Here is a 72,089-nt window from a genome sequence, read left to right on the forward strand (position 1 = left end):
TTTTATTACAAGTCACCCCTGGGGCGGGGCCTCTTTTCACCCAAGGGGCATAATTTGAACAAACTTGTTAGAGATCCACCAGGCAATGTTACATACCAAATATCAAAGGCCTAGACCTTGAACTTTCAGACAAGAAGATCTTTAATTTTTTTCCCTGTATAAGTCTATGTTAAAATTGGTACCCCAAGGACAGGGCCTCTTTTCACCCTAGGGACATAATTTGAACAATTTTGGTAGAGAAACACTAGGAAAGGCAACATACTTAATATCAAAAGCCTAGGCCTTGCAGTTTTAGGCAAGAAGATTTTTAAAGTTTTTTTTCCTATATAAATCTATGTAAAACTTGAGACCCCCCTTGGCAGGGCCTCTTTTCACCCCACCGGCATAATTTGAACAATTTTGGAAGAGGACCACAAGGCAATGCTAAATACAAAATATCAAGGGCCTACGTCTTGTGGTTTTAGACAAGATTTTTAAAGTTTTTTACTATATAATTCTATGTAAAAATAGTGACCCCCCAGGGCAGGACCTCTTTTCACCCCAGGGACACAATTTGAATAATCTTGATAGAGGACCATTAGATGATGTCACAGGCCAAATATCAATTAAGACTCTACGCCTTGAGGTTTTGGACAAGAAGACTTTTTAAGTTTTTCCTTTTGGTTGCCATGGCAACCAGAGTTCTGCATGGAATTAAATTCTTTGAACAATTTTGAAAGGGGACCACCCAAGGATCATTCCTGTGAAGTTTGATATAATTCTGCCCAGTGGTTTTCAAGAAGATTTTTTTAGAAAATGTTGACGGACTGTGTGCAAGTGATATCATATTTGATCTGAAATTATCATAATATATAATCTAGCCTTATACATGTATTTAAATAATCCATTAAAACTGTGAATGTGAAACTCTCACTGGTTTCAGCAGATATTTTAAAAGGTTAATTAAATAACAGGTAGGTTGCCTAAAATCCACCAAGGGAGACAATGTATGTCTGAAGGGTTTTATCAGAGGACGGATGTAAAATTTAAAGAATAAGCAAAATCTAAAAATCTTATTTTTGGCGGGGCAGGTTTTTTTTTTTTTTGGCAGGGTGTGTGGTGGTGGTGACATAATACTGAAGGTTAGGAAACTAAATAATTTTTTTGATGGGGGAGAAGGGGTTGGGGAAGGGGTTTAAAGGTGGTAGGCTGCAGTGGATTGTTGCAGTTACAGGATACAAAAGGGCAAGAAACCTGCAAAACAATCATCTCATCACCACCTGCCTATATTTTAAGTTTTCAAGTCAATTTAATAGTTTTTAAGTTATGCTCTGGACACAAAATATGATAGGCAGATTTGACCTTGCTGTGGCCTTGACCCTTAACCTACCACCCTGGTTCATGCACTCTGCACATTGTCTCATCATCACCTATCTATATCCCAAGTTTGAAGTCAATACCTTGCATGGTTATTAAGTTACGCCTCAGACTACCGGTAAATATAATTGACAGATTTGATCTCAATTTGTGACCTTAACCTGAAATTTACATGCCAGATTCATGTGCTCTGGTTCATGTTGTACTCCGGACAGGAAATGTGATCGCCAATTTAGACCCTATAGCTCAATTTGTTATCTTGATCTACAGAGCTGTGTCAAGCACTCTACACATCGTCTCGTGGCTATCTTCCTATGTCCCAAGTTTAAAGTCAATATCTTTAATGGTTATGAAGTTATGCTCCGGACAAGATTATAATGGACAGACAGATGGACGCATGCAAAACGGTCCTATAAAAATGTTTCCCCTAATCCTATCAGAACAGTATTACCAGTAATACCATGCGTAACAATTCTTCATGTATATCATATTTTGTTAACTGCTGAATCAAAACATACAGTACAAATAATATCAACTTTTAATATTTTATCCTCATTTTAATCTTATACAATATATATACTCTTTTGCATAGATTGACAAATAAAAACTGTAACTCAATCATAAATATAAAACCAAAGACCTATGAAAAAATAATTGCACCGATAATACTATTAAACAAGCACATGTAAATTAACAAGAGCTGTCGGAGGACAGCAACGCTCGACTATTTAACAGCCTTGTCGCTTGAATGAATAAGAAAGTCGAAAAAGGGGCATAATTTAGTAAAAAAGTAAAATAGGGTTATGGAACCTGCATAGTGCTTATCAGCTCATGACAGTGAACTAGTGTGTGAAGTTTCAATCCTTTCCCATTAGTGGATACTGAGATACCAGCTTACATACAAAAACTTAACCAAAAATTTTTATGTTGAAAAAGGGGCATAATTTTGTAAAAAAGCAAAATAAATTTTTGGGACCTGCTTTGGGCATGTCAGATCATGACAGTGAACAAGTGTGTGAAGTTTCAATCCATTCCCATTAGTGACTACTGAGATACCAGCTTACATACAAAACCTTAACCAAAAAATTCTAAGTCGAAAAAGGGGCATAATTTTGTAAAAAAGCAAAATAGAGTTATGGAACCTGTGCAATGTAAGTCAGTTTATCACAGTAAATAAGTGTGTGAAGTTTCAATCCATTCCCACAAGTGGTTACTGAGATACCAGCTTACATACAAAACCTTAACCAAAAATTTCTAAGTCAAAAAAGGGGCATAATTTTGTAAAAAAGCAAAACAGAGTTATGGAACCTGTGCAATGTAAGTCAGTTTATCACAGTGAATAAGTGTGTGAAGTTTCAATCCATTCCCACAAGTGGTTGCTGAGATACCAGCTTACATACAAAAACTTAACCAAATTGGGACGCGGATGCGGACGCCGACGCATGGGCGAGTCCAATAGCTCTACTATTCTATGAATAGTCGAGCTAAAAATCTGCCACTAAACATCACTATCTTTAAACTTTGCACGTTTCGCATACAGAGTTTCCCATTTCTGAACTTTTCGTATACACATAAAGTAGTATATATTCTTACAGCAACCTTGGTCAAACGGATTATACTCATCATCAAGATATTTTAGATATGTGATTCTCTCCCTTGATGCAACCTCCCACGTCGTGAGTCCATAAGCCATGAGATATGTATGGAATACAAGGAGGCCCACCACAACTGGGCCACTTATTACTAGAACTACTGTGTCTAAAAATAGCACAAGATTTGTATGGAACCAGTCTGCCCATGTGTTCTCCGTTATAAAACTTTCCCTGAAAACAAAAGTATAAATGTAACTGAAGTGTCTTGTACAATATATGCAAATTCTAACAGTCTAGTACAAAGGTATTGATATTAAACATGAAAGATTACCTGCAGACATATACAAAAAAAAGGTCTAAGTCACTCAACTGAGGATGACTTTGACCTTTTGTCATTCCTATTGATCATGTTTGGTGAACATCCATTAAGTAGTTAGGCTATGGAACAAGTCTGATGATGGTCCATTAAGCAGTTAGGCTATAGAACAAGGTTGGTGAAGGTCCATTGAGCAGTTAGGCCATGAAACAAGTTTGGTGAAGGTCCATTAAGCAGTTAGGCTAAGGAACAAATTTGGTGAACATTCACTATGAAGTTAGGCCATGGAACAAGTTTGGTGAAGGTCCATTAAGCAGTTAGGCCATGGAACAAGTTTGGTGAAGGTCCATTCAGCAGTAAGGCTATGGAACAAGTTTGGTGAAGGTCCATTAAGCAGTTAGGCTATGGAACAAGTTTAGTGTGGATCCACTAAGCAGTTAGGCCATGGAACAAGTTTGGTGAAGGTCCATTAAGCAGTTAGGCTATGGAACCAAAGCCAAGTTTGGTGAAGGTCCATTAAGCATTTAGGCTATGGAATAAGTTTGGTGAACATTCATTAAGCAGTTAGGCCATGGAACAAACTTGGTGAAAGTTTGGTGATGGTCCTTTAAGCAGTTAGGCCATGGAACAAATTTGGTGTGGATCCACTAAGCAGTTAGGCCATGGAACAAGTTTGGTGAAGGTCCATTAAGCAGTTAGGCTATTGAACCAAAGCCAAGTTTGGTGAAGGTCCATTAAGCATTTAGGCTATGGAACAAGTTTGGTGAACATTCATCAAGCAGTTAGGCCATGGAACAAACTTGGTGAAATAGAGAAAAGTGGAAACTTCACAGGTTGCTCAACACGACAAAAACGAAAATGTTGCAGGCTCGGTTTGACTGAGCCTGTTCATGGACGGTAGTGGAAAGTTTGGTGAAGGTCCATTAAGCAGTTAGGCTAAGGAACAAATTTGGTGAAGGTCCACTAAGCAGTCAGGCCATGGAACAAGTTTGGTGAACATTCATTAAGCAGTTAGGCCATGGAACAAGTTTGGTGAACATTCATTAAGCAGTTAGGCCATGGAACAAGTTTGGTGAACATTCATTAAGCAGTTAGGCCATGGAACAAGTTTGGTGAACATTCATTAAGCAGTTAGGCCAAGGAACAAGTTTGGTGAACATTCATTAAGCAGTTAGGCCAAGGAACAAGTTTGGTGAAAGTCCATCCTGCAGTTCATTAGAAGATGTTTAAATATTTTTTTCTATCTTTTAGGTGGCTTTAAAAGGGGTAAAGCAGAACCATTTGTACAGACTTGATAGAGGTTCATGCAAGGATACAATAGGTTGAGTTTGATCACCAAGTAGTTCATGGAAGGTTTTTCTGTTCTGGTTTAGCTATGGTGGCTTTTAAAAGGGGTCAAGCAGAACCACTTGAAAAAAGTTGAGACAGAGCCTTACAAGGCATCAACAGACCAAATCTAGTCTTCAAGTGGTTCATGACATTGAATTGTTTAAAAAAAATTATGTTTTTATCTCTGGTGCAAGGGCCAAGTGAAACCATTCAAATGAAAACCATTAGAGAATGCTAACACCAAGTTTGGCAAAGATTGATCAAGGTTCATGAAAAGAGATCATTTAATTTTTTTTCTGCTTTTTGCTCCGGTGTCCACCAAATTCTGTCAAGTGGCACCATTTGAAAAAAACTGAGAGAGGACCATATACGGGTGTTACAAACTGTTTGGTAAATGTTCATCAGGTTGTTTGTGAGAAGTCATTTCCTTTTTCTATTTTTAGCTCTGGCCAGACAGCAGAAACATTTGGACAAAGCTGAGTGAGAACCATACAAGGATTCTACAAACTAGGTTCATGAAGAACCATCAACTTAACTTGTCCATTAGTTGTTTAATGTTTTTTATTTCTATTTTCAGCTCTGATGGCCCATGAAAGGGGCAAAATGGAACCATCTGAACATCCTTGAGACAGGACCACACTAGGATGCTACAGACCAAGTTTGGTATCATGACAAAAATTAGTTTTCCCTTTCTAGCTCTGGTGGTTCTTGAAAATAGCCAAGCATAATGGTTTGAACAAAACTGAGAGAGGTCTATTCAAGGATGCCACAGACCAAGTTTTGTTGAAGATCCAGCAAGTGGTTCGCAAGAAACTGTTTAAAAGTTTTTGTATTTCAGCTCATGGTGCAAAGCTGAACCATATGGATAAACTTGAGAGTGGTCTAACCCAAGATGCTGCATAACAAGTTTATTGTAATTCTAACAATTAGTTTCAGAAGACAAAATGTTTACATAAAAATGTTGGTACAGGATGACAGACACAGGCTGATGAATGCCAGATCATCCACATATACTTCAACAGCTCACCCTGAACAAAGTTCTGCTACTATTGACTGTATTTCTCCTTATGTTGACAATATTTATTGTCCTACTCAAAGCTATGTCCTGTTAATATAATATCACAAGAGACAAACTGAAATTTACAGATTATGAGAATAAAATTAAAATAATTAATACTGTAGCTTGTTAAATGGGAAAAACCCTTTATTTTGAACAAGGAGTTAAACAGAAAGTCACATATTCAATGTACTTTCAAATAATATGTGGTCAAATTTCATCTTTCATAACTACAAATACCAATACAAAAGTTGCTAACTAATGTGAACACATTTTTCTCTTAACAGCCTTCTTTTTGCAAACTGAAGATTTCATAAAATGACTTTGTTGTTTCAATGCAAGACTGAAGCCTTATGAATTGATCAAGTCCTATCTGACTGGATATGAAAAGCTTTTAACATTTCAAATAGTTTTAATCTCAAAATGGGCAGATGGTTGATTCTCGACCACAGTTTCATGTGAGAAAATTGTCAATTAATTGCCTTGAACAAGCTAGTGTTCTTCTCCTCCTCAGTTTCATGTAAGGAAATTTCCAATTACCTGCCTAGAACAAACTATCAATGTTTAGAGAATATCTTCTCCAATATTAAACTAGAGCTATCACTAAAGGTGATGAATGTACCCCCCGCATGCACTGACACAGTACATTGCAATTAGACGCACACAAGATTGCATAATTATGTGGACTGTATGTATATAGACTGTATGTATACAGTATAGTAACAAAAAACAAAGTCCCATAACTATGCAGAATATTTATCTAAAAGAATGTAACATGCACCATGCACAACTAGGATTGGTATTGATCACTTGTGTGAAGTTTCATTAAATTGTGTGTAAGGGTTTGGTAGATTAGGCACGCACAAGATTGCATATGCAGACTGTATGTACATAGTATGTTAACAAGAAACAAAGTCTCATTACTGTGCAATTTTTGTCATTGAAAGAACCTAACATGCCCCATGCACAACTACTGTTGTTACTGATCACTTGTGTGAAGTTTCATTAAATTGTGTCAAGGGGATGAGGAGAGATGGTGCGCACAAGATTGTGTCTATGTATATAGTATAGTAACAAAAAAACAATGTCCCATAACTCTGCAAATTTTTTTTTGAAAGAACCAAACATGCCCCATGCACAACTACTGTTGTTACTGATCACTTGTGTGAAGTTTCATTAAATTGTGTCAAGGGGATGAGGAGAGATGGTGCGCACAAGATTGTGTCTATGTATACAGTATAGTAACAAAAAAACAAAGTCCCATAACTCTGCAAATTTTTTTTCTAAAAGAACCTAACATGCCCCATGCACAACTACTGTTGGTACTGATCACTTGTGTGAAGTTTCATTAAATTGTGTCAAGGGGATGAGGAGAGATGGTGCGCACAAGACTGTGTCTATGTATATAGTATAGTAACAAAAAAAACAAAGTCCCATAACTCTGCAAATTTTTCTTCTAAAAGAACCTAACATGCCCCATGCACAACTACTGTTGGTACTGATCACTTGTGTGAAGTTTCATTAAATTCTGTCAAGGGGATAAGGAGAGATGGTGCGCACAAGATTGCGTCTACGGACAGACGGACAGACAGACAACCTGAAACCAGTATACCCCCCCCCCCTTACAACTTTGTTGTCGGGGGGTACAATAACTTTAATTAATTATATAAACTGATTTAAAACTAGGGGTGTAATGATACATCGAAATATTGATGCATTGCGATCCTGGGTGTCCTGATAATATGCATCGATAGAAAAGTCAGGATCCAATAACAATCGCCGATAGTTCCTTCTACAATTGATAGTTTTGAAGTTTTAGTAAATACATAAATAATTAATTTATAAACTAAGAAACAGAGCCAGCTTTCATTTGCGCCTCGGAAAATGTTACGTCTTGATTACAATAATAAACCTCACAGAATTAAACTACCATAAAGGACTGAGAAGTCTTAGAGATAATTTGTAAAGTTAGTTTCTTAGAAACTTTGATTAAATATATTTGAATAACCTGTTTATTTTAATTGAGAACAAGAGTGCAAGAATTTCACAATATACGCCCGTCACAGCAAATTTCTTTAATCTAGCACCTGTATTTGCAAATGGAATTTTAATTTTGTGGTTGTTTAGTAATCACTGTAAGTGTTTTGTTTTTCTAAGTCCACAAAAAAAATTCCTTACCAGGTAGAGATACCGTAAAATACACCTAAAATTGGAAAGTAACATCTATGTTGTACCACAGAAAAGTGGTCTTGGTTTTTCCCTACGGTCAATTATAAAAAAGTTACAATATAAGTTATTTATAGTAACAACTAAGGGAAGTTAATCTTAAAAAAATTTATAAGTCCACACAAAAATCTTTACCAGGTACAGACTGGTCAAAATACACCTCAAAATTGGATGTAGCATGCATGTTGTACTGCAGAAAAGTGGTCTCGATTTTTCCCTACAACTAGTAATGAAAAAGTTACAATATAAGCTATTTATAGTTATATAATAGAAAGGGAAGTAATTTTAAAGAAGGGAGCTGCGCATGACACTTCATCTCATGATGGCGTATAATTGTGTCAAGTTACATCAAAATCCCTCCATGCATGAAGAAGAAATGCTTCGGACAGTCATTCTTGTATCTGACCTTTGGCCTCTAAGTGTGATTTGACCTTAGACTTAGGGACCTGGTTCTTGCGCACGACACTTCGTCTTGTGGTGGTGAACATTTGTGCCAAGTTATATCAAAATCCCTCTATGCATGAAGAAGAAATGCTCCGGACAAGGTTTTCATTCTTGTATCCCTTGACCTCTAAGTGCGACCTTGACCTTAGACCTAGAGACCTGATTCTTGCGCATGACACTCCGCCTCGTGGTGGTGAACAATTGTGCCAACTTCCATCACAATCCCCCATGCATGAAGAAGATTTGCTCTGGACAAAGTCATTCTTGAATTTGACCTTTGACCTCTAAGTGTGACCTTGAACTTAAACCTAGGGACCTGGTTCTTGTGCAAGACACTCCGTCTCATGATGATGAACAATTGTGCCAACTTTCATCAAAATCCCCCATGCATGAAGAAGATATGCTCCGCACAAAGTTAATATTGAATTTGACCTTTGACCTCTAAGTGTGACCTTGACCTTAGACATAGGGACGTGGTTCTTGTGCATGACACTCCGTCTCATGATGGTGAACAACTGTGCCAAGTTTCATCAAATCCCTCCATGCATGTAGAAGATATGCTCCGGACAAAGTCTGTGGACGCTGCCCACCCGCCCATCTGCCCGCCAGGGGCGTTCCCATAATACGTCCCGTTTTTCAAACGGGCGTATAAAAAAATGTTAAAAATATTTAATGTTAGATTTATTTCTGTGCATTTCAGTTATACAAACATCTCAATGTGTATTAACAGCATTTATAAACAGTGCCGTGTCTTACACTGTGTAACAATGCCAGTTGGTAGTTTCACCGTATAAAACATGGTGGCCGATAACTATTGCAATAGTATCGCAATAGTAACCTGCAATAGAATAGTATCGCAATAGTTTTCAGCAATATCAATAGTATTGCAAAAGTCAAAATTGGCCTCCATAGTGACCTCTATTTAAAACTAATTTGACTAATTCAGGGCATTTCATGTCTTCATCCTGTTGTATTTATCTAACTGCCACATTTCATTTCATTTCATTTTACAACCCATAAGAAAACTGACACCTACCAGATGATAACAAAAGTCCAGAGAATGAGCACTGCTGTGGTAAACAGGAACCACCAGAAATATCTGTGATTTCTCTCGCCGACACAGGTCTCTAACCAAGGACAGTGATGATCATATTTCCTTATACAATTCTTGCAGTCTTCACAATGCTTGCTTCTTAATGGTGGCTGCCAAAGAAAAGAAACATTAGTACTATCTTTGTGACATTTATTCAGATGACTTTCTGATACAAATTATGCAAAAATGACACAAGATGATTATTTTACTGATGTCTCAAACATCAATAGTGTTAACATATATTTTTGCTGAAAGATGAGTTATTACTTAATCATTTGTAAAACACTACTCATTAAGAAATGATTTGTAACAGAACATGGTTAAATATTCACAATGGAATCATGTTAACATGTGCAAATAAAGAAAACCCTTCTTATTATGTAACAGGATTTTTCTGTCTGCTACTTGCTATAATTTTCATACAATATTTTATCTCATGTTTTACCTGTATCTTGCAGTAATCATAGAACCTGTATTTGTCACTAATATTTTACAAGTACAGCTGAACTTCAATGGCTCGAACTCGGATCTTTCGAACACCCGGGATCGGTCGAACTCTTCGCCCGGTCCCGGATTTATTCCTTCTTTATTCTTTATAGTTCTACCGAAAATTCGAACTCTCGAACTCATTTGGTGGTCCCCTTGGCTTAATTACAGTGATAATTACACCTGCTCAGTCGAACAGACAATTTGTCGCCGGAATGGCTTGTGTTTTCAAAGTTTTTCACACCTCTGTCTGACATTCCCCAAGCTCCCCCTTTAACTGGCGCGTGCGTAATTTTCACACGCTTATGTAAATAGCGTCGGTATACGACAAACAAATTTAACAAAGTGACTTTCGTTCACTACAATGCTTTAATGGGCTTTGATTTATACGAATAAAATTATTTAAAATAATTAAGCAGTGTCTGTCCTTATTTTTCTGCATAACATCGGGAGATCCGATGTCAACTTTCATACGGCTTTAGCATGGCTGAACAACTAAGTAAAGGACTCGGAAACGGATGTACTGGAAAGCAATATATTTGATAATATTTGTATGAACTAGGATTCATAAAGGTTTGCTATTCATGTCTTTCCATTTGATACTGCCTTCACCAAAATTCTTATAATTATATTAGTGTTTATCTGTGTTTTATTTTCGTATCTATGTCATGTTTGAAAATAAATAATAAAGCATATTGCAGCGTTTATTTATCATCATATCTTACACATATTTATGTACAATATGACAATATATTACGATGTAAGGTTTGTAACACATCATGTCCTCGAATTCCCAAATTCAAAATGGCCGCCATTTGGATGGCTCGAACAACGGAAAACTCGAACTAATTTCCACAGGACCCTTGAGTTCGAGCCATCGAAGTTCGACTGTATCTAGCAGTAATCACAGAACCTGTATTTGTATCTAATATTTTACCTGTATCTAGCAGTAATCACAGAACCTGTATTTGTATCTAATATTTTACATGTATCTAGCAGTAATCACAGAACCTGTATTCGTCACTAATATTTTACATGTATCTAGCAGTAATCACAGAACCTGTATTGTATCTAATATTTTACCTGTATCTAGCAGTAATCACAGAACCTATATTTGTCAGTAATATTTTACATGTATCTAGCAGCAATCACAGAACCTGTATTCGTATCTAATATTTTACATGTATCTAGCAGCAATCACAGAACCTGTATTCGTATCTAATATTTTACATGTATCTAGCAGTAATCACAGAACCTGTATTTGTATCTTATGTTTAGAACCTGTATTTGTCACTAATATTTTACCTGTATCTCGCAGTAATCACAGAACCTGTATTTGTATCTATTTTTCTTATCTAATGGTTGATTGAGGTCAGTGAGTGGTATGCTACATTCTGTTCCCGTTGATTCTGGTTCGTCCTCAGGCATTTCAGCGTCAGCATCAAAATCTAGATTAACTTGTCCAGAGTTCTGAAAATAAAATACAGAACAAATATATTATAGAACAAACATTATCACTTCCTGACTACATGAATACACCATCACCCCCTGAACTTGTTTCTACATAACTACCATACATGATCACTTCATGACCTTGCTTTCAAATAAACAACATACATCATCACTTTCTGACCTTGTTTCCTACCTACAGAACATACATGATCATTTCCTCAGCTTGATGTCTATACAGTGAAACACCGCTCGCTCGAGCATCGATGACTCGAGTACCTGGGCTCGTTTGAGCAATTCATGTGGTCCCGGCCAATTTCCTTCTATTTTCTATGTGAAATTACCATGGTTGGGTCGAGCATCGGTAACTCGATCACTCGAGCATAACACTTGATCCCTGTGTATTAATTTACTCTTTGTTGCTTCTGGCAAACTTGAGCAGAGGTGTCTAAATTTTTTCACACCTTTGGTGGTCAGAATGTATCGGTTAATTCACATGCCGTGAGTATTACGTGGTCTATTCCACGACTATCTTAAATGTTTGTTTGTTGGTATATTTGATCTGAAAATGAGATTAATTATTAATAAAACGTTGAAGAAAAGTTTTATTGATCAAAATATTGATCGATTACTGATTACTTTAAACTTCTTTTTTGCGGGATCAAGAAGGTTGTTATTAGATCTAAGTATTTTGATCAGCCGTTGTTTGCAAGCAAATGAAGGAAATAATGTAGCCTTTTTAGAAAATTGAGACAATAATTTTGATATGCACTCGTTGATAAATAAAAATACAAAGTCCCAGTTGTTTCTTCACATGTGCCATTTACAAATTATGTATTGAAAGGTCTATCATAGATAAAGTTTGTTATACCTCTTCTTTTTTTTTAAAATGCCACAAGTATGTTATTATTACGCATCACCGTTTACTCTGCAAATGGTCCCTATCACAACTGGTAAAACAAACTTCAATTTTCTTCTATGTTGGTCAATGTTTGGGTCACTCGAAACCATGGATAACCTGAGCATTTTGCTCATCCCCTTGCGACCTCGAGTGAGCGGTGATTTACTGTATATAAATCACACATGATTATTACTGAAGCTTGCTGTCGACCTACAGGCCATACATGATCATTTGCTGAATGTACTGTCTATCTATAGAACATACATGATCATTTCCTCATCTTGCTGTCTACCTATAGAACTTCCTGAGTTTGTTGTCTACCTATAAAACATACATAATCATTTCCTGAGCTTGTTTGTTATCTATCTACAGAATAAACATGATCATTTCCTGAGCCTGCTATCTACATATAGAACATAAATGATCAACATACATGATCATTTCCTAAGTAATGAGCCTACTTAGTCTATTTACAAATCATACATGATCACTTTCTAATATTTCTTACTTCTTACAGAATATACTGTAAGATCATTTAATTTCTTTATCATAATTATTTGTGGTTTCAACTAATATCAGCTATTTTGGGACATGAATTTGTTAATTTCAAACTCAACAGATGAAATAAATGTGAATTTCATGTCTTTCAGTTGCTTGATGAAAACACAAAATAACAACAAGAGCTCACTGAACATGAAATGCCCCTCCTGATGCATTCAGTAATTGCACAAAGAAAAGAAATTATTTGCTTACTGTAAACAAAAGTTCTACTGTTCTGGTTCAATGTGACATTGACCTTTGACCTATTGATCTCAAAATCAAAAGGGGTCATCTGCTGGTCATGATCAACCTCCCTATTAAGTTTAGTCATCCTAGGCCCAAGTGTTCTCAAGGTATCGTCCGGAAAGGGTTTAACTGTTCCAGGTCAATGTGACCTTGACCTTTAGCCTACAGACCTCAAAATCTATAGGGATTATCTACAGGTCATGACCAACTTCCCTATCAAGTTTCATGATCCTAGGCCCAAGCGTTCTCAAGTTATTGTCTGGAAATGGTTTAAATGTTGCTGGTCACTGTTACTTTGACCTTTGACCTACTGACCTCAAATCAATAGGGGTCATCTGCTGGGCATGATGAACCTCTCTATCATCTTTCATGACCCTTGGCTTAAGGGTTCTCGAGTTATCGTCCAGAAACCGTTTAACTGTTTCTGGCCAATCTGACTTTAAACTTTGAACTTTGACCAAATGACCTCAAAATCAATTGGGGTCTTCTGCTGGTCATGATCAATCTCCCTATCTGTTTCCTGATCCTTGGCCTAACCATTCTTAAGTTATCACCTGGAAACCATTTTGCTGTTCCTGGTCACTGTGACCTTGACCTTTGACCTACTGATCTCAAAATCAATAGGGATCATCTGCTGGTCATGATTAACCTCCCTATCAACTTTCACGATCCTAGGCCCAAGCAATCTTGAGTTATCATCCGGAAACCGTTTAACTGTTCTGGGTCACTGTGACCTTGAACTTCGACATACTGACCTCAAAATCAATAGGGGTCATCTGCTGCTCATGACCAACCTCCCTATCAACTTTTATTATCCTAGGTCCAAGCGTTCTTGAGTTCTCATCCGGAAACTGTTAAAACTGTTCAAGGTCACTGTGACCTTGACCTTTGACATACAGATCTCAAAATCAAAAGGGGTCATCTGCAGGTGATGACCAACCTTCCTATAAACTTTCATGATCCTAGGCCCAAGCATTCTTAAGTTATCATCTGGAAACGGATTAGTCTACATACAGACTGACCAACATCTGCAAAACAATATACCCCTCCTTCTTTGAAGGGGGCATAAAAATGAATGTCTCCAAGCACTTACAAATCAGAAATCATAAAATGCCACAAATTTAGGGCTATAACTCCTGAACCTGAATATTCCAATGATATGCACAACTAGGTTTGGCAGTGGTAACTCCTGTAAAGTTTGGTTGAATTCCAACTGGTGGTACAGGAGTCGTAGCACAGATATAAAAGAATATGACAAATCAAGGGCCATAACTGTGCTAAAAATCATTGAACCAGAACATGCAGATCATATGTATAACTAGGCTTGGCACTGATAAACCCTGTAAGGTTTGATGGAAATCTGCCCAATAATGTAAGAGAAGATGCCAAAATATCTTCAAATATGACAAATAATGGGTCATAACTCCCCTAGAAATCACTCGAAATATATATAATCAGACTTGGCACTGACCACTCCTGTGGGGTTTATTCGAAATCTGCCTTATTATATAATGAAGTGGCCAAAACATCACTAAATTTGAACAAGAGGGTCATGATGACTCTGGATCGCTCACCTGAGTAATATGAGCTACATGTTTCAAATGTCAAACTGATGATTTTTAAAATTTTTTTGGAAGATTTTCCGATGTACAATCAAGTAATCCCTGGGGCGGGGCCAATTTTAACCCGGGGGTCATGATTTGAACAAAGTTTGTAGAAGTCTACTAGTCAATGTTACATATCAAATATCTAAGATCTACACCTTCTGGTTTATTTTTAGCAAATTTATGAAGATTTCCCTATGTACAATCAAGTCACCCCTGGAACAGACAGACAGCACTTAATCAAGATGTCTCTCCACTACCTACAGGACTTAATGAAAATTATTCCTTCCATATACTTTGATGAATGCAGTTTATCTAATATTCTGATATCTATAGGCTTATAGGATAAAGCAGTCCTCAGTAACCTGGTGGAAACCTTGAGAATGTTTCACAAACATAATGTCCTGGAATTAACAACACTGTTCATTGCAGGTGTATTGAAAACAGAGATGGCGACAATAAAGACAACATGGCTACAAATCCAAGCCAAAAGAACATTTAAAATATTTAAACTGAATAATTCAAATTGCTGTTGTTGTTTTTTCACATTTCCTGGCAAATCTGAGTAATAGTTGTCATGATCTGATTAATTAAATACGAAAACACGTATCTAGTAATACATACGTGTTTGTACTGTCTGATAGATACATATCCCGGATCTGTGAGACATGCTATATAGTACAGGGTCAGAGATGTCACAAACAAACACAGGAACACAGCTCCATACACCAGATCATTCATCTCTATCAATGCCCATCTTAGACCTATAATCAAACAACATTATCTATCATGAATGAAACAATGACTTGTCTTCCAAGCACAAGTCGAGGGCTCAGCGCAAGACTATTCTAACTTGATTTTCAGAAATTAGTCAGGAAGTGAAAAAAATTGCGTTGTAGTTTTGGATATGGCCTTATAAATTGTTTCTCATCATCAGTACATCTTAAAAGGCTAAACTGATACTAAACACTTTCAGTTTTTCAATAAAATCATTTATTTTGATTTTATACACATCTTTAAACTTAGCATAGTTTTGCACCAGAAACACACACTACTTAAAACTATTTTTTATGCAAGACTATTCTATCTCAAGTTGGAATAGTTTTGCATAAAAAAGATGTTGAATCCAAATTATTTTTTAGTGCAGAATAATTCTAACTCCAGTTTGAATACTTCTGCAATATATCTTAAGTCATGCAGACTCATGTTGTATGAAGAAAAATGGTATATATGAGTAGTCCCATAGGAAAAATGGAACCTGAAGCCCACACCCCAATATTTTTCAATAAAATAAAAAATCTTTATAAATAAATGACTTTAGTAACAAATTCTGCTTATTTCTTACTTCTAATCAAGTTTTTTCTCTTAGTGCATTCTAGCAATAAATACAACAGAATGTTATTCACAAGTGTTAAGATTTCATAAATAACTGAAATCATTAAAATGAAATTCTTGCAAATATATCCCCACGTACAATAGAAATTGAAGTACCAAGCTATTACAGTAAAAGTTGTACTATAATTACTAGCAAAATGTGGATTTTCTTACATTTTTTAGCATAATTTAGACTTACATTGCATTTCATTCAACAACTGGTAAAATCAAGCATGATAAAGAGATTCCACAAAAATATCTAAGACACAGAAAACTGGGTGTCCTTTAATACACATACATCATGTACTGACCTTTTCAAATGAAACTTTAAAACTGTAACAATAACTGTTAAGCGTGTTAAGAGGAAAAAGACCCTCTGAAATATGTTAAGTGCACTGAAAAGTAACATTCATTGCAGAGATCTATCAAAAACACTTTCTAGAAACAGTTTGAACAGTTTTGTCATGCGGAAGAAGCAGATAAAACAAATGATGGACTTTTGATATAATACCGCTCCAGCAAAGGAGTAGCGGATCTTGAAATTTCTGCTAAGAAATATTTGGCTGATCTGCATTCAACCTGTCTGAAGCTATGTTTATGTTGTTTTTAGCAGGGATTAAGCTAGGCTAAGATTTTAGGGAGAAGTCACTTCTCCCTCGGCTAGGATTAGGGAGAGTGAGATTTTAGGGAAATGTGGAAACATTTTAGCGCCATGACCAGACTTCAGGAAAGTTGGAAAAAATGGCCGGACATTTGGTCCAGCAATGCCTAAAAATCTGCCGGACCAAAAAAAATATGCCGGACCGAAGAAAATGTCAGTGTACCATGTATATGTTGCTTTTCTTTATTATAATTCATATTCAAGCCAGGTGTGATCATTTTTAGTCGTTAAATGTTGGTCAACCCTTTCATTTTCATACATTTGTTTCCTTTCACTTATGTTGGTCGTTAATTTATGTTTCTTTCCCGATCCTGCCCTGGCATAATATGTAAGTGATGCCATTTTGATATGTTGTCCGAGATATTGCAGTTCTCGGGGTACGATAAATGCCAGTCAGTCAGACCGAATCCGGATTGAGAAACCACAGACCTGTTCAAAATTGTCCGGTCATGTCTGTCGGACCGACGAATTTCCAGAAGTCTGCATGACATGCAAGTTGAAAAAGGAATAAATATACTTATATCTGTTTTTATATGATTTCCTGTCTTTGTAAAGTAAATAACAACTTCACTGAAAATATCAGTGATTCTGTTTTCTTATCCATGTAAATCCAACCTCTTATCTTTGTGAATCTAATATGATTAAATTGCAAATTAAGGTATTTTTTGTTTCACTCTTGTCTAATAATTGCCCAAACCAAGAAAACCCTTTAAATATGAAAACAATTTAAAAAAGTCAATTCCATATTGATCAGCAAAACAGAAATCAAGCACCAAGTGCTAATTGCACTCAAAGTCAAAACATGAAAACCCATAAAAGCATTTCACATGCTCTGGTCTTAAGAGTTACCCTTGTCCCTCCATCTGTCCGTCCCAATGTGTATCATTCATAAATTATCTAAAAAAGTATTTCAGCCAAAATCATCAAACCTCATTGTTATTCAGCAAGGGAAGCAGAGCACCAGGGGTTTTAATTTGGATCTCACACAGACAAGATTTATGGCCCCTGACTTCTAGTCTAAAATAGGCATAAAAAGGGCCCAAGTCGCATGTATGTCAGAAAGTATCTGACCCAGTATTATGAAATATAACAGGAATATTATTTAGCATATAAAGTTGCTCATTTGGGGTTTTGTTACTGACATCACTCAGTCAGACTAAAGTTATGGCCCTTGACTTAGTAAAAAGATAATTTATCATGCAAAGTTGTGTTGCATATATCTAAAAAAAGTATATATATCATAGGGTCATGAAACATCATCGGAATATTGTTTGGCATGTGAAGTTATGCACATGGGATTTTGTTCTGGATTTTTGTCAGTCAGACTAGTGTTATGGCCCTTGATTGTCAAAAATATGCATAAGTGGGATACAAGTTTGTGTCACTTGAATCTCAAAAAGTATTTGACTTAAGAGTAGTAAAACATTTGGGGATTGTTAAATAGCATCTGAAGTTGCACACCTGGAGTTCTGTTTGGGATTTTACTCAGCCAGACTGGATTTATGGTCTTTGACTTAGTGACACAAATAAAGTGCTAAATGTGTTGCATATATTTTTATCTTAAAAAATTCTCCTAGATTCATGAAATCATTCAGGAATATTATCTGGTATGTGAATTTGTGCACCTAAATTTTTTTATTTTTTTTTCCCGCTTTGTTTGGCCAGAGTTATGGTCCTTGACTAAGTAAAAAAAATAAAAGTTTTTTTCTACATGTTTGTCAAAATGTACTTTACCTAGAGTCATAAAACATTAGAGGATTGTTTTATAGCCTATGAAACTTTGCATCAGGTGTTCATTTTGGGATTTTACTCGGCTAGGCCAGAGTTTTGGCCCTTCACTAAGTGAAAAATTCACATAAAGGTCTTAAATTTGTGTTGCAAACATCTTAAAAAATATTACGCATATATATTATATAATGTATTGACTACTTTGATAGAGTATACAACTTTCTATCAATACATTTGATGAGTCAGATGTTAGAAGATATTTGTCTAGGTCTATTTACTGTATATATCGCCAGCTTCAAGAATGTGGTCTATGTCATCTGATTTCCATAACATAGGAGACTGTGCATTTGCAAGAAGTATAATTGCTGTTACACTATTGGCTTTGTATGCCCTTGCATCCAGCCCCATGGTACCTTGTATGCCCTTGATGGTATGAACCTTGTACAGACAACATAATAACCTGAAAATGTTATTTATTTAAGCTCTTTGAAGTAAAGTAAGTGAAACAGTGTCATACCATTTTTCAATTCTAACAGTAGTGACACAGTTTTATGTTTATTAACTTTTAAAGTGACGAAACGAGATAAAAGTAATGGTAAAGTTTCTTGTTTAACGTGGGTAGTCGACGAAAGTCCCCACCTGGAATGGATGGAACACCTTGTTTCCAGCCGAGCCCACGGCAGGTGTCATATTTACCTCCCCAGCATCCAGTCTAGGCCGATACTGCTGGAAACAGTACCAATTTAAGTAAATCACCCAGCCCTGAACACTAGTTGGGATATCAGCCGTGACCAGGAATCGAACCCGGTCTGCTGGTGTTGTAGTCCAACCTGCTAATATATTAAAGATACACTGTATATATATGTAATTAGCTTTGTATCTGGACATATGCACAAGTTCTGCAATGGAAATACTGCGCGACGATAGAAGCGTAATATTCTCTGCTGAAGAACAAGTGCATATTTTCCCAATGCAAAGATAATGACCCTTGTATTACATACCTATCTACACGTATAAAGGTAGTATGTTAATATTATGAATTTGTTCAGTAGCCTGAATAAGATTGAAAATACTGATATAAATAAAAGTATTAATGCAATGACACATTAAATTATGTTATGCACCCGATATGAATTACAGGCGCCAGTTTATTGAAAAAAATATGGACGTTTCCAATACCATTGTAACTTAATGGTAACCACTATATAGTATCAAGTCTAAGTGCAAACCCAGATCAGACTCACTATCAATGCTGTATCATGGTTTGCTGTTCAAACCATTAGGTTTGATTAAAATGTCCATGTAGCAAACACTACAGACTCTGATCAGCTGCACAGTTGATGAATGATTTTGAGCTACAATCAGGTCAAGTCCAATAAAGTTATTTAGCACTCATCTGGATTTCAAATATATGCACAATTAAGTGACAAGGGGAATGCAAAATCAAACACTGATGCCTATCTTGGAACTTATTATAAATCTGTACCAAGAGCAAAGTCCTATGGGCCTGTAACAATTGTACTCACTCCGACTTTCATGATTGGTCCCACTGCATAATGTTTGTTTGCCAATGATTTCATTTACGTTATATTGAATTTGTCACATTGTCAAGGTACTTCATCAAACAACATCAAACTAAGCATAAAACACAATTGTCATTGAAACAGGTCACAAAAAAAAGAATGTGATGAGTGAGTTCAGATTCAAATTATGGTCAGTTCCTACGAGAACTGTGCGAAAATGTTGAGACAACACAATACAAAGTAAGCTATAAAAAGCTGTCCATCACTAGTGTCGCTCTAGGAGTGACATTGTTTCTAAAATAATTATGCCTCTTATAAAGTGCCAATGAATAATATAAAATTTCATGATTCATATACACTAGGACCTTTTTAAAAAGAAAACTGTGATACTTACAAAACTTAAAGTCTTAGAAAATAGTCTTCCATTCTGCTTTTTATAAAAGATTGGTAACCCAAAAAAATCATAATCTGGCAGACATTTTCAGACAATACAATGGAATCACAAGTGCCAAAAGAGCTATGACATCATAAACTCATGTAATGACATCATCAAGTTTAGTTAGAATAGTCTTACATGAAACATATCACAGTTAAGTTACATTATCTTTGTTTGCAAAACTATTCTAACTCGAGTTAGAATAGTTTTGCATTAATGTGTAGTCAGTAATAATATTAAACTGTATTGCAAAACTAATCTAACTTGAGTTAGAATAGTTTTGCACAAAGTAATTTATAACTGGAGATGGAATATATTTTTGAAATTTGAAAAAAAATGAAAAAATCTTGGAATATAACTGCAATAATTCACAGAATTATGTAATTCCAGATTTTACAAGAGAAAATGTGAAATAACCATTTTCTGTAAAATATCAAGTTAGAATAGTCTTGCGCCGAGCCCTCGAAGTATGAAATGCCTAAACCGCCTCTATGTGATAATTATTAGTTTGTCATAACAAATTATGATATTTTGCACCGAATATATTGTTAAGGTGGAGTGCGACCTTTAAATTTTTTTTAGATAGATCTATGAAAAATTAACAGAAGAAAATTGAGGATATTTCTGATTTATTCCAGTTTTCCGTTTGGCTCTTATTTAAGCCACATTTGTTTGGTGCGCTGTCAAACTTGGCCACTAACGGCACTTTTTGGGCGTCATTTCTTGGCGTCATTTTCATTGTTTCTGTACGGGTTTCAGCATATCCCTGTTTTAGCTGGAAGCGGACGCGAATGAAATTTATATATTTTTAAAAGATTTAAAATTTCCTTTCCTGTGATATAAATTTCGCGAATGATTTATGATGTACCTTAAGATTATGACGCATTAAAGCGTCAGACTTATATAAAACGTAACGTAGAGTTTAGCTGGAAAATTGTCCGTTTTTCGAGAATAACATTTTTTCGTGTCGAGGAATTTTGTTTAAATTTCAATCATAAATGCGTAAATATATTTACTTGCGTTTGATTAACAAAAAATTGTATGTCACCGAATTCGTTTTTTCAGTACCACCGATTTTGTTTCCCCACCCCCGAGCTGAAATGCGACGTTATTTGGTGGTATTTTTAAAATTGCGCTAAAATTTCGGCCGATTTCGGAAAACTTGTACTATGGAAGATGTTGTCGACATTCTGTCGTAAAAATATACGTTCAATGAAAGCATATTCTGAAACATAAGAAATAACACATATACAGTAAATAGAATAATAGTAGAAAAAATAGCCCCGGCTGGTTTTGAGTTGCGAACTTTTGGTTTTTGCTTCAATTATAATAATTTTTATTAGCATTCGATATTGATACGTAATTTTAATGGAATTACTTCTATTAAAAACATCATTAAAAGTTTGTATTATCTTCATTATTGGTATTTAATGTGAATATGTATTATAATTGACTCATGCATGTTACCGTTTCAAAATTTTCTAAAGGACAGCGAGACCGTACATCCATGGACAATATTAATGTAAAATATCATAACCGTGCGCCTTAGATGTCGGATTGTTGTTGTATGTAGGAAAGGTAAAGAATTACCCACAAATTAAAGTTTTACTGTTAACGGAGTTTGTCTACTTATTCTTTTTTAGTTTAAAGAAATACTCTATATTTTTCATCACTGATTTTCTGATTGTAACTCGAGCTCGATTGCTGACTTGATATAATGTTTCTTCCTTTGCATATTAGAAAGAAAACTTAAAAGAGAAAATTATTAAACAGTACCAACTTTGTTGTATTCAAGTTTTTGCAGGAGACATATCATGCTCACTGTGATGTCGAAATGGATATGCACTCTTTAAAGTGTAACAAGCGGCAAGGTTTGATCGAAAAGCAACACTCAACTATTCCGAGTTAGAGTAGAAGATGTGTTCACAAATAATGTCGCAGAGAATCGCGATTGACACTCAGTTAGAAATTTGCAGCTCAGCTGAGATGTAATGGAAAAAACATCATATCAAACAATCAACCAAACAAAAAATGATGGCGAATTGTGAGAGTGCGATGGTGAAGTGCTGCAGTACTGCTTCGCCATTGTACTGTCGTGCTTCACCATCTTACAGTCGCGCTTCGCGATCGAAGTGTCACCACCGCACTGTCACGCTTAACCATTTTAGTGTCATCATTGCACTGTCGTGCTTCACTGTCGTACTGTCATACTTCGCTATCGTTCTGTCATGCTTCTCCATCGTAGTGTTACCATAGCTCTGCCACGCTTCTCCATCGTAGTGTCACCATCCTACTGGCACGCGTCGCCATCGCTCTGTCACGCTTCTCCATCGCAGTTTCGTCATCGGACTGTCGAGCTTTGCAATCGCACTGTCGCACTTCACCCTCTTTTCTGTTTACATACCTTATTTGCGTTGTACTGTTCAAGAATAGTCTCCGTTGGTCTATTGTTTTAATGAGGTTTGAAAAATAAATATCAACCTGTAGGGTGTAATTCAAACAAATACCACCCGACCGAATGTTATTTTTAAACAAAATTATATTCAAAATTAACCTCTCAGCTAGAAAATGAATAATAATACATGTAATTGTTATTAATTGTTTTGTAAGAAAATATTTTTAATCAGCTCTTATTGCAAGCCATGGGACGTTAAAAATATTTGTTGTCAGGTTAACATCATAAAAATACACTTGCGACAGTGCGTTGGCGAAACGCGACACTTTGATATGGTAAACCTCAACACTAGGATGGTGATATTACGATAGTGAATCGCGGACCGCGACACTACGATGGTGAAGCACAACAGTTGATTCCGAAGAGTAGTTCAACAGACTGTCACCATCGTACTGTCGTTGTTTTCGCCATTGTACTGTCGCGCTTAGCCATCATACCATCGTACCTTCGGGCTTCCCATTTACAGGGAGTAGGCGCTGGCCCTAACGGAACACCGTAAATCCCACGATTAAATCGAATTCTTATAAGGTTGAAAATCATTTTTTCTTCATATGATGCGCTTTCTGACAGGAGTAATTTAATCATAATTACACATTAAACTCGAATACTAACTAAGTTAATTATAATCAATTATAAAAAAAAACCGAAAGTTCACAGCTCATAACTAGCCGGGACTTCATTTTTCTATTATAATTCGAATTTTTATTTTCTTATATTTCAGTATATGCTAACATTAAACGTTTAACTTAACGAAATTATGTCGACAATAAGCTCCTTAGTACAAATTTTCCGAAATCGTCCGAAACTATCGGCGTAACTTAAAAATACCACCAAATAACTTCGTGTTTACTTCATTTTTCATATATAATTCGATTTTCTGTATATGTGATGTTTTTTTATATATATATTTCAGTATATGCCTTCATTGGACGTATATTTTTACGATAAAGTTTTGAAAACTGGTTCCAAGTTTTCCGAAATCGTCCGAAACTTTAGCGTAACTTTAAAAATACCACCAAATAACGTCGCATTTCAGCTCGAAGGTGGGGAAACAAAATCGATGGTACTGAAAAAACGAATTCGGTGACATACAACTTTTTGTTAATCAAACGCAAGTAAATATATTTGCGCATTTATGATTGAAATTTAAACAAAATTCCTCGAAACGAAAAAATGTTATTCTCGAAAAACGGACAATTTTCCAGCTAAACTCTACGTTACGTTTTGTATAAGTCTGACGCTTTAATGCGTCATAATCTTAAGGTACATTATAAATCATTTACGAAATTTATATCACAGGAAAGCAAATTTTAATTTTTAAAAAAAAATATATATAAATTTCATTCGCGTCCGCTTCCAGCTAAAACAGGGATATGCTGAAAACCGTACAGAAACAATGAAAATGACGCCAAGAAATAACGCCCAAAAAGTGCCGTTAGTGGCCAAGTTTGACAGTACACCAAACAAATGTGGCTTAAATAAGAGCCAAACGGAAAACTGGAATAAATCAGAAATATCCTCAATTTTCTTCCGTTAATTTTTCATAGATCTATCTAAAAAATTTTTAAAGGTCGCACTCCACCTGAATTGAACATATACTTTTACGATAAAGTTTCGAAAACTGGTTCCAAGTTTTCCGAAATCGTCCGAAACTTTAGTGTAACTTTAAAAATACTACCAAATAACGTCGTATTTCAACTCGGGGTTGGGGAAACAAAATCGATGGTACTGAAAAAACGAATTCGGTGACATACAACTTTTTGTTAATCAAACGCAAGTAAATATATTTGCGCATTTATGATTGAAATTTAAACAAAATTCCTCGACACGAAAAAATGTTATTCTCGAAAAACGGACAATTTTCCAGCTAAACTCTACGTTACGTTTTGTATAAGTCTGACGCTTTAATGCGTCATAATCTTAAGGTACGTCATAGATCATTCACTAAATTTATATCACAGGAAAGGAAATTTTAAATCTTTTAAAAATATATAAATTTCATTTGCGTCCGCTTCCAGTTAAAACAGGGATATGCTGAAAACCGTACAGAAACAATGAAAATGACGCCAAGAAATGACGCCCAAAAAGTGCCGTTAGTGGCCAAGTTTGACAGCACACCAAACAAATGTGGCTTAAATAAGAGCCAAACGGAAAACTGGAATAAATCAGAAATATCCTCAATTTTCTTCCGTTAATTTTTCATAGATCTATCTAAAAAAATTTTAAAGGTCGCACTCCACCTTAAATGCACATGACGATCTATTAATTGTACAGAACAAACTATTAAATGCACAGCACAAACTAAAATATGTACAGAACAAACTGGTAAATGTACATAACAAACTGCTTTATCTACATAACAAATTATGATTTGTACTGAATATATTGGAAAATGCACATGACGAACTATTAATTGTACTGCACAAACTAGTGAATGCAAAGCAAAAACTAAAATATGTACAAGACAAAACTGCTTTATCTACATAACAAATCATGATTTATACCAAATATGATTTTTTACATAATTATTGCTCTAGGACTCAAATATAAGCCATTAAACCTAATCCACTCATGTGCCAGACCCCTTTGCCAAATATATTGGAAATGGCACATGACGAACTATCAATTGTAAAGAATAATCTAGCGAATGCACAGCACAAACTAAGAAATGTACATAACAAACTGCTTTATCTACAAAACAAATTATGATTTGTACTGAATATATTGGAAAATGCACCTGATGAACTATTAACTGGACCAGGACAGCACAAAATAGTGAGTGTACATAAGAAACTGCTTCATCTGCATAACAAATAATGATTTGTATCGAATATATTCGAAATTTTAAGCACATAACGAACTATTAATTGTACAGCACCAACTAGCGAATGTACTGCACAAACTAGTAAATGTACATAACGAACTGAATTATCTACATAACAAATTATGATTAATTTTGTACAAAATATATTGAAAGATGCACATGACGAAATAATAATTATCAAGCCAAGGCAGTCTAGGCGTTCCATACACATGTTTAACAATCTAGAGAATGAAAGGTTGATCCCCAGAGAAGGAAATGCTCTCCATGACAAAATTAATGGTTCCTAGAAAACACATCTGACTCATATTCAGTATCATTTACATTAGAGAGCAAGTTGCAAAGAATACTGAACATATGATTGACCGATCTGTTAAACAGAATGTCACAATATATGCCCGTCACAGCAAATTTCTTTACACTAGCACCTGTATTTGCAAATGGAATTTCAATTTTGTGGTTGTTGAGTAATTATTGTAATTCTTGTTTTTCTAAATCCACATAAAAACTCTTTTCCAGGTAGAGATACCTTAAAATACACCTAAAATTTGAAAGTAACATCTATGTTGTACCACAGAAAAGTGGTCTTAGTTTTTCCATACGGTCAATTATAAAAAAGTTACAATAAAAGTTATTTATTGTAACAACTAAGGAAAGTTAATCTTTAATAAAAAAAAAAAATTGTAAGTCCACATAAAAATCCTTACCAGGTAGAGATAGGTCAAAATACACCTCAAAATTGGATGCAACATGCATGTTGTACTACAGAAAAGTGGTCTCAATTTTTCCCTACAAATAGTAATGAAAAGTTACAATATAAGCTATATAGCAACATCAAAGGGAAGTAATTATAAAGAAGGGACCTGCGCATGACACTTCGTCCCATGATGGTGTACAACTGTGCCAAGTTACATAAAAATTCCTCTATGCATGAAGAAGAAATGATTCGGACAAAGTCATTCTTGTATCTGACCTTTAGCCTCTAAGTCTGACTTTGACCTTCGACCTAGGGAACTGGTTCTTGCGCATGACACTCCATCTCATGGTGGTGAGCATTTGTGCCAAGTTATATCAAAATCCCTCGATGCATGAAGAAGAAATGCTCCGGACAAAGTTTTCATTCTTGTATCCTTTGACCTCTAAGTATGACCTTGACCTTAGAACTGATGGTGAACAATTGTGCCAAATTACATCAAAATCTCTCCATGCATGAAGAAGATATGCTCCGGACAAAGTCATTTTGAAATTGACCTTTGATCTCCAAGTATGAGCTTGACCTTAGACCTAGGGACCTGGGTCTTGCGCATGACAAGCCGTCTCATGATGGTGAACAATTGTGCCAAGTTACATCAAAATCCGTCCATGTTACATCAAAATCCCTCCATGCATGAAGAAGATATGCTCCGGACAGTCATTCTTGAATTTGACCTTTTACCTCTCAGTGTGACCTTGTCTTTAGACCTAGGGACCTGGTTCTTGCGCACGACACTAAGTCTCATGATGGTGAACAACTGTGCTAAGTTTCATCAAAATCCCTCCATGCATGAAGAAGATATGCTTCGGACAAGGTCTGTGGATGCCGCCCGCCCGCCAGGGGTGTTCTTGTAATATGTCCCGTTTTTCAAACGAGCATATAAAAATAAATACTGCAAGCAATAACTATACAAAGCATTCCTCTGTCTTCAATCAAATCAGATCTGGTAAAAAGTCTAAATATCATGTAAAACTTGCTTGAAAATTTTGTTTTAATGTTCATTAAAATGTCTGTGAAAAAAAAAGTTAAAAAAGATGCTTTTGCAAAAAAGCGCATGTCTCCCCAAATGCAAAGTGGTATAGGCAAGAAGTCAGTAGGGGTCAGGAGCGAAAGTCAAAGAGACACTGATGGTTGGCTGCAATAGGGATCATCTACTTGGCATGTCCAGTCATCCCACTAAGTTTCAACACTCTTGGCCTAGTGGTTCTCAAGTCACTGTTCAGGCTCCTCTGACCTTGACCTTTGATCAAGTGACCCCAAAATATATAGGGGTCATCTACTCTGCATGTCCAATCATCCTATTAAGTTTCAACATTCTAGGTCAAGTGGTTCTCAAGTTATTTTCCGGAAATGATTTCACATGACCAAGCCCCTGTGACCTTGACCTTTAATAGACTGACCCAAAAATCAATAGGAGTCATCTACTCTGCATGTTCAATTATCCTATGAAGTTTCAACATCCTGGATCAAGAGGTTCTCAAGTTACTGATCGGAAATGGTTATCAATGTTCAGGCCCCTGTGACCTTGACCTTTAACGGAGTGACCCCAAAATCGATAGGGGTCATCTACTGTGCATGAGCAATCATCCTTTGAAGTTTCAACATTCTGGGTTGAGTGGTTCTCAAGTTGCTGACCAGAAATTGTTTTCCATGTTCAGGCCCCTGTGACCTTGACCTTCAATAGAGTGACCCCAAAATTAATTGGGGTCATTTACTCTGCATGTCCAATTATCCTATAAAGTTTTAACATTCTGGGTCAACAGGTTCTTAAGTTATTGATTGGAAACAGTTTTCCATGTTCAGGCCCCTGTGACCTTGACCTTTGACAGAGTGACCCCAAAATCGATAGGGGTCATCTACTCAGCATGACCAATCATCCTATTAAGTTTCAACATTCTGAGTCAAGTGGTTCTCAAGTCACAGACTGGAAATGTTTTTCAATGTTCAGGCCCCTGTGACCTTGACCTTTAACAGAATGACCCCAAAATTGATAGGGGTCATCTACTTTGCATGTACAATCATCTTATGAAGTTTCAACATTCTGGGTCAAGTGGTACTCAAGTTATTGATTGGAAATGGTTTTTAATGTTCAGGCACCTGTGATCTTGACCTTTCACAGAGTGACCCCAAAGACATTAGGGGTCATCTACTCTACATGACCAATCATCCTATGAAGCTTCAACATTCTGGGTCAAATGGTTCCATAGTTATTGATCAGAAATGGTTTTCAATGTTCAGGCCCCTGTGACCTTGACCTTTGACGGAGTGACCCCAAAAACAATAGGGGTCATCTACTCTTCATGACCAATCATCCTATGAAGTTTCAACATTCTGGGTCAAGTGGTTCTCTAGTTATTGATCAGAAACTGTTTTCAATTTTCAGGCCCCTGTGACCTTGATCTTTGATGGAGTGACCCCAAAATCAATAGGGGTCATCTAGTCTTCATGACCAATCATCCTATTAAGTTTCAACATTCTGGGTCAAGTGGTTCTCTAGTTATTGATCGGAAATGGTTTTCAATGTTCAGGCCCCTGTGACCTTGACCTTTGACAGAGTGACCCCAAAAACAATAGGGGTCGTCTACTCCAGCAGCCCTACAACCCTATCATGTTTGAAGGTTCTAGGTCAAATGGTTCTCCAGTTATTGCTCGGAAATGAAGTTTGACGTACGGACGGACTGGAAATGTTTTTCAATGTTCAGGCCCCTGTGACCTTGACCTTTAACAGAATGACCCCAAAAATGATAGGGGTCATCTACTTTGCATGTACAATCATCTTATGAAGTCTCAACATTCTGGGTCAAGTGGTACTCAAGTTATTGACTGGAAATGGTTTTTAATATTCAGGCCCCTGTGACCTTGACCTATAACGGAGTGACCCCAAAGACATTAGGGGTCATCTACTCTACATGACCAATCATCCTATGAAGTTTCAACATTCTGGGTCAAATGGTTCCATAGTTATTGATCAGAAATGGTTTTCAATGTTCAGGCCCCTGTGACCTTGACCTTTGACGGAGTGACCCCAAAAACAATAGGGGTCATCTACTCTTCATGATCAAACATCCTATGAAGTTTCAACATTCTGGGTCAAATGGTTCTCTAGTTATTGATCGGAAGTTGTTTTCAATGTTCAGGCCCCTGTGACCTTGATCTTTGATGGAGTGACCCCAAAATCAATAGGGGTCATCTAGTCTTCATGACCAATCATCCTATTAAGTTTCAACATTCTGGGTCAAGTGGTTCTCTAGTTATTGATCGGAAATGGTTTTCAATGTTCAGGCCCCTGGGACCTTGACCTTTGACAGAGTGACCCCAAAAACGTTAGGGGTCGTCTACTCCAGCAGCACGACAACCCTATCAAGTTTGAAGGTTCTAGGTCAAATGGTTCTCCAGTTATTGCTCGGAAATGAAGTGTGACGTACGGATGGACGGACGGACTGGAAATGTTTTTCAATGTTCAGGCCCCTGTGACCTTGACCTTTAACAGAATGACCCCAAAATTGATAGGGGTCATCTACTTTGCATGTACAATCATCTTATGAAGTTTCAACATTCTGGGTCAAGTGGTACTCAAGTTATTGATTGGAAATGGTTTTTAATGTTCAGGCCCCTGTGACCTTGACCTTTAACAGAGTGACCCCAAAGACATTAAGGGTCATCTACTCTACATGACCAATCATCCTATGAAGCTTCAACATTCTGGGTCAAATGGTTCTATAGTTATTGACTGGAAATGGTTTTCAATGTTCAGGCCCCTGTGACCTTGACCTTTGACGGAGTGACCCCAAAAACAATAGGGGTCATCTACTCTTCATGACCAATCATCCTATGAAGTTTCAACATTCTGGGTCAAGTGGTTCTCTAGTTATTGATTGGAAATGGTTTTCAATGATCAGGCCCCTGTGACCTTGATCTTTGATGGAGTGACCCCAAAATCAATAGGGGTCATCTAGTCTTCATAACCAATCATCCTATTAAGTTTTAACATTCTGGGTCAAGTGGTTCTCTAGTTATTGATCAGAAATGGTTTTCAATGTTCAGGCCCCTGTGACCTTGACCTTTGACAGAGTGACCCCAAAAACAATAGGGGTCGTCTATTCCAGCAGCCCTACAACCCTATCAAGTTTGAAGGTTCTAGGTCAAATGGTTCTCCAGTTATTGCTCGGAAATGAAGTGTGACGTACGGATGGACTGGAAATGTTTTTCAATGTTCAGGCCCCTGTGACCTTGACCTTTAACAGTTTGACCAAAATTGATAGGGGTCATCTACTTTGCATGTACAATCATCCTATGAAGTTTCAACATTCTGGGTCAAATGGTTCTATAGTTATTGACTGGAAATGGTTTTCAATGTTCAGGCCCCTGTGACCTTGACCTTTGACGGAGTGACCCCAAAAACATTAGGGGTCATCTACTCTACATGACCAATCATCCTATGAAGTTTCAACATTCTGGGTCAAATGGTTCTATAGTTATTGATCAGGAATGGTTTTCAATGTTCAAGCCCCGATGACCTTGACCTTTGACAGAGAGACCCCAAAAACAATAGAGGTCATCTACTCTTCATGACCAATCATCCTATGAAGTTTCACATTTCTGGGTCAAGTGGTTCTCTAGTTATTGATCGGAAGTTGTTTTCAATGTTCAGGCCCCTGTGATCTTGATCTTTGATGGAGTGACCCCAAAATCAATAGGGGTCATCTAGTCTTCATGACAATCATCCTATAAGTTTCAACATTCTGGGTCAAGTGGTTCTCTAGTTATTGATCGGAAATGGTTTTCAATGTTCAGGCCCCTGTGGACCTGACCTTGACAGAGTGACCCCAAAATCAATAGGGGTCGTCTACTCAGCAGCCTACACCTATCAAGTTTGAAGGATTCTAGGTCAAATGGTTCTCCAGTTATTGATCGGAAATGAAGTGTGACGTAGGTTGACGGAGGATTGAATGTTTTCATGTTCAGGCCCTGTGACCATGACCTTTAAAGATGACCCCAAAATTGATAGGGGTCGTCTACTTTGCATGCTACAATATCTTATGAAGTTTCAACATTCTGGGTCAAGTGGTACTCAAGTTATTGATTGGAAATGGTTTTTTAATGTTCAGGCCCTGTGACCTTGACCTTTAACGGAGTGACCTGAAAGATATTAGGGGTCATCTACTCTACATGACCAATCATCCTATGAAGTTTCAACATTCTGGGTCAAATGGTTCTATAGTTATTGATCAGAAATGGTTTTCAATGTTCAGGCCCCTGTGACCTTGACCTTTGACGGAGTGACCCCAAAAATAAAAGGGGTCATTTACTCTTCATGACCAATCATCCTATGAAGTTTCAACATTCTGGGTCAAGTGGTTTCTAGTTATTGATTGGAAATGGTTTTCAATGATCAGGCCCCTGTGACCTTGACGTTTGACTGAGTGACCCCAAAATCAATAGGGGTCATCTACTCTTCATGACGAATCATCCTATGAAGTTTCAACATTCTGGGTCAAGTGGTTCTCTAGTTATTGATCAGAAATTGTTTTCAATGTTCAGGCCCCTGTGACCCTGACCTATGATGGAGTGACCCCAAAATCAATAGGGGTCATCTAGTCTTCATAACCAATCATCCTATTAAGTTTCAACATTCTGGGTCAAGTGGTTCTCTAGTTATTGATCGGAAATGGTTTTCAATGTTCAGGCCCCTGTGACCTTGACCTTTGACAGAGTGACCCCAAAAACAATAGGGGTCGTATACTCCAGCAGCCCTACAACCCTATCAAGTTTGAAGGTTCTAGGTCAAATGGTTCTCCAGTTATTGCTCGGAAATGAAGTGTGACGTACGGACGGACAGGGCAAAAACAATATGTCTCCCCCAGAGGGGGTGGGGGGAGACATAATAACTTGAGAATTTTACCAGTTTCTTTCCATAGTAAAGTAGTGAGAATAGCTGTACACAGTCCTGTATGGAACAATCGTACCAGGGCATTTAAACCAAAACGTCTCTCATTCCCAACCTCCTTCATATTTCACCTTGAATGCCAGACGTCATCTGAAATTAGTGAATGAAGTATTCCTAATATCTGTCAATGATGTTTGTATCATTTTTGGACTTGTTGAAAATGGTGACTGCCCTCACATTGCCCTCACAGTTACAGCATCAGCATTTCATTCTACATAATGTGTCTGACATGCATTTTGCACCTAAGTCCAAAACAAGGTCAAGGTCAAACTGAGGTCAGGTGATGTTTGAAGAGGAGGAATGGTCACAGTTTACTTTCACAATTAGAATCAATTCATTCTTGTAAGGGGTATTGATGCTATCTAGACAAAACGGTCCAATTTGGTTAACCAAGACATAGCCCATATAAAGCAAACGAAGTCAAAACTGAGGTCAGGTGATGTCTGAAGATGAGGAATGGTCACAGATTACATCTGCATAAGTATCAAGTCATTCTAGTAAGGGGTACTGATGCTAGACGAAACGGTCCCATTTGGTTAACCTCTTATGGACGGACGAATAAACGGACAGGACAATCACTATGTGCCTCCCGCATCAGTAGATGCTGGGGGCATAAAAATTGCAAGCTTCTTTATTAGGAGAAAGACTAAGTTAAGAACAAGAGCTGGTCGAACATGAAATGCATTCAGTAATTGCACAAGGAACAGAAATTATATGCTCGCTGTAAACAAAACGCAAGTTTCACTGTTCTGGTTCAATGTGACCTTGACCTCTGACCTACTGACCTCATAATCATCTGCTGGTAATGATCAACCTCCCTATTAAGTTTCGTGATCCTAGGCCCAAGCGTTCTCAAGTTATTGTCCGGAAAGGGTTTAACTCTTCCGGGTCAATGTGACCTTGACCTCTGGCCTACTGACCTCGAAATATTTAGGGGTCATCTACTGGTCATCACCAATCTCCCTATTCAGCTTCATGATCCTAGGCCAAAGCGTTCTCAAGTGATTGGAAACAGTTTAAATGTTCCGGGTTAATGTAACCTTGACCTTTGACCTTCTGACCTCAAAATCAATACAGATCCAGCATTCCCATTCACGCAACAATCCGTGTAATTCACGCATAAAAAGTCACTTGCATGCAAGTTTTAAAATTCCACGGGTACAATGCACGCGTAAAAAATCTGACAGAAAATACATTGTTCATCGATAAAGAGCCAAAATTCAAGTAACCAGACATTATTTTTGATCCGTACATGCAAATACCGCAATACACACTGTTGACAATTTGCTACATGTCAAGACGAGTTGATTTTACATGCCGATAGCATAATTTAAGCTCCGCCTACTCCAGGTACCTGTGAGATTTTCGCGAGACTGTGACAGCGAATCAAATAATTTGTAAAACTAGAAGTGATAGTATTCAGCCAATCAACGACACAGTTACATCTTTGACACTTTCCGATAATTGTCAACATGTGAGAATGCAAAAACAACCATTTTGGACGTTTTTTCAATAAGTTGTTGAAGTGGTCAGCTGGCATCTACTACATAATTATTTATTATTTGGTCTCCATATTGTAAAAGAAAGACTCGTAAGCTGCTTGTTTATTAATATTTACAAAATGACCGGTTGCAGACTGACTTTCATCGGGCAATTTTTCATTTTTATTCGAGTCCGATACTGTTCATGCTAAATAAGTATTACCCGCCGAGTTCTTATTTTATAACATTTTTTTTTGTTGCTATAATGTTGCAGCAAGATATAGCAGCAAAAAATGTTATGAAAACTTGGCGGGTGATACTTATTCAGCGTCTGCTTGAATTTTTGAAAACGTTTTTTTTTTTCAGAATTATGGAATAAAAAAAAACTCTTTGCATGGAAAATGATGTATCTAAGAAAATGAACGGTCACATCAATAGTTTTTATCCATATTGAAAGAAGAAAATTATAGCCATCTTTTCAAATTGCTCACAAGCTTGCTGGGTGTGTGGTGGTGTGGGTGTGTGGTGGTGTGGGTATACTGAGTTAGAAATATGTTCATAAATTTCTATTTTTCAACTAGAAGTCTCTCCACTTTTCTATAAGGAGAAGTGACTTTTAGCTGTATCCCTGTGGTGCATGTGTAAAACAAACCACTGTCATTAACACAGGCTGAATAAAAGTGTCACTTCCCATATACTTCTTTATAATTTTGTTTCAGTTGGAACATTTTTTTCAATTTGTATGGTTTGTACCCAACTTTTTTATCATGTACCCACATTTTCTAAAGTATGTGGGTACATGTACCCACTTTTCAAAAAGTCAGTGGGAATGCTGAGATCATCTACTGGTCATGATGAACCTCTCTAGCATCTTTCATGACCCTTGGCCCAAGCGTTCTCAAGTTATCATCCAGAAACCGTTTAACTGTTCCTGGCAAATGTGACCTTGAATACTGACCTAATGACCTCAAAATCAAAAGGAGTCATCTACTGGGCATGACTAATCTCCTTATCAATTTTCCTGATCCTAGGCCAAAGCGTTCTTCAGTTACTGCCCTGAAACTGTTTTACTGTTCCTGGTTACTGTGACCTTGACCTTTGACCTACTGATCTCAAAATCAGGATAAGACCAACCTCCCTATCAACTTTCATAATCCTAGGCCAAAGCATTCTTGAGTTATCATTCAGAAACCATTTTACTGTTCTGGGTCACTGTGACCGTGATCTTAGATATACTGACCTCAAAATCAATAGGGGTCATCTGCATGTGATGACCAACCTCCCTATCAACTTTCATGATCCTAGGCCAAAGCAATCTTGAGTTATCATTCAGAAACCGTTTTACTGTTCAGGGTCACTGTGACCTTGACCTTTGACATACTGACCTCAAAATCTATAGGGGTCATCTGCTGGTGATGACCAAACTCCCTATCAATTTTCATGATTCTAGGCCCAAGCATTCTTGAGTTATCATCTGGAAACCGTTTTACTGTTCAGGGTCACTGTGACCTTGACCTTTGACATACAGATCTCAAAATCAATAGGGGTCATCTGCTGGTGATGACCAACCAATTACCTCCCTATCAACTTTCATGATCCTAGGCCCAAGCGTTCTTGAGTTATCATCCGGAAACAGATTGGTCTACATACCAACCGACTGACATCTGCAAAACAATATACCCCTCTTTCTTCGATGGGGGGCATTATAAGAAAACTTTGCAGGTCCAGGCTTTAGCAATACAGATATGAAATGGTGGGCTCTGGATGCATGTTTTTGGTCTTAATTTTTAGGTATGGGAAAAGGTATCTCAGTCATTTTAGGGGGGTCAGGGCTGTACCCCTGGAAAATTTTGAAACACAGGTATGAAATGATGGGCTTTTGGTGCATTTTTTGGTCTTAATTTTTAGGTATGGGAAGAGGTATCTCAGTCATTTTAGTGGGTGTGGGGACTTTCCCCCTGTAAAATTTTGAAATACAGGTATGAAATGGTGGGTTCTGGTGCATTTTTGGTTGAAATTTTAAAGTATGGGAAGAGGTATACCAGTCATTTTAGAGAGGTCAGGGGGCTGTCATCCTGGAAACACAGGTATGAAATGGTGGGCTCTGGGTGCATTTTTTGGCCTAAATTTTGAGGTATGGCAGGAGGTTTTCCAGTCATTCTAGGAGGGTTAGAGGGCTCTCCCAATGAAAAATGTTGCAATACAGGTATAAGCTGAGCTCTGAGTGCAGTTCTTGCTCTTTATTTCTAGGTATAGGAGGTATCCCAGTCCTTTTAGGGGGGTCAGGGTGCTCTCCCCCTGGAAAATTTTGAAGTACAAGTACGAAATGATGAGCTCTGTTGCATTTTTTGGTCTTAATTTTGAGGTACTGGGAGGGGTATTTTCGTAGTTTTTGGGGAGCCAGTATGTTCTCCCACTGGAAAATTTTGAAATATAGGTATGAAATGGAGTCTTCTGGGCAATTTTGTATCTAAATTTTGAGAAAATATTAATCGTAGGTCACTTCTCAGCAAACTGGGGAGGTTGGGGCATGGGCACCCTCTTTCCAGCCCTGGATCTGGACCTGATTCTTGTACATGTACTCACAATTACACAGCAGCACAATATATAAGGTTTTTCTATTTTCATGATGCTTTGAGGTCCCATTGTACATAGTTACCTTCAACCTCTTATGCACCAATGTCAAGGTCAGTATTCAACTCACATAATGAACTGTCAGCAGGTTTCTGCATGCATAAGAGGTCACCAGCAGCATATCAAAGGTCTCTAGAGCCTCACCAGTACACCATCAGTCCTTACATTATGTAACAAAATTCATTATACAAATAGACCAACATTTGTTAACATATTTTTTCTTCCTTAGATAAAAGAAGTAGGAATAGCAGTTTTTTCAAAACAAGAGGGTCATGATGACCCTGGATCGCTCACCAGAGTAATATGAGCTACATGTTTCAAATGTCAAACTGATGATTTTTAGAAATTTTTTGGAAGATTTTCCTATGTACAATCAAGTAAACCCTGGGGCGGGGCCAATCCCCCCACCCCCCCGAGGGTCATGATTTGAACAAAGTTTGTAGCTGTCTACTAGGCCATGTTACATATCAAATATCTAAGATCTAACCTTCTGGTTTATTTTTAGCAAATTTATGAAGATTTTCCTATGTACAATCAAGTAACCCCTGGGGCTGGGTCAATTTGACCCTGAGGGGGGGGGGGGGGGGGTCAAGATTTGAACAACTTTTGTAGAGGTCCCCTAGGCAATGCTTCATGTCAAATATCTAAGCTCTAGGCCTTCAGCTTTTTTTTTTTAGAAAATTTTGAAGATTTTTCTATGTACAATCAAGTAACCCCATGGGGCGGGTCAATTTGACCCTGGGGGGTCATGATTTGAATAAATTTTGTAGAAGTCTACTAGGAAATGCCACATATCAAATATCTAAGATCTAGGCCTTCTGGTTTATATTTAGAAACTTTTTGAAGATTTTCCTACGTAAAATCAAGTGACCCCTGGGGCCGGGTCAATTGTGACGCCGGGGTTCATGATTTGAACAAATTTTGTAGAGGCCCACTAGGCAATGCTAAATGTGAAATATCTAACCTCTAGGCCTTCTGGTTTATTTTTAGAAATTTTTTGAAGATTTTCCTATGTAAAATCAAGTGACCCCTGGGGTGGGGTCAATTTTGACCCCGGGGGTCATGATTTGAACAGATTTTGTAGAGGTCCACTAGGCAATGCTACATGTCAAATATCTAAGCTCTAGGCCTTCTGGTTTATTTATAGGAAATTTTGAAGATTTTTCTATGTACAATCAAGAAACCCCATGGGGCCGGGTCAATTTTGACCTCGGGGGTCATGGTTTGAACAAATTTTGTACAAGTCTACTAGGCAATGCTACATGTCAAATATCTAAGATCTAGGCCTTCTGATTTATTTTTAGAATTTTTTTAAAGATTTTCCTATGTAAAATCAAGTGACCCCTTGGGCTGGGTCAATTTTGACCCCGGGGGTCATGATTTGAACAAATTTTGTAGAGGTCCACTAGGCAATGCTACATGGCAAATATCTAAGCTCTAGGCCTTCTGGTTTATTTTTAGAAAGTTTTTGAAGATTTTCCTATGTAAAATCAAGTGACCCCTGGGGCAGGGTCAATTTTGACCCCGGGGTCATGATTTGAACAATTTTAGTAAAAGTCCATTAGGCAATGCTACATGTCAAATATCTAAGCTCTAGGCTTCTGGTTTTTGAGAAGAAGATTTTTTAAGATTTTCCTATGTAAAATCAAGTGACCCCTGGGGCGGGGTCAATTTTGACCCCGGGGTCATACTTTGAATAAAATTGGTAGAGGTCCACTAGGCAATGCTACACACCATACATCTAAGCTCTAGGGCTTCTGGTTTTTGAGAAGAAGATTTTTAAAGTTTTTCCTTTCGGTTGCCATGGCAACCAGAGTTCTGCATAGAATTCAATACTTTGAACAATTTTTGTGGAGCTTCACCCAAGGAACATTCCTGTGAAGTTTGGATGAAATTGGCCTAGCGGTTTATGAGGAGATGTCATTTAAAGTAAGAAGTTTACGGCCGGACGGTGACCCATCTTAATAGCTCATCCTGAGCCTTTGGCTCTGGTGAGCTAAAAAGTAGCATCCGCGCAGTCTGGTCAGGCTCCATGCTGTTCGCTTTTAAAGCCTATTGGAATTGGAGAAGCTGTTAGCGAACAGCATGGATCCTGACCAGACTGCGCGGATGCGCAGGCTGGTCTGGATCCATGCTGGTCGCACACCCACTATGTTGGTTTTCTCATGGCGCGGCTCATTTGTAATTTTTTCTAACATTCAGGAAATATTCACTAAACAAGAGGGTCATGATGACCCTGAATCGCTCACCTGAGTAATATGAGCTACATGTTTCAAATGTCAAACTGATGACAAAATATTAAGAAAGTCGGAAGGTCACATTCATGGTCAATGAAATTCAATTTTACGATTTGTGTGCAAACTGTGTAAGTCATCAATATTTCAAGGCTGTATCTTAAAAAACAAGAAAGTAGGTCAGTAGATCAAGGTCACAATCAAGTGACACCATATTACTTGGGGTCATCAGGTAATTATAATTAAATAGTCTTGGAAATAGAATCAGATGATTTTTTAAGTATTTTTCCTCTATAACTCACATAATAACTAAGTGACCCCAGGGCGGGGCCTCTTTTAACCCCAGGGGCATAATTTGAACAATTTTGGTAGAGGACTACTAGACAATGCATCATACCAAATATCAAAAGCCTAGGTTGTATGGTTTCTGACAAGAAGATTTTTAAAGCTTTTTCCTATATAAGTCTATATAAAACTTGGGACCCCAGGGCAGGGCCTCTTTTCACCCTAGAGGTACAATTTGAACAATTTTGGTTGAGGACCATAAGACAATGCTACAAACCAAATATCAAAAGTCTAAGAGTTGTGGTTTCAGATAAGAAGATTTTTAAACTTTTTTTCTTATATAAGTCTATGTAAAACTTGCGACCCCCGAGGCGGGGCCATATTTGACCCTAGAGGTACAATTTGAACAATCTTGGTAGAGGACCACTAGATGATGCTACACACCAAATATCAAAGCCCTAGGCCATGTGCTTTTGTACAAGAAGATTTTCAAAGTTTTCCCCATATAACTATATATAAACTGTGTGACCCCCAGGGCGGGGCCATACTTGACCCTAGGGGGATAATTTGAACAATCTTGGTAGAGGACCACTAGATGATGCTACATACCAAATATCAAAGCCCTTGGCCATGTGGTTTTGTACAAGAAGATTTTCAAAGTTTTCCCTATAGATATAAGTTTATATAAACCATGTGACCCCTGGGGCGGGGCCATATTTGACCCTAGGGGAGTAATTTGAGCAATTTTGGTAGAGGATCACCAGATGATGCTACATACCAAATATCAAAGCCCTAGGCCATGTGGTTTTGTACAAGAAGATTTTCAAAGTTTTCCCTATATAACTCTATATAAACCATGACCCCCGGGGCAGGGCCATATTTGACCCTAGGGAAATAATTTGAACAATTTTGGTTGAGGACCACTAGATGATGCTACATACCAAATATCAAAGCCCTAAGCCATGTGGTTATGTACAAGAATATCTTCAAAGTTTTCCCTATATAAGTCTATATAAACCATGTGACCCCCGGGGCGGGGCCATATTTGACCCTAGGGGGATAATTTGAACAATTTTGGTAGAGGACTACTAGATGATGCTAACACCAGATACCAAAGCCCTAGGCCCTGTGGTTTTGGACAAGAAGATTTTTAATGTTTTTCCTTTCGGTTGCCATGGCAACCAGAGTTCTGCATGGAATTCATTTCTTTGAACAATTTTGAAAGGGGGCCACCTAAAGATCATTCCTGTGAAGTTTGGTGTAATTCTGCCCAGTGGTTTTCAAGAAGAAGATTTTTTTTAGGAAATGTTGACGTACGAGCCCGCCCACTTAGCTCAGTAGGTAAGAGCATTGGTCTACGGATCTCGGGGTCGCGAGTTCAATCCTCGGGCGGGGCGTATGTTCTCCGTGACTATTTGATAAACGACATTGTGTCTGAAATCATTAGTCCTCCACCTCTGATTCATGTGGGGAAGTTGGCAGTTACTTGCAGAGAACAGGTTTGTACTGGTACAGAATTCAGGAATACTGGTTAGGTTAACTGCCCGCCGTTACATGACTGAAATACTGTTGAAAAACGGCGTTAAACCCAAAACAAACAAGCAAAACAAATGTTGACGGACGGACGACGCATGCTGGACATTGAGCGGTCACAATAGCTCACCATGAGCCTTTTCTCGCTTTAAATAAAAAAATTACTGTTAAAATGTCCTGTGATTTAGTTATACATGTATGATATACCCACTTTAACAGATCGGTCACCGTTATATGCAGTTTCAAAAATCACATAGCCCGGCAAAACCCGGCCGTCGGCGGTACAACAAAATAATCAATGCCTGAAGGGCCTGAGTCAGCTAATGATTGATGTACTGACAGTATAGTCTACCAGTTTCAGTTTGTTTTTAGTTTTTTTCTTAAAATTTCATAACACAGCTCGATATTTACCCAAAATATTATATCCGATACGATTACACTTTTCTCCAGTTTCAACAATATATTTTACAAATTGTGCAGATACGAAGACATTTAGCAGCAATTGCAGTATCTGACATTGAATTTATGGTTAAATTACCTCTTATTTAATCTTTTCATAAAAAAGTTTTTCGTTTTCGTGAAGCAGCCAAACATAGATGATCTCTTTCGATTTCAAAATACAAGAAAATACAATTTAATGTTTCGCCGATTTGTTTATTTCTCGAAAAATAAGAATTAAAATCATTTTTAATATCAGTAGTAACTAAACAAACCAGTAAGATTTTTTTTGTTTTTGTTTGTTTTGGGTTTAACGCCGTTTTTCAACAGTATTTCAGTCATTTAACGGCGGGCAGTTAACCTAACCAGTGTTCCTGGATTCTGTACCAGTACAAACCTGTTCTCTGCAAGTAACTGCCAACTTCCCCACATGAATTATCAGAGGTGGAGGACTAATGATTTCAGACACAATGTCGTTTATCAAATAGTCACAGAGAACATACGCCCCGCCCGAGGATCGAACTCGCGACCTCGCGATCCGTAGACCAACGCTCTTACCTACTGAGCTAAGCGGGCGGGCCAAACCAGTAAGAGCTTCTTCTTCCGATAATTTATCCGTTTACTGACTGCAAAATTCAACCCACGCAAAGTTTATAGAAATCATACGATGCGTGTTTACGTTCAATGTGGGAGAATTAAGGCTGATCAGCTATGTTACCTAACGCATCCAGACGATTCAGATTTTGTTTTTAAAAAAGCAATGTGTGCGTTTCTGTAATTTTATATACGTTTTTATACGCTTAGAAATTATTAGACATGCTTATTTGCATTATTTCTATACGTAATTTACGCTAATACGCATCTTATCTGGAGCCCTGAGGAACATTTTTTGTCTTTTCGCTGGATGTCACCCAAGCTTTAAGCCTGCGCAATTCTTAAAATGCACATTTATCTTAATGAGTTACATTCGAGTATTGCACAATTACAAGTCATAAATACGATTACATCGTATATTGGTCATAGCAAAGGGAATTGACACAACTTAACTTCATTCATTCAGTTAACGTTTGAATTTTGGGAGAAATCTAATGGAACTACATCCCTTCACGTGTTTTTTGGTCCATTTAGAGAATCGCTGAACAGCAAGGACTCGTCAAAAGGCATTCAGCCTTTAGCCGACTCAAAAATGCATACTTACGAGCTGGTGGAATTTATGAAAAACGATATTTTCAAGACTTTTCAGGATCTGACAGTGGACAAATGCATTTTTATCGATATATAGACTACCTTTTCATGTTTCTTCATTGTGCACAGTCATTTTAACATAATGTCGGTTTCATACTCGAAGCCTGTACTAAATTTATAATGAATTAAAAGGTGGCGGGGGACACAGGCCCCATCTAACGGATCCTTATGGTATAGTATTTATATAGTAACTATATAATGCTATACCATAAGGATATCGTTAGATGGGGCCTATGGCGGGGACAGCAGCTGTGTGCACAATAAATAAATTGTATGTTTTAGGTAAAATTATGACATTGTCACACTATATGCGTCATCAATGACGCGAATCATTTTAAAGCCAGATAGAGATATTTTAATTCTGAATTAATTGATAGATACATTTGATAATTTTAATTCAGCCCTCTACCATGGGTAAATGTGGCCTAAACATGAAAGTGAACGCGACTCAGTGTCTCAATATTTGGATGACATGGAGGTGTAGATCGCGACAAGAGGTAAACAAGCACAATTTGATTGAAATAAGATCACAGAAGAGTGTGGAGGTGGCAGTAGAGCCATTCGCTAGGGTGTCTAAGTATAGGTTTTGTTTTTTTTTTTAAAATTTTCCAATTGAACGTTCGTAACAGCAACGGATACCTCCCACTTGAATCTGCAGACCAGAGCCCTTTTAAAAATTTATCTGAGTAAAAGAATTTTCCAATATAAAGTAGCCCTAGATGTTCATATGTTAGTATTTTTTGTTCTAAGGATGTACTTTCTAATTACAGAATGTGGGGGCAATTTCCCGGCAATAAAGGTAGGTATGGGCCCTTTTATATAACAGTAATGATCATTGGAATGTTGATACTCAATAGTTTTTATTCGATAGCTAAAGGGGAAAATCAATGTAGAACAAAGACATAAATTTTCTTAATTATAGAAAAAGAAAACTGATTTACTTTCAGTGTTGGTATGACCTAATTATGAACCTGTATCCAATTTCACCAAAATCAAGCGTTTGGTTAATAAGAAATTTGTGATTTTTTCGTGCCATTGAATCGCAAAACATCTAAAAGTATACTTTTATATATATTATATAAAACAAGTGAGTATAACTGGGAACAAAAGCTGCCACTCGACTAATGTCAGTGCTTGATAGTTAACTATTAACTAAATTCATTGAAAGGTTTTGGTCGAAACAAAATAATTTAAATTAAGTGATTTCTTTAAATCAATAAAGTACCATAATTCTATGAGCACCGCATGAAGCAGTTACTGAAATTTAAATTGCACAATCAAATATTAGTCAGGATGGTTCACAGAATCTGTAAATTAGACTGCATAATTAAACTGCATACATTTCTCCATTTAGGAATTCAGTGTATTCATTTAATTTTGGGTTGTATATAGTATAGTAGTCGCAACTTGACCGCGATGCTTGAACTTAGGCTGATTATTCATATCGATTATTAAGGGGTGCTTTGGGTAGACGTGAATACTTATATGGAATTAGTTTGTATACAGTGCTGTATCAAAGTATATACTTACATTTGATCGTTAAAACTTTCCAATACATTAATTTATATTTCCATTTCTCGTGCAGCTCGTGTTTTACGTACACTCCTTTTCAATAATAGGCTGTGTCTTATTATGTATTAACAAGGGTGCAGAATGTCACAATATACGCCCGTCACAGCAAATTTGTTTACACTAGCACCTGTATTTGCAAATGGAATTTTAATTTTCTAGTTGTTTACAATGTTGTTTTTTTTAGAAATTATTGTAATTCTTTTATTTTTCTAAGTCCAAAAAAAATCCTTACCAGGTAGAGATACCTTAAAATACACCCCAAAATTTGAAAGTAATAATCAATGTTGTACCACAGAAAAGTGGTCTTGGTTTTTCCCTAGGGTCAATTATAAAAAAGTTACAATGTAAGTATTTATAGTAACAACTAAGGGAAGTTAAATCTTTAAAGAGAAAAAAAAAAAAAAAAAAAAAAAAAATCAAAAAAAAAAAATTACAAGTCCACACAAAATCCTTACCAGTAGAGATAAACTCAAAATACACCTCAGAATTGGATGTAACATGCATGTTGTACTACAGAAAAGTGGTCTCGATTTTTCCCTACGACTTGTAATGAAAAAGTTACAATATAAGCATTTATAGTAACAGCAAAGGAAGTAATTCAAAAGAAGGACCAGTGCATGACACTCCGTCTCATGATGGTGTACAATTGTGCCAAGTTACATCAAAATCCCTCCCTGCATGAAGAAGAATGCCCAGACAAAGTCATTCTTGTATCTGACCTTTGACCTTTTAAATGTGACCTTGACCTTAGACCGAGGGACCTGGTTCTTGCCCATGACACTCCGTCTCATGCTTGTGAACATTTGTGCCAAGTTGTATCAAAATCCCTCAATGCATGAAGAAGAAATGCTCCGGACAAAGTTTTCATTCTTGTATCCTTTGACCTCTAAGTGTGACCTTGACCTTACCCCTAGGACCTGGTTCTTGCGCCATGACACTCCGTCTCATGATGGTGAACAATTTTGCCCAAACTACATCAAAGTCCTTTCATGCATGAAGAAGATATGCTCCGGACAAAGTTTTCATTCTTGTATCCTTTGACCTCTAAGTGTGACCTTGACCTTAGACCTAGGAACCTGGTTCTTGCGCATGACACTCCCTCTCATTATGGTGAACAACTGTGCCAAGCTACATCAAAATCATTCCAGGCATGAAGAAGATATGCTCCGGACAAAGTCATCTTGAATTTTTCATTCTTGTATCCTTTGACCTCTAAGTGTGACCTTGACCTTAGACCTAGGGACCTGGTTTTTGCGCATGACACTCTGTCTCATGATGATGAACAATTGTGCCAACTTTCATCAAAATCCCTTCATACATGAAGAAGATATGCTCCGGACAAAGTCATTCTTGAATTTGACCTTTGACCTCTAAGTGTGACCTTGACCTTAGACCTAGGGACCTGGTTCTTGCGCATGACACTCCGTCTCATGATGGTGAACAACTGTGCCAAGTTTCATCAAAATCCCTCCATGCATGTAGAAGATATGCTCTGGACAAGGTCTGTGGACGCCACCCGCGATGATATGGTATCCAAATACGTGTTTTTTAGTGAATATTTCCTGAATGTTAGAAAAAAATACAAATGGCATGAAAAATTCAATACATCACCATCAAAGTGCGTCCATTGTAGGACATCCTCGGCCAATTCTTAATAACAAAGCTTTAATCAAAGGCCTGAATGGCCTGAGTCGGCTAATGATTGATGTACTGACAGTATAGTCTACCAGTTTCAGTTTGTTTTTAGTTTTTTTTCTTAAAATTTCATAACACAGCTCGATATTTACCCAAAATATTATATCCGGATACGATTACACTTTTCTCCAGTTTGAACAATATATTTTACAAATTGTGATGATACGAAGACATTTAGCAGCAATTGGCAGTATCTGACATTGAAGTTTACGGTTAAATTACCTCTTATTTAAATCTTATCATAAAAAAGTTGTTTCATTTCGCCAAACATAGACGATCTACTTTCGATTTCAAAAACTACAAGAAAATACAATTTAATGTTTCGCCGATTTGTTTATTTCTCGAAAAATAAGAATTAAAATTATTTTTAATATCTGTAGTAACTAAACAAACCAGTAAGAGCTTCTTCTTCCGATAATTTATCCGTTTACTGACTGCAAAATTCATGTGTGTTTGTGTAGAAACCCACGCAAAGTTTATAGAAATCATACGATGCGTGTATACGTTCAATGTGGGAGAATTAAGGCTGATCGGGATCGGCTATGTTACCTAACGCATCCAGATGATTCAGATTTTGTTTTTAAAAAAGCACTGTGTGCATTTCTGTAATTTTATATGCGTTTAGAAATTATTAGACATGCGTATTTGCATTATTTCTATACGTAATTTACGCTAATACGCATCTTATCTGAAGCCCTGTGGAACTATTTTTTGTCTTTCGCTGGATGTTACGCAAGCTTTGTAAGCCTGCGCAATTCATAAAATGCACATTTATGCTTAATGAGTTACATTCGAGTATTGCACAATTACAAGTCATAAATATGACAGATTACATCGTATATTGGTCATAGCAAAGGGAATTCACGCAACTTAATTTCATTCTTGCAGTGAACTGTTTGAAGTTTGAGAAATCTAATGGAACTACATCGCTTCACTGTGTTATTTGGTCCATTTAGACTTAGAGAATCGCTGGATAGCAAGGACTCGTCAAAACGATTACATCGTTTAGCCGACTCAAAAATGAAATGAGAGGGCCATGAAGGCCCTGTATCGCTCACCTGACCCATTGACCTAAAGATCATCAAGATTAACATTCTGACCAAGTTTCATTAAGATATGGTTATAAATGTGGCCTCTAAAGTGTAAACTAGCTTTTCCTTTGATTTGACCTGGTGACCTAGTTTTTGATCCGACATGACCCAGATTCAAACTGGACCTTGAGATCATCAAGATTATCATTCTGACCAAGTTTCATAAAGATACAGTCATAAATGTGGCCTCTACACTGTTAACAAGCTTTTCCTTTGATTTGACCTGGTAACCTAATTTTTCACCCCACCTGACCAAGATCTGAACATGACCTATAGATCATCAAGATTAACATTCTGACCAAATTTCATTAAGATATGGTCATAAAAGTGGCCTCTACAGTGTAAACTTGCTTTTCCTTTAATTTGACCTAGTTTTTGATCCTACATAACCCAGATTCAAACTGAACCTTGAGATCATCAAGTTACCATTCTGACCCAGTTTCATGAAGATACAGTCATAAATGTGGCCTCTACAGTGTTAACAAGCTTTTCCTTTGATTTGACCCAGTGACCCAGTTTTTGACCCGACATGACCCAGGTTTGAACTTAACCTGCAGATCATCAAGATGAACATTCGGACTAAGTTCCATGAAGATACAGTCATAAATGTGGCCTCTAGAGTGTTAACAAGCTTTTCCTTTGATTTGACATAGTGACCTAGTTTCTGACCCCACCTGACCCAGATCTGAACTTAACCTATAGAGCCTCAAGATTAATATTCTGACCAAGTTTCATTAAGATATGGACATAAATGAGGCCTCTACAGTGTAAACAAGCTTTTCCTTTGATTTGACCTAATGACCTAGTTTTTGATCCTACATGACCCACATTCAAACTGGACCTTGAGATCATCAAGATTAACATTCTACCCAAGTTTCATGAAGATACAGTCATAAATGTGGCCTCTACAGTGTTAACAAGCTTTTCCTTTAATTTGACCTGGTGACATAGTTTTTGATCCAAGATGACCCAATATCAAACTCATCAAAGACTTTATTGAGGGTAACATTCTGACCAAGTTTCATTAAGATTGGGCCAAAATTGTGACCTCTAGAGTGTTAACAAGCTTTTCCTTTGATCTGACCTGGTGACCTAGTTTTTGACCCCAGATGACCCAATGTCGAACTCGTCCAAGATTTTATTGAAGGTTAAATTCTGACCAAGATTCATTAAGACTGGGCCAAAATTGTGACCTGAGTGTTAACAAGATTTTCCTTTGATTTGACCTGGTGACCTAGTTTTTGATCCTAGATGACCAAAGATCGAACTTAACCAAGATTTTAATGAGGGTAACATTCTGACCAAGTTTCATTAAGATTGGCTCAAAATTGTGACCTCTAGAGTGTTAACAGTCAAATTGTTGACGCCGATGCAGACGACGACAGACACAGGGCGATCACAAAAGCTCACCTTTGAGCACTTTGTGCTCAGGTGAGCTAAAAACTACAAAGGAAAATATTACCTTGACTGGTGAAAACAACCGCAAAAAGCGACCTGCTCGCACGTAATTATACCACTGGTCAACGCTTACGTTGAGACTCGGTGTAAAAAGTAGGAAAAGTAGGAAAAAGTAGGACTACTTGAAAGCCTGCAGGTCCATCTCAATCTGGCTCCCTGTGTTTTTACTTCTTATCTTCACATTTTCTCACTATTAATGTTAACACTATTCCAGTCTCACTTATCCTGACATGATTTCAATATCAGCTTTTATCTCTCTCTCACCTACATTTGTATTTATTAATAATCCCAGGTGCATTTATTTCCTGCCTACAACACTCGCCAGAGGGGTTGGCATTATCCAGAGATACTATGCCCCAACGATAACTTGATATTTACAAACATGACTATAAATAGATTAAAATGGAACATAGGGAATTCAACATTTTTTTAACATGTTACAATCTAAATGTTTCTAGATCTTGTACCAATTGCAAATTAGCTCAGTGGTAAAGCATACAGTCCGTGTTAAACAGATCTTTTTGCCGTGTGGGTTCGAAACTCAGCATCGACATTAAATTTTTATTTCACTTTCTCATAAACATTTAGATTCCTTCATGAACTATGTGACAACACAACAGAGAAGTATCTTAAGCCGATATGGCAGATCAGAAAAGTTTAGCATTATAACAAAGATGATATTGACTAAATGCATGCATTTATGCCATGCAAATAATAAACATAATGTTGTGTTATATAAAGGCATACATACAAATACAAACCACCAAAGAAAGAAACAAAAATACGGGAACAAAAATGAAACCGAAAAGAAAAAAACACAAAAAGACAAAACATGAAAAATCCCTCATGAGGATTCGAACCCACAAAATGATTTGCTTATATCCAATTGTTATCTGCGTTTTACCCGACTGAGCTATGCTGCCATATAATCATAAGATATTTAAGATGAAAGAAATACTAATATTTACTTAGCAGGTAATGTGTAAGCATTATGGATCGATATTTCATCGGTTATCATGAAATAGAATCGTCCTCGCATTTCGGCGGGAATCTCGTTATCGTTGGGGATTAGTAGAAATAAATGCAGGTAAACAAACAGCTTATATGACAAATCAAACCAAACAAAGCAAGGTAAATGTACAAGGTCAAGTTTTGATTTGTTGTGTATTAAATTACTGATACAGCCAATGAAACTGGCCATTTAACAATACAAAATCATGCTATTCATGTCATGATATATATAGCAATCACAGACCAAAATTAAAACGTTTCAAACTGTTTTAAAATGGTATAGATACTGAAGGTGAAAAGATGATCGAGCAAGCTCATTAAGTATAAACTACAAATGAGTGTTCCCGTATGCTCTTTCAACAGCAGGCAAATACAAAAATGTACTTTTCCTCATTTGTAACAAGAGGGCAATGAAGGCCCTGTATTGCTCACCTGACCTATTGACCTAAAGATCATCAAGATCAACATTCTGACCAAGTTTCATTAAGATATGGTCATAAATGTAGCCTCTAAAGTGTTAACTAGCTTTTCCTTTGATTTGACCCAGTGACCTAGTTTTTAAACCCATCTGACCCAGATTTAAACTTGACCTATAGATCAAACTGATAATCATCATTTCTTGTTCATTTCCTGAATGAAAAACACTTGTTTCCAAGATAACCGTGGAAGAAATTGTCGATTTTTCTTTTAAAGTATCTAAGAAGAAAGAAAGACATATTTCTTGTTGTAAGTGATTCCAGAAAGTAAAAATGAGCCACGCTATGAGAAAACCAACATATTGGCTTTCAGCATGGATCCAGACCAGCTTGCATATCCGCGCAGTCTGGTCAGGATCCATGCTGTTCGCTTTCAAAGCCTATTGCAATTAGAGAAACCATAAGCGAATAGCATGGATCCTGACCAGAATGTGTGCATGCGCAGGCTGTCTGTATCCATGCTTGTCGCAAAGCCACTGCATGTTTGTTTTCTGATGTTGCGGCTCAAATCTACAAACGAAAACAATTAAAATTCATAAAATATGTTACATGCACGTGAAATAATATAAGAATAAAATCAATGCCAATAACATTGCGTAATACTGAGACATCACTACGCCGTCGTGTAATGTGTTTTCTACATATGTAATTATTTTCAGGATACGATTCTTTCGTAAGCTAACGTAAACGCCCGAAAATATTGGCGAAGATAATGAGTGCCAGGTAAATGCTTATGGACAACTGTCTTAAAATTATTATACATGATATCTAATTGTGAATGTAACTCTACAAACACAGTTATTTCATATATTTAGTCAAGTTTATTTGATAACATGCGACATTAAAATTAATATTTTAAAGAGACTTTTTGCTAGGAATTTATCATAGTACGCAGAGGTGGGGTTTAGTTATCCTCTCCGGAAATTCCTTACAATAATGACAGTAACTGTTGCATTTTAGATAAAGATAACGGCCTTTTTATGTGGCGTACTTCTGTAGACGCGCCGTTTTATAGGGCATACATCGCTAATTTTGGCATAAAGCTCCCTTTAAACATGAATTTACGCCATGATATATATTTCAGATTGTAGCTTGTGATACTATTCTCGCGTTAAACCGATGAAAAGTCAACAGAATGATTTTAAGAGACAGAAAATTAACCTGAAAGTGAACATCCGAGTTCAAAACTGACTTCACACGTCGGTTTACTCGAACGTTTGAAGACACTAGAGAATTACTGACCAAAATCACATTACCATGGGGAGCTTGAATGATCTGCAGCTCGTACTGAATATTTCGCTTCTTTGAACACGTTGAACTTTAATGAAAATAAGTAGTTTTTCTTACCTCACTATACGGGATGTTGTCAAAATCAACAGGAAATGCCGGTAATGGAGTGTACAATATACCATGTATGCGGCGTACCCACCGTAAATGCAACGTATATGTTGGACACTGTGAATAACCACTATTTATTGAGTGATTTCAAAAGCTCTCCATGAGACGACATGTCAAGTGCAAGACCCAGGCACATATGCCAGATTTCATCACACTTAAGAGGTCTTTTTTGGTCTGGTCAATTACTTAACTTTGCAGGGATGGATATTCAAGTGACTTGGCACAAACCAAGTTACCAGAACACATTGATTTGTTGCATGTGAGACCCAAACCTCTATACAAGGTCAAGGTCATACTTGGGGATTAAACATTTTTAGTAATATGTTAGTCTGGTCAGTAACTTTAGTCCACTACCTTTTTAATAGAAAAAAAGGACATAGAAATGTGCTGTGTTTGTCTGTCTGTCTGTCACACTTCATCTCCAGTCCATTACTCTACCAACCATGAAGAGATATTGAAATAACTTGGCACAAATATTCCCCATAATGAGACAACATGTCATGCATAAGATCCAACTCCCTAACTCCAAAGTCAAGGTCACACTTAGAAGTCAAAGATTAACAGGATCTGTTACATGTCCGGTTCATAACTCTGCCATTTATCGAGGATTTTGAAATTACATGGCACATGAGACGACACGTCATGCCAAGACTCAGATTCTTGGCTCAAAGGTTAAGGTCACACATGGAGGTTACAGGTTTAGAACATGAGCTTCATGTGTAAATGGTATGAAATTTTGAAGTAACTTAGTTCAAATGTTAATGGGAAGAGTAGTGTAATTATGCTGCTTGCATCCCTAGGCCATTAAGGTCAGGTGTGAAGGTGACAGGGATTATACAGTTTAAATTCAACTCAGCCAAAGGCCCGATGTATAAAGCTACCATAAAATCAGTATTCTTGTGGATTTCATGTTTTCACCAGTTCACAAAATAGTGTCTTTGCAAAAAAGCTGATTTGGTCTAAACCACAAAATACAAATGATATCACATTATGATGTTGTACATTTACAGAGAAAAGGAGACTTGTAAAATGACTGAATGGAGATTCATGTATGGAGAAACATTTTACCACTTTGCTTAATGGATGATAATGTTTAAATGCCCTACAGGGCCATCTTGGGCATTTCGGTATATAGAAATAATTGCATTTACTTTTTATATTTCAGAAAGTTCCAAGAATTAAATGCAATGTAAGCAGAAAATAGAAAAAAAAAACTGAAGGAAAGGCTCTTGTGTAAAATTTGTATGGAGTGTGTGTTTCTCCTATGTGGTCATAACTGAGACAAGAAAAAAATATGAACCAGTATCTTTTGCCTTTGTGAAGTTTGGAATATTTAAGACATATTGATGACATGATCATTGTTTCTATGGGTGTTAATGTGAACAGTTTTGAAGGAAAGTCTGTCAGATTCCATTGTTTTCAGTAAGTCAAATAAACATGTAATTTTAAAGGCATGTGTTGAACTTACATAGAAAAGGAATATGTTTGTGATTTTGACAGAGAATGGATGTCACATTAATATCAAACTACTCATAAGTTGAATACTATTTTGTATATAACTACGCTTGTAATTGTATTTGTCGGACTTGCAAAGTCTTGTGTGCATGTTTGAATTATAAAAATGCAATTTCCGTGAAATTTGAACTTTAATTCAAGGGATTTAGATACTTTTGAGCATTAAAATAACACCATTTCTAACTCACCTGATCTATGTAGACTTTGTAAATGTCGGAATGTATGATTCTATAAAATCTCAGTTATGAAACTAAATGTCTAGGTCACTAGGTCAGATCACAGAAAAACCCATTTAAACTAGATGCCACAGTTTCTATTTAACACATATTTGCTCAAGCAAGAGCGGTGTTTTGCTGTACAATCATGTCATAGTGACAACAAGAGATATTTTATTCCATCTAAAACATTGAAATGTGTGCTTCAAAATACTTCAACTTTACAGTGACAGGCTATACATGAAGTCAACTTGTATAGTAAAGTATCATCGTTTCCTTTTTTCCACAGCCAAATGTTGGTACTCGTTCTTCACATTGACTTGAATAATATTACCTTTATTTGATGATATAAAACAGACTTGTTTTAAGCATGATCTTCACCAAACAGCAGCAACAGCAACATACATATATACATGAGTAACATTTAGAATTATTATAAATTATCTGCTCTAAAAAAGATATACTTGAATTGGTATCTAAATATTTTCGATTCATAATCCAGCTGTCACTGGTTTCTATTAAAAATGAGACAAAAAGTAGCATTGAGTAAACAGCATCAGTATTGTTTAAAAAAACACCAAGCATCAAACATTTACAGTAACCAGACTAAATATTGTTTGCAAAGGCTTGCTTTATATCATCAGGTAGTATTTTATTTGAAATGTTAATACTGTCATATCTTTGACTGAGACTAAACACCAGTAGAGCTCTTAGTCTGCTTCTAGTAATCTTGGCAGAATGACTTTTACAGTATTAAAATATTTAATTCCTCTTTTTTAGCTCACCTGTCACATAGTGACAGGGTGAGCTTTTGTGATCGCCCTTTGTCCGTCTGTTTGTTCACAATTTGCTTGTGAACACGATACAGACCATTTTTAATTTGATTTTAATGCACACTTGCACACATCTTGTATGCGCATACTGGTAACAATATCTCGGTTCCTTTCCAAAACTGGTCAGATCCAATCAGCTATGGCCCCATAAAGGGCCAAAGTTTACCATTTTTGACTTGTGAACACAATAGAGACCACATTTTGCAATCAACTTTAATAAAACTTGCACACAACTTGTATTGGCATAGTATCTTGGTTCCTTTTAAAACTGGCTAGAACCCATCATGGGTTGCAGAGTTATGGCCCCTTAAAGAGCCAAAATTTGCTATTTTTGGCTCGTGAACACGTTAGAGATCACATTTTGCAAACAACTTTAATCCAACTTGCACACAACTTGTATTGGCATAATATCTCAGTTTCTTTCAAAAACTGGCCAGGTCCCATCATGGGTTGCAGAGTTATGGTTCCTGAAAGGGCCAAAATTTGCTATTTTTGGCTTGTGAACACGATAGAGACAACATTTTGCAATCAACTTCAATCAAACTTGCACACAACTTGTATTGGCATAATATCTGAGTTTCTTTCAAAAACTGGCCAGGTCCCATCATGGGTTGCAGAGTTATGGCCCCTTAAAGGTCCAGAATTTGCTATTTTGGCTTTTGCAGCCATATAAAGACTTCATTTATAGTTTGATTATGCCCCCACTTCGAAGAAGGAGGGGTATATTGTTTTGCAGATGTCGGTTGGTCGGAATGTAGACCAATCTGTTTCCGGATTATAACTCAAGAACGCTTGGGCCTAGGATCATGAAAGTTGATTGGGAGGTTGGTCATCACAAGCAGATGACCCCTATAGATTTTCAGATCTGTATGTCAAAGGTCATGGTCACAGTGACCCTGATTAGTAAAACGGTTTCTGGATAATAACTCAAGAACCCTTGGGCCTAGGATCATGAAAGTTGATAGGGAGATTGTTCATCACCAGCAGATGACCCCTATTGATTTTGAGGTCAGTATGTCAAAGGTCAAGGTCACAGTGACCATGAACAGTTGAACAGTTTCCGGATGATAACTCTAGAATGCTTTGGCCTAGGGTCATGAAAGTTGATAGGGAGGTTGGTCATGACCAGCAGATGACCCCTATTGATTTTGAGGTCAGTATGTCAAAGGTCAAGGTCACAGTGTCCAGGGAACAGTAAAATGGTTTCCAGGCAATAACTCAAGAACGCTTGGACCTAGTGTCAGGAAAATTGATATGAAGTTGGTCATGACCAGCAGATGACCCCTATTGATTTTAAGGTCATTAGGTCAAAGGTCCAGGTCACATTGGCCAGGAACAGTTAAACGGTTTATACTGATCTTCTTGTCCAAAACCACAGGGCCTAGGGCTTTGATATTTGGTCTGTAGCAAAATCTATTGGACCTCTATCAAGATTGTTCAGATTATTTCCCTGGGATCAAATATGGCCCCACCCCGGGGGTCACATGGTTTATAAAGACTTATATAGGAAAAAACTTTGAAAAGCCTCTTGTCCAAAACCACAGGTCCAAGGGCTTTGATATTTGATATATGACATCATCTAGTGGTCCTGTACTAAGATTGTCCAAATTATTCCCCTAGAGTCAAATATGGCCCCGCCCTGGGGGTCACACTGTTTACATAGACTTATATAGGGAAAAACTTTGAAAATCTTCTTGTCCAAACCACAAAGACTAGGGCTTTGATATTTGTAATGTAGCATCATCTAGTAGTTCTCTACCAAGTTTGTTCAAATTATCCCTCTTGGGTCAAATATGGCCTCACCCGGGGGTCACATGGTTAATATAGACTATAGGAAAAACTTAGAATCTTCATGTCCGTAACCTATATCATTCAAATTTGGACCACATGTATTGTTTTGAGTGGCAAAATGAACCTTGACATGAGTTGACCTTGATCTTGACCTAGTGACCTACTTTCACATTTCTGTTGCTACAGCTTTCAAATTTGGACCACATGCAAACCTATATCATTCAAATTTGGACCACATGTATTGTTTTGAGCGGCAAGATGAACCTTGACATGAGTTGACCTTGATCTTGACCTAGTGACCTACTTTAACATTTCTGTTGCTACAGCCTTCAAATTTGGACCACATGCATAGATTTGTGTACCGGAACAAACTTTGACCTTGTTATTGACCTAGTGACCTACTTTCACATTTTTGAAGGTACAGGCTTCAAATTTGGACCACATGCATAGTTTTGTGTTCCGAAATGAAATTTGCCCTTGATTTTGACCTAGTGACCTACTTTCATATTTCTCAAGCTACAGCCTTCAAATTTGGACCACATGCATAGTTTTATGTACCAAAATGAACTTTGACCTTGAAATTAATCTAGTGACCTACTTTCACATTTCTGAAGCCACAACTTTCAAATTTGGACCACATGCACAGTGTTTTGTACTGAATGAAATTTGACCTTGAGCTAGTCTTAAAATTTGAAACGTTCAAAAATGGCTCAGTGGTGGGTGCCAAGATCACTCTGTCAGAGTCTGTGATCTCTTGTTAGGTTAATAGGTTAAAGGTCCAGGTCAGATTGAACCAGAACAGTAGAACTTTTGTTTACAGTGAGCATACAATTTCTGTTCCTTGTGCAGTTACTGAATGCATCAAAGGGGGCATTTCGTGTTCGACAAGCTCTTGTTTGATACAAACTTGCAAATTATGTTCAACAGAAATAAATCTTGGATGCCATGATGAATCTGACAGATCCAATCAAAGGTTTCGGAGTTACGATCCCTGATGGACCCTTAAAAGAGCCAAAGTTTGGTATTTTTTAGCTTGTGAACACGATAGAAGTGACTTTTTATATTTGATTTTAACCACACAAAACTTAAGTCACAATAAGATCTCGGTTCCTTGTGAAAACCAGTTAGACTACATCATGGGCTCTAGAGTTACGTCTGCCCCTGAAAGTGGCAAAATTTTGTTTTTTGGCCCTTACAGTCATATAGAGGTTTCATTTATGCTTTGATTTGATACATACTTGCACAGAATGATTATCTTGATGATCTCTAGGCCTGGATCGAAACTGGGTCATTTCGGGTCAAAAACTAGGTCATCAGGCCATATCAAAGGAAAAGATTTTAACAACCTCGAGGCCATTTATGACCCTGTCTTCATGAAGCTTGGTCAGAATATTTATCTTGATGATTTCTAGGCCAAATTTGAAACTGGGTCATATGGGGTCAAAAACTAGGTCACCCAGTCAAATCAAAGGGAAAGCATGTTAACACTCTTGTTCGTTTGATGTGCATGAAACTTGGTCAGAATGTTTGTCTGCATGAAGTAACGAATTACTATCTGGGTCATGTGGGGTCAAAAACTAGGTCACCAGGTCAAGTCAAAGAATAAGCTTGTTTACACCCCTGGGGGCACATTTTTTATTCTATCTTCATAAATTTTGGTTAGAGTGTTTGTTATCATGAAGTCTTGGACGATTTCGAATCTAGGTCGCGTGGGTTCAAAAACTAGGTCACTAGGTCAAATCATAGGAAAAGCTTGTATACACTCTTGAGGCCACGTTTTTGCTTCAATCTTCCTGAAACTTTGTCAGAATGTTTGTTTTCATGAAATAAGACAAGTTCTAATCTGGGTCATGTGGGGTAAATAAATGGTGTTTTAAACAGGTGAGTGACCTTGGACCATCTTGGCCCTCTTGTAGTTATTAGATTGGGGTAAGTCGTTGGTTGGGCGGGCGGGCGGTGGCGGCGTCAAACTGGTGTTTCTGGTCAATAACTTTTGTTTCGGTAAAGATATTTGAATAAAACTTGGTATGTATGTAGCTTATATCAAGACAAAGGCTGGGATTGATTTTGGGGTTTCTGGGGTCAAGGTCAAGGTCACTGTTACTTAAAATAGAAAAAAGGGTTTCCGGTCAATAACTTAACTTAGGAATGAGCTATCATGATGAAACTGGTGTATAGAAAACTTATATAAAGTTGTAGCTTGGGATTGATTTTGGGGTTTCTGGGATCAAGGTCAAGGTCATTGTTACTAAAAATAGGGTTAAGGTTAGGGTTAGGGTTAGGGTTGTGCTTTAAACTGGTGCACTGTGATTCAGTATACTTTTTAGCTCATCTGATTTTTTGAAAAAAAATGATGAGTTATTGTCATCACTTGAGCGGTTGTCGGCGTCGGCGTCTGCGTTGGCGTTGCCTGGTTAAGTTTTATGTTTAGGTCAGCTTTTCTCCTAAACTATCAAAGCTATTGCTTTGAAACTTTGAATACTTGTTCACCATCATAAGCTAACCATGTATAGCAAGAAACATAACTCCATCTTGCTTTTTGCAATATTTATGGCCCCTTTTGTACTTAGAAAATATCAGATTTCTTGGTTAAGTTTTATGTTTTGGTCAACTTTTTCTCTTAAACTATCAAAGCTATTGCTTTGAAACTTGCAACACTTGTTGACCATCATAAGCTGACCCTGTTCAGCAAGCAACATAACTCCATCCTGCTTTTTGCAATAATTATTGCCCCTTTTGGACTTAGAAAATCATTTTCTTGGTTGAGTATTATGTTTGAGTCAACTTTTCTCATAAACTATCAAAGCTATTGCTTTAAAACTTGCAACAGTTTTTCACCATCATAAGTGGACACTGAACATCAAGAAACATAACTCTATCCTGCTTTTTGCAAGAATGATGGCCCTTTTTAAACTTAGAAAATCATGGGTAGGACCATATTTCTATTACACAAAAAAAATCAAATGAGCGTCAGCACCTGCAAGGCGGTGCTCTTGTTTATTCTTATGTTGCAGCTTGGGATTGATTTTGGGGTTTCTGGGATCAAGGTCAAGGTCATTGTTACTAAAAATAGGGTTAGAGTTAGGGTTAGGGTTGTGCTTTAAAGTTAGGGTTAGGGTTAGGGTTGTGCTTTAAAGTGGTGCACTGTGATTCAGTATACTTTTTTATTCTTATGAAAAGTGTTGAAAACCTGGTTTCGTGGCATTGCCGCATTTCTTGTTTATTTTTAGCTCACCTGTCACAAAGTGACAAGGTGAGCTTTTGTGATCGCGCAGCGTCCGTCGTCCGTCCATCCGTGCGTAAACTTTTGCTTGTGACCACTCTAGAGGTCACATTTTTCGTGGGATCTTTATGAAAGTTGGTGAGAATGTTCATCTTGATGATATCTAGGTCAAGTTTGAAACTGGGTCACATGCGGTCCAAAACTAGGTCAGTAGGTCAAATAATAGAAAATCATTGTGACCTCTCCAGAGGCCATATTTTTCAATGAATCTTTATGAAAATTAGTGAGAATGTTCACCTTGATGATATCTAGGTCAAGGTCGAAACTGGGTCAACTGCGGTCAAAAACTAGGTCAGTAGGTCAAATAATAGAAAATCCTTGTAACCTCTCTAGAGGTCATATTTTTCATGGGATCTGCATGAAAATTGGTGAGAATGTTCAGCTTGATGATATCTATGTCAAGTTCGAAACTGGGTCACATGCGATCCAAAATTAGGTCAGTAGGTCAAATAATAGAAAACTCTTGTGACCTCCGTAGAGGCCGTATTTTTCATGGGATCTTCATGAAAATTAGTCAGAATGTTCTTCTTGATGATATCTAGGTCAGTTTTGAAACTGGGTCAACTGCGGTCAAAAATTAGGTCAGTAGGTCAAATAATAGAAAATCATTGTGTCCTCTCTAGAGGTCATATTTTTCACGGGATCTGCATGAAAATTGGTCAGAATGTTCATTTTGATGATATCTAGGTCAAATTCGAAACTGGGTCAACTGCGGTCAAAAACTAGGTCAGTAAGTCTAAAGATAGAAAATCCTTGTGACCTCCCTAGAGGCCATATTTTTAAATGGATCTTCATGAAGCTTGGTCAGAATGTTCATCTTGATAATATCTCAATCAAGTTTGAAACCGGGTCACGTGCGGTCCAAAACTAGGTCATTAGGTCAAATAATAGAAAAACCTTGTGACCTCTGTAGAGGCCATATTTTTCATGGGATCTGCATGAAAATTGGTCAGAATGTTCATCTTGATAATATCTAGGTCAGATTTGAAACTGGGTCACATGCGATCAAAAACTAGGTCAGTAGGTCAAATAATAGAAAAACATTGTGACCACTCTAGAGGCCATATTTTTCATGGGATCTGTATGAAAGTTGGTCTAAATGTTTATCTTGATTATATCTAGGTCAAGTTTGAAACTGGGTCAACTGCGGTCAAAAACTAGGTCACTAGGTCTAAACATAGAAAAACCTTTTGACCTCTCTAGAGGCCATATTTTTTCAATAGATCTTCATGAAAATTGGTGAGAATGTTCACCTTGATGATATCTAGTTCAAGTTCGAAACTGGGTCACGTGCGGTCAAAAACTACGTCAGTAAGTCTAAAAATAGAAAAACCTTGTGACCTCTCTGGAGGCCATATTTTTCATGAGATCTTCATGAAAATTGGTGAGAATGTTCACCTTGATGATATCTAGGTCAAATACAAAACTGGGTCACATGCCTTCAAAAACTAGGTCATTATGTCAAATAATAGAAAAACCTTGTGACCTCTCTAGAGGCCATATTTTTCAATGGATCTTCATGAAAATTGGTCAGAATGTTCATCTTGATGATATCTAAGTCAAGTTTGAAACTGGGTCATGTGCGGTTAAAACTAGGTCATTAGGTCAAATAATAGAAAAACCTTGTGACCTCTCTAGAGGTAATATTTTTCATGGGATCTGCATGAAAATTGGTCATAATGTTCATCTTGATGATATCTAGGTCAGATTCGAAACTGGGTCACGTGCAGTCAAAAACTAGGTCATTAGGTCAAATAATAGAAAAACCTTGTGACCTCTGTAGAGGCCATATTTTTCATGGGATCTGCATGAAAATTGGTCAGAATGTTCATCTTGATAATATCTAGGTCAGGTTTGAAACTGGGTCACATGCGATCAAAAACTAGGTCAGTAGGTCAAATAATAGAAAAACATTGTGACCACTCTAGAGGCCATATTTTTCATGGGATCTGTATGAAAGTTGGTCTGAATGTTCATCTTGATGATATCTAGGTCAAGTTTGAAACTGGGTCAACTGCGATCAAAAACTAGGTCACTAGGTCTAAACATAGAAAAACCTTTTGACCTCTCTAGAGGCCATATTTTTTCAATGGATCTTCATGAAAATTGGTGAGAATGTTCACCTTGATAATATCTGGTTCAAGTTCGAAACTGGGTCACATGCGGTCAAAACCTAGGTCATTAGGTCTAAAAATAGAAAAACCTTGTGACCTCTCTGGAGGCCATATTTTTCATGAGATCTTCATGAAAATTGGTGAGAATGTTCACCTTGATGATATCTAGGTCAAATACAAAACTGGGTCACGTGCCTTCAAAAACTAGGTCATTATGTCAAATAATAAAAAAACCTTGTGACCTCTCTAGAGGCCATATTTTTCAATGGATCTTCATGAAAATTGGTCAGAATTTTTATCTTGATGATATCTAGGTCAAGTTCAGAACTAGGTCACATGAGCTCAAAACTAGGTCACTATGTCAAATAATAGAAAAAAACGACGTCATACTCAGTTCATGTGGGGACAGGTGAGCGATTCAGGACCATCATGGTCCTCTTGTTATAATTAACATAGATTTATATAGGGAAAAACTTTGAAAACTTCTTGTCCAAAAGCACAGGGCCTAGGGCTTTGATATTTGGTATGTAGCACCATCTAGTGGTCCTCTACCAAGATGATTCAAATTATATCCCTGGGGTTAAATATGACTCCTCCCCGGGGGTCACATGGTTTATATAGACTCATATAGGGAAAAACTCTGAAAAACCTCTTGTTCAAAACCGTAGGGCCTAGAGTTTGATATTTTGCATGTGACATCATCTAGTGGTCTTCTACTATGATTGTTCAAATTATCCCCCTAGGGTCAAATATGGCCCTGCCCTGGGGGTCACATGGTTTATTTAGACTTATATAGGGAAAAACCTCTTGTCCAAAACCAGAGGAACTAGGGCTTTGATATTTTGTATGTGATGTCATCTAGTGGTCTTCTACTAAAATTGTTCAAATTATCCCCCTAGGGTCAAATATGGCCCCGCCCTGGGGGTCACATGGTTTATATAGACTTATTTAGGGAAAAACTTTGAAAATCTTCTTGTCTAAACCACAAAGCCTAGGGCTTTGATATTTGTTATGTAGCATCATCTCGTGGTGCTCTACCAAGTTTGTTCAAATTATCCCCCTAGGTTCAAATATGGCCCTGCCCCGGGAGACATATGGTTCATATAGACTTATATAGGGAAACGTTTTTAACATCTTCTTGTCAATAACCTACAACATTCAAATTTGGACCACATGTATATTTTTGAGTGGCAAGATGAACATTGAAATGAGCTTGACCTAGTGACCTTCACATTTCTGTAGCTACAGCCTTCAAAGTTGGACCACATTTTGTGCACTGGAAAAAACATTTACCTTGATTTTGACCTAGTGACCTACTTTCACATTTCTCAGATACTGGATTGGAACTTTATAGATATTTTAACATTTAGGGTAATATTCCTGCTTCTGGGACAACAGTTCGAATAGTCTAGTATAATGGCTTATGTCTTATGGACAGCTGTTGTTATATGTAAGCTCATGTCTCAGTTACCGCTGGCTGGAATGAATTTAAACTTAACACAATTATTCAAACTGACTTACATTCCACAGGTTCCATTACTCTATTATGCTTGTTAACAAAATTATGCCTCTTTTTAGCTCACCTGTCAAGGTGAGCTATTGTGACCGCTTGATGTCCGTCGTGCGTCAACAATTTGTAAAAAAATCTTCTTCTTGAAAACCACTGGGCAGAATTACACCAAACTTCACAGGAATGATCCTTGGGTGGCCCCCTTTCAAATTTTTTCAAAGAATTGAATTCCATGCAGAACTCTGGTTGCCAGGGCAACTGAAAGGAAAAACTTTTAAAAATCTTCTTCTCAAAAATCAGAAGACCTAGAGCTTAGATATTTGGTGTGTTGCATTACCTAGTGGACCTCTACCAAATTTGTTCAAATCATGACCCCGGGGTCAAAATTGACCCAGCCCCAGGGGTCACTTGATTTTACATAGGAAAATATTAAAAAATCTTCTTCTCAAAAACTAGAAGCCTAGAGCTGAGATATTTGACATGTAGCATTGCCTATTGGACCTCTATTAAAGTTGTTCAAATCATGACCCCAGGGTCAAAGTTGACCCCGCCCCAGGGGTCACTTGATTTTACATAGGAAAATCTTCAAATATTTTCTAAAAATAAACCAGAAGGCCTAGAGCTTAGATATTTGACATGTAGCATTGCCTAGTGAACCTCTACAAAATTTGTTCAAATCATGACCCCCGGGGTCAAAATTGACCCCGCCCCAGGGGTCACTTGATTTTACATAGGAAAATCTTAAAAAATCTTCTTCTCAAAAACCAGAAGACCTAGAGCTTAGATATTTGACATGTAGCATTGCCTAGTGGACCTCTACGAAATTTATTCAGATCATGACCCCGGGTTCAAAATTGACCCTGCCCTAGGGGTCACTTGATTCTACATAGGAAAACCTTCAAAAATTTTCTAAAAATAAACCAGAAGGCCTAGAGCTTAGATATTTGACATGTAGCATTGCCTAGTGGACCTCTACAACATTTGTTCAAATCATGATCCCCGGGGGTCAAAATTGACCCCGCCTCAGGGGTCACTTGATTTTACGTAAGAAAATCTTCAAAAAAATTCTAAAAATAAACCAGAAGGCCTAGAGCTTAGATATTTCACTTGTAACATTGCCTAGTGGACCTATACAAAATTTATTCAAATCATGTTCCCCCATGGTGGTCACTTGATTTTACATAGGAAAATCTTCAAAAAATTTCTAAAAATAAACTAGAAGGCCTAGATCTTAGATATTTGACCTGTAGCATTGCCTAGTATACTTCTACAAAATTTGTTCAAATGATGACCCCCGGGGTCAAATTGACCCCGCCCCATGGGGTTACTTGATTGTACATAGAAAAATCTTCAAAATTTTCTAAAAATAAACCAGAAGGCCTAGAGCTTAGATATTTGACATGTAGCATTGCCTAGTGGACCTCTACAAAATTTGTTCAAATCTTGACCCCCCCCCCCCCACACCAGGGTCAAATTGACACAGCCCCAGGGGTTACTTGATTGTACATCGGAAAATCTTCCAAAAACTTTCTAAAAATCATCAGTTTGACATTTGAAACATACAGCTCATATTACTCAGGTGAGAGATCCAGGGTCATCATGACCCTCTTGTGACATATCTGTACCTTTAAGAAAATTTCAGCTATATTTTCTCATGATTCTTTTAATTGATCTTGATGATTTTTTTACCTTCTTGTCCTTAAGTGCAGTCATAACAGGTGAGCGATATAGGGCCATTATGGCCCTCTTTTTTGACTTTGCAATTTTTGGTTACGTTTTTGTATTTAAACTGGAACCTCAGTACCCGCTAAAGAGAATGAGTTGAAACTTTATAAAAACTATTGACTGTCATGATATGACATGCTGTGTGCAGGTTCCATAACTCTGTTTTACATTTTTACAAAATTATGCTCCTTTTTCAACTAAGCAGTTTTTGGTTAAGTTTTTGTATTTATGCTGGTATTTCAGTACCTGCTAATGCATTGAAACTTCACACACTTGTTCACTGTCATGATCTGACATGCAATGCGCAGGTTCCATAACTCTGTCTTGCATTATTTTAAGCTCACCTGAGCACAAAGTGCTCAAGGTGAGCTTCTGTGATCGCCCTGTGTCCGTCGTCCATCCGTCGTCAACAATTTGACTGTTAACACTCTAGAGGTCACAGTTTGGGTCTCATCTTAAAGAAACTTGGTCAGAATGTTACCCTCAATAAAATTTTGGATGAGTTCGATATTGGGTCATTTGGGGTAAAAAAAACTAGGTCACCAGGTCAAATCGAAGGAAAAGCTTGTTAACACTGTAGAGGTCACAATTTTCGCCCAATCTTAATGAAACTTGGTCAGAATGTTACCCTCAATGAAATTTTGGACGAGTTTGATACTGGGTCATCTGGGGTCAAAAACTAGGTCACCTGGTCAAATCAAAGGAAAAGCTTGTTAACACTCTAGAGGTCACAATTTTGGCCCAATCTTAATGAAACTTGGTCAGAATGTTACCCTCAATAAAATCTTGGACGAGTTTGATATGGGGTCAAAAACTAGGTCACCAGGTCAAATCAAAGGAAAAGCTTGTTAACACTGTAGAGGCCACATTTATGACTGTATCTTCATGAAACTTGGTCAGAATGTTAATCTTGATGATCTCAGGGTCCAGTTTGAATCTGGGTCATGTAGGGTCAAAAACTAGGTCACCAGCTGAAATCAAAGGAAAAGCTAGTTAACACTCTAGAGGCCACGTTTATGACCATATCATAATGAAACTTGGTCAGAATGTTAATCTTTATGATCTATAGGTGAAGTTTAAATCTGGGTCAGATGGGGTCAAAAAGTAGGTCACTAGGTCAAATCAAAAGAAAAGCTTGTTAACACTCAAGAGTCCATATTTATGACTGTATCTTCATGAAACTTAGTCAGAATGTTAATCTTGATTATCTTTAGGTCAAGTTTGAATCTGGATCATGTGGGGTCAAAAACTAGGTCACCGAGTCAAATCAAAGGAAAAGCTAGTTAACACTTTAGAGGCCACATTTAAGACTATATCTTAATGAAACTTGGTCAGAATGTTAATCTTGATGATCTTTAGGTCAAAGGTTAGGTGAGCGATACAGGGCCTTCATGGCCCTCTTGTTTTACAAAATTGTGACCACTTTTTGACTTAGCAGTTTTTAGTTAAGGTTTTGTATGTAAGCTGGTATCTCAGTGCCCATTAATGGGAATGGATTGAAACATTACACACTTGTTAATTGTGATGAACTGACATGCATTGAATAGGTTCAGTAACTTTTGCATTTTTACAAAATTGTTCCCCTTTTACACTGCATTCATTCAATTGACAAGGCTTTTGAATTGTCGAGTGTTGCTTTCCTCAGACAGCTCTTTTTATAAAATGGATACATTTGGCCCTTTAAGGGGTCATAAGAGCTAAAAATAGAAGAAATTAAACAACTTGTCATGAACCACTTGATGGATCTCCATCAAACTTAATGTAGAATCATTCTAATGTCCTCCTCATAATTTGTTCCAGTGGGGGCACTTTACCTGTTTTATATTTGGTATGCTAAATAAAGATGTACCTTTCATGATTCAGAGTGTCATGCATATATTCAAGGTCAAATAGTTACGGTAAGGTAAGAGACCTAGGCCCCCTTGTTCTATTTACATGTGTTGTAAATTTTATTCAGGCTAATAATATTTATATTTACAGTTACTTATATGATAAAAAGATTATTAGCTTTGCATTGAAAACTATACACTCCCCTTCTGTGGAATAATATTGCGCTCCTAAAGTCTCAGAATATTTCTGCTGCAAAACCCATGCATATCTCTTTATATAAAGCTAATAGCTATAGTACTACATGGAGGATCTGTTGATAGAGCAATTTCTTTGGTATGATTGTGAAAATCCTGAATGCATTTGTAAGAAGTCATCTTGTCTGTCAGGAGCCATATATGTATAATTCACATTTAATTTTTGTGACTGTTCATATCACATGTTGCAGCTTCACTGTATAAGTTGTTAATTATAATAAAATCAATTTAGTATTTTTGGAGAAACTGCACTTGGATTTGATTTTAGAAAAGTATTTTTTGATGTCTTTATTAGTGAATAATTCTATTAAAGATTGTTGCTTTTCAGCCAATCTACACAGCTACATGTGAATAATTGAATGTTTTTACAGTTCATGTAAGTCATTATGTAATATATACATCTTTGTTAAGTAATTCTTTTCAGATTTAATTTTGAATCTGAATTTTAACTCAACTTTTTAAATATGTTTAGATATTAGTGCTTTTGTTGTCACCATTTGTCACCACATCACAAGTGTTGCATGTAGGCAAGTTTCCCTAAACTACTAAGCCTGAATGCTTTCACACTTCTTACTTGTATATGCATCATGAGATGTCTAAACAGGACAAGATACTAAATAATCAATGCAGGTCAATAAATTTTTGAACGGAGGGAAAATAAATATTTTGTGATTTAACCTTTTAATAAAGTGCTGTTTTTTGGAATATTTTGGTGTATATATACAAGCTTTAATGACATATTGTGTTTTTGAATCTAAACATGGATGCAAACATGATTTATAACATTTCTACAAGCAACAGTTTTGAAGATTATGGTAAATGTTGTTTGTTGTTGTTTTCTATTTCCAAACAACATGCACTTACTAAATTTTTACAATCATGTTAAGATAATTGAACCTTAACGTTTATTATGACCTTTATGTTTATGTCTGTCAATGTTTCTGACTGCTTATTTACCATATATCGATTTCTAACTGTTTATTTGTCAAAAACCAGTTATACAAAGTTGATATAGTCTATAATCAGTGATTACAATATGATGGTTATCATGCTATAACATATTTATAATTTTATGTCTTATCAGGAGAATAATATTTCACTTTAATCATACTGTTATTATATAAATATTGCATTCCTGAGAGGGTGATATGAAAAATGTTCACCACGAGATATATGAATATCGACAAAGGCGGCAGCCGAGGTCTATATTCATATTTCGAGGGGTGAACATTTTTCATATGACCCTCTCAAGAATGCAATATTTATTTTATTATACCGAAATGACATTAAAGGTCAAAACATTTACTGTAAAATCAACATAATGATTTAAATGATTTATCTAACATTAAAAATGAATTACCAAATAATGAAGACTGAATTAAGGAGTGCTTACTTGCTAGCACTCGGATGGCAGCTCTTCTGTGTAATAAGACATTTTTTATAGATTTAGTCGCCACGTTTGCATATCGCTGAATCCTATGTTAAATTATGTGCATTATCATTTCAACGTTGTGACGCTGCTGAAATCGCTAGCAGTAACATTCGGAAAACGGCGATAACTTTATTATTTCTGAACGAAACATGTATGTGTGAGCACTTATTTTCTTAGTTAGATCATTTCCAATACCATGGAAATTGTTTCGAATAAATATTTGATAAAAAGTTGTTTTCGAAATTTTTTGGCACGTAGAACAAATCATTAATAAAAGAAAAATCGGCCGGGTTCACAAATGAAAGAAATTTAATCCTAAATTATAAAAGCACGTCTTCTGAAAAGTTAACGTCTCAGTTTTTTACTCAGTGCAAAAGTATCAATTACTCAACGGGAGATAAGAAAAAATAATATCACATGCGCAGAAAAACAAAATAGCGCTTTTGCGCATGTTGTAGAAAATTATGTATCATATCACATGCGCAGAAACTGAAAATAACGATTTTGCGCATGAGATATAAAATTACTGGGGAATATGATATATTATTCAAGTTAAACTAATGGGAAATTTGCATTGGATATTTATGTGAGGTATAATAATGTAACATATTACATGCAATGTTACGTGGCATACTATTTTATTAAGTTACTTGAAAAGTCGTATTCAAAACGTATATTTCACAGATTCCAAACGTTGTTCTTGTGTTTCGTTTCGACAAGATCAGCGTTTGTTATATGGATTCAAGATAAAATTGTCTTAATCGTTGTCGTTTTTGACATACGCACTGTGATAATTAATTAAATTAGTTGAATAAGCGTTTGACAATAGTATCATGTAAACATTGGTATGCTACGTAACACCAGTTGCTAGTTAAGCTATTATGCCGTTTCTGTAATTCAGTAAATCTTCACTAGACAATTTAATACGTAATTGTATGTATAGTGATTTAGTACCATACAACCTTCTCCATTTATGTTTGTATCGATGTATTATTTGTCTCGCCATTACATTGATTGTAAATCCTCATGGGCCTTTTGACCTAATGGAATATTTGAAATAAACTTACCAAACTTACTAAACACTAGCTTTCTGGCTGTCAAAATTATGTCCTTTTTAACATACAATTTTGTGAAAGTTTTCCATGTAAATAGATTTGTCAGGAACTGTTGTATTGAATTCTTTCAGAAGTCTTCCACACCACAAATGGCTATTCTTAACCAGGTTCCACATGTCTGATTTAGAGTTTACAAAATTATGCCCCTTTTTCAACTTAGAAGATTTTGGTAGATCTTTTTACCTGTAAATTAGTATTATGTTGAAGGGTCACAAATATAGTTGATCAGACAATCATTACGGAGCTGTTATGCAGTTTTATTACTAAGTGTTTTTGTACTTTTACTAAATACTACATGTAACAGTTAAGGTAAGGCTTTTTGTCAAACGTTAAGGCAAACAGTGGCTGTTGAAACAAGTTGTACTTATTTATATAGTTGTAATAAAACTGATTTATACAGTGGAACTATGACATAGATTTACAGCTGGTGTGGAAAGTTTCCTTAATCATTTGATATTGACTGTGATGTTGAATTTCGTTGTGTATATTTTTATGAGTTATATTTATCGAGCAATGCTGTGATAATCATCTAGAAATAAAGTCATTGATAAAAGAAATTGAGTTTTTGTTCTTATTGCACCATTTATAAGCAGGCCTGAACCATGTGTAGGTAAATTGTCCAGTGTCCATTGTCCGCAATATAACTTAAACAGATATCTTCTACTATAAGACTTCTGGTCAGAATTACAACAAACTTGCTATCAGAGTACACTTGCAATGTACTAAAACACTGTAGATGCACGACTTAAAGGAATTAATGTTCATATCTAACAGAGTCTTTCTTTTTACATACTAAAAAACTGATAAAACAAAATCTGCCATCCACAATGGGGATGATACGTCTGTCTATCTATAGACGGAATTTGTCTGGGCTATTTCTCAGCAATTATTTGCCAGATTTCCATAAAACCTTGTAATTATTATCAGTATTAGGCAAAGCTGTGTGCGAAGCGATTGCCATTTGGATAATTTTGCACGAAGTTATGGCCTTATATTTGTTTCAAGTATGAATAGAGTTGCATTGGAAAAAACTTCAATTATTTTCTAATATATTTCATATGCTGTTAAGTGTAACTCGTTAATTGTTTGTACATTTTCTCCCTCTACTATAATACGAATGCAATATAGATTTAATACTCCTGTTCCTCTGACAATAACATGCTGTCTTGGGGTATTCATCACCATTAGTGATAGGTCTTGTTCAGCCAGAATAAGTTAAAAACACTGCAGTATAGATTGATTTACATCATATTGAGGCCAGTGTTCCAAAGATCAAAAAGTTTGTTGACAAGTAGGCTGGTTTTCTGTCTGTCTTGTATTTTCTGTTGCGTATGTTGTCTTGTTTGTTGTAAGCGTTTTTAGCTTGACTATTCAAAGAATAAGTAGAGTTATCCTACTCACCACGACGTTGGTGTTGGCGTCACACCTTGGTTAAGTTTCTCGTACAAGTCCACTTTTTGACAAAGTCTTTTGAGGTAAAGGTTTGAAACGTTCAAGACTTGTTTACCATCACCATGTCCAGTTGTAGGCAAGAGTTCGTAACTCTATCAAAGATTTTGGCTGAATTATGGCCCCTTTTAACTTAGAAATCTTAGTTTAGTTTTTCGTACCAGTTCACATTTTGTGTAGTGTTTGACATATGGCTTTGAAACTTTTATCACTTATTTATTATAACAGTCTCTATCTGTAGGCAAGAGTACATAACTCTGTCAACTATTTTGACTGAATTATGGCACTTTTTGGACTTGGAAATCGGTACAATTTGTGTACAAGTCCATGTTTTGTCAAAACTATTTGATTTGAAAGGTTGCACAATAATAATTATTGTTCATCATCATGATTTATATCTGTAGGCAAGAGTACATAACTCAACTATTTTGGCTATTTTATGGCTCTTTTTGAATTGGAAATTGGTTCAGTTTTGTACAAGTCCACGTTTTGTCAAAACTATTTGACATGTGGCTTTGAAACTTTGAACACTTGTTTATCATTATCTCCATCTGTAGGCAAGAGTACATAACTCTGTCAACTATTTTGGCTAAATTATGGCCCTTTTTTGACTTGGAAATCAGTAAAGTTTTTCGTACCAATCAATATTATGCGTAACCTCTTTGTCATATGGCTTTGAAACTTTGACCACTTGTTTACCTTCATAGTCTACTTACCCAGGACAAGGATTTGAACTCAGTTATGGCCTTTCTGTGGACATAGAAATTAGTTAGGTTTCGCATACCATTTTATATTTTGTCTATCAACTGTTTGATATATGGCTTTGACACTTTGAACACTTGCTTACCAACGTGGTCACACATTGCATTATAGTGCAAAACTTATCCAAATCCACAAATGCAAGTACATTGTTTATCTTATCTGTTCCTTTTCTTTTGTCTGAAAATTTCAGGTAATATTTTGACCGTATACTTCTATCAATGCTTCGAATAGTCGAGCGCGCTGTCAACAGACAGCTCTTGTTTCCCTGCTCCTTGCTCACCCTGTCGCCCCCTCCTTTTCCCTTGCATTTGTGCTACACTGTTTTTAGCGTCCCCTCCCCCTTTTACTATGAGTTGGTTTTCATGTCCCCCACCCCCTTTATTTTGGCTACCGGGGTCCTGAGGTGATGCACGTTTGTTAGCTCCACTATTTGAAGAATAGGGAAGCTATTCTACTCGCCCCGGCGTGGCATGAGTGTTAGCATCACACAAATGTTAAAGTTTGCATACCACCCCATATATTTTCAGAGTCCATTGAGATATTCCTTTCATATTTTGCATACTTGTTTACCATCATGACCCCAGTCTGTAAAAAGGAGGAGGCAACTCTATCAAGCATTTTGACTGAATTATGGCCCCTTTTCAACTTAGAATAAATGTTAGAATTTGCGTACCACCCAAATATTTTTAAAGTCCATTGGGATATTGCTTTCATATTTTGCATACTTGTTTACCATCATCACCCCAGTCTGTAAAAAGGAGGAGGCAACTCTATCAAGCATTTTGACTGAATTATGGCCCCCTTTCGACTTAGAATATGCTTATTGTAATGTTAAAGTTTTACTCATAGCTTATATTATACTATCAAGCACTGAGAATGGTCGAGCCCGCTGTCCACTGGCAGCTCTGGTTTTTTCCTGCTTGTAGGTGTGTGCTTGTGTGTCTAAAGTGATGCCCTGCAGTGTTCTTGTATCATACTAGTCTGTTTTGCTGTTAGTTAGTTGGGTGTGGTTGTGTGTTTATCTTTGGTACATGAATGTCTGCGCTATTGTGGTTTACGTTGTAGTGTAACTGTGATTAAGGAACGTGGCATTCTCTTTGTATATTCATCCTTGTTCTACTTTCCCCTTCAACCTCCTCCCCCACCCACTTTCTACCCTTACCACTCCTCCCTCCCCCCCCCCCCCCCCCACCCCTCCACACACACACACTCTATATATGGCATAAATTTATATTTACTTGTTAGTTTTTTGAAGCCACCCGTCTGTAATATTTTTCTGTTACATCTTCTTTTTGTTGTGGGCCTACTTTGCAAATGCGTGGCTCTGGGGCTGTGATTGTAGTGCTCCATGCTTCTGAGAAGTCTAACCTTA

At 36.9% G+C, this 72,089-nt stretch overlaps 1 protein-coding gene across 1 annotated transcript; it reads right to left on the reverse strand.

The window, feature by feature from the left end:
- Window positions 1-1,882: 1,882 nt before the first annotated feature.
- LOC123545425 (palmitoyltransferase ZDHHC12-B-like) lies at window positions 1,883-32,428 on the reverse strand. The gene is made up of 5 exons (XM_053524645.1): window positions 32,294-32,428; window positions 15,264-15,403; window positions 11,205-11,369; window positions 9,357-9,523; window positions 1,883-3,179 (listed from the first exon to the last, which is right to left on the reverse strand). The coding sequence occupies exons 1-5, from the start codon at window positions 32,400-32,402 to the stop codon at window positions 2,855-2,857; spliced, it is 906 nt and encodes a 301-aa protein (XP_053380620.1). The 5' UTR covers window positions 32,403-32,428; the 3' UTR covers window positions 1,883-2,854.
- Between the last annotated feature and the right edge of the window lie 39,661 nt (window positions 32,429-72,089).

The sequence above is a fragment of the Mercenaria mercenaria genome, chromosome 15 (assembly GCF_021730395.1).
Source record: "Mercenaria mercenaria strain notata chromosome 15, MADL_Memer_1, whole genome shotgun sequence".
Classification (NCBI taxonomy): domain Eukaryota; kingdom Metazoa; phylum Mollusca; class Bivalvia; order Venerida; family Veneridae; genus Mercenaria; species Mercenaria mercenaria.

Bases quoted from the DNA above. Each gene is read 5' to 3' on its own strand.
- LOC123545425 (XM_053524645.1), bottom strand. From the start codon at position 32,402: ATGAAGGAGGTTGGGAATGAGAGACGTTTTGGTTTAAATGCCCTGGTA. The intron at 9,524-11,204 runs GTAAAATATTAG...TTTCTTTGGCAG, and splicing joins GTGATTACTGCGAGATACAG to CCACCATTAAGAAGCAAGCA. The intron at 3,180-9,356 runs GTAGGTGTCAGT...TTTTGTTTTCAG, and splicing joins TGGACTTTTGTTATCATCTG to GGAAAGTTTTATAACGGAGA.